At 42.1% G+C, this 72,089-nt stretch overlaps 2 protein-coding genes across 2 annotated transcripts; one reads left to right on the top strand and one right to left on the bottom strand.

The window, feature by feature from the left end:
* Positions 1 to 7,622: 7,622 nt before the first annotated feature.
* Positions 7,623 to 8,897, bottom strand: LOC133930421 (uncharacterized). Its single transcript, XM_062377066.1, has one exon. The coding sequence runs from the start codon at positions 8,737 to 8,739 to the stop codon at positions 7,945 to 7,947; it is 795 nt and encodes a 264-aa protein (XP_062233050.1). The 5' UTR covers positions 8,740 to 8,897; the 3' UTR covers positions 7,623 to 7,944.
* A 49,748-nt stretch (positions 8,898 to 58,645) lies between these two features.
* Positions 58,646 to 60,463, top strand: LOC133930105 (protein FAR1-RELATED SEQUENCE 5-like). The gene is made up of 2 exons (XM_062376805.1): positions 58,646 to 59,313; positions 59,407 to 60,463. Exons 1-2 carry the CDS (start codon positions 58,646 to 58,648, stop codon positions 60,461 to 60,463), a joined length of 1,725 nt encoding a protein of 574 aa, XP_062232789.1.
* Positions 60,464 to 72,089: the final 11,626 nt, after the last annotated feature.

The following is a 72,089-nucleotide window of genomic DNA, read 5'->3' as shown; positions in this document are numbered from 1 at the left end:
CATCGGCGGGAGGATGGCGTGTATGCGCCTTCGTCAATGAAGGCAATGGTGTGCTCAGGCTCCTGGAACCCGAGCTCTTGGTTCTCAGGGGCGGCTCTGTCGTCGTTGCCCCCGCAGAGATCCTCGCGCTCCTTTTGGCGCCGCTCGACCAAGCCTTTGACCGTCCGGCACTCCGTGAGGTCATGCCACTCAGTCTGGTGGATCTCGCACCACTTTCCTGGTTTGGGTCTTGCAGGAGCAGGCGCCCTTGGGGGAGTGGGAGCCCTTGCGGGAGCTGGAGCCCTCATGAGAGTCAAAGCCCTCGCGGGCGCGGACCTTCTGTCGGCGGCCGCTCGGTGCGCTAGCCTGCGGTCAGGGCCCTCGGCCGGCCTACGGGCAGGGGCCTCAGTCGGCATGACCAGGGCAGCATCGCGCTATCCTCTCTTTTTCTTTTTCCGCCCGTCGAAGCGGGAAGAACTTGGTTGGTCGGCAGCGGGTTGCTCGGCCAACGCCAATAGCTCCGCAGTGGTTTCGACCTCGCGCGTCCCTAGCTTTCGAGCATCCGCTCGTCGCGGACGCCCTGCCGGAATGCGACGATGATGGCGTGGGGGGTTATCCGCGGGATGGTGTTGCGGACCTGGCTAAAGCGTTGTATGAAGCGCCGCAGCATCTCCCCCTCCTGCTGCTTCACGGCGTGGAGGTCGCACTCCAGGCCAGGGCGCATTGACGTGCCCTGAAAGTTAGCCACGAACTAGTGGCAAAGATCATTCCAGGAACTAATAGATCCTGGGGGTAAGTTCATAAGCCAAGAACGGGCAGAGCCCCTCAAGGCTACATGGAAATAATTGGCCATCACCTTTTCACTGCCGCCCGCCGCTTGGACGGCGGTGGTGTAGATTTGGAGGAACTCGACGGGGTCGATGGACACGTCGTACTTCTTCGGCAGTTCTGGCCTGAACTTCGTGGGCCAGTTGACCCGACGGAGCTCGCTGGTGAAGGCACGATAGCTTGTGCCGTACCCCACAGCGCGGGCAGCGCCCTTGGGTGGTGAGCGCCGGTGAGCCGGGGAACCCCGGCGGTCATGGGTCGGCATAGAGGAAGCCTGGTCCTCTGCCTCGGCCTCCTGCTGGGACTCCTGATGGCGCTCGAGGGTGACGCGCGCATCTTCGGCGGCCCTCCGCTTGTTTAGGTGCAAGCGGAGGTCCTAAGCTCCAGTTGTGGCCAGGGGGGGCGGCACTCCGCCTGGAGGCCCCTCGGCCGATTCGGCCGCCACCTGAGGATGGATCGGCCTTGGTTGCACCGCAGTGGGAGGTGGCATGGGAGCTTTCGGCCAACACCTACCGGTGAGCCGTGCCCACCAGAGCGGCCACCTCCTGAAGCCAGCGGCCTTCTGGGGTTTCCCCCGTCCGGTCTTGTTTGACATCATGCCGTTTTTCAACGGGCGCCGCGGGAAGGGCCCACCGGGCAGCCACCGAGCTGCCCGGCGTGTCTGCTCGGTTAGAGCAGGCCTGACACAGCAGGGCAGCAGGCGGGGCGCCTTGAGCTCTGCGACATTATCCCAAGGCGCGTCAGATGACGCGCGATGGGACCTGTGCATTAAATGTCCCCACGCCTCCCAGCCAGGCCGTGGCAGGGGCTGACAGCAAGTGTGGGGGGAGCAGTTGGAAGTGACAGGCCACGTGCCCTCTTAAATGCAGCATCGAGCCTCTCACCAGTTGACACCTCACCGCTGGGCCCTCGTGGGGACCACCGGCGAAGGACTTCTCGGGCCCTCGGGGAGCCGAGTGCTCGGGGGCCACTGTTCGCAGCCCCGAGCACTCTCTCCCGGATATGCACTCTCTTGGTCCTCGGGGAACCGAGTGCTCGTGGGCTACTGTTCACGGCCCTGAGCACTCTCTCCCGGAACTTGGCTTTTTTATCATCGGGGAACTTGGGTGCTCGGGGGCCACTGTTCGTAGCCCCGAGCACCCTCTTCCCGGCACTTGGTCTTCTTGGGTCATCGGGGAACTCGGGTACTCGGGGACCACTATTCGTGGCCCCGAGCACCCTCTCCCGGGACTTGATCTTCTCGGGTCATCGGGGAACTTGGGTACTCGGGGACCACTGCTCATGGCCCCAAGCACCCTCTTCCGAGACTTGGTCTTTTCATACCTCGGGGAGATAACCCTCGAGGGAGGGCGCCACGTGGCACTCTACTGTTCTGGCCTCGAGACTCGGGGACCCCCGGTTCCTGTGTCACCGACAAGCACGCATGCCGTTATACAATAACATGATAGCCTTTGGCTGCAATTAACCATGACATGCAGACCATAAAAAAATTACACATATGCATCACATACATAATAAGGTCATACCAGTCACAACATTCTCTGCAAAAATGAGTTAAGCATAGAAACAAATTCTAATGTCACAACATGAACATGTCATTATAACGATCTATGCATGTACGCTACGCAACGGCAGTCTCGTATTCATGTTATTATAACCTCTCAAAAATACATAGATCGTATCTATGAAATCGCTATGGAAATCTTATTGAACTGATCATATCAGACCGATTCTGAATCATTCACAAGGCGTCAATTTCCACTAGATCAATCATATTGATCATCACGTGATGTTTTTTCAGAAACAATGATAAAACACACAAACTCAATCTGTTGTTCTTCCAACAATGTAGCAATGTGCGCCATTAGCCCCGATGGTGATTCCAGCCGGTAGGGGCAAGTCGCACGCGTGGCCAGTTGGGAGATCGAGCTAATCTTTTTGGTCGTATGATTCCATTAACTCACACCTCTCTGATCCCAATTTTACCAAACCATGCATCGATCGATCCATCACATGAACCAATCACAAGAACAATAATATATCATATCTATTACTACTATATATCATCTATATGTGACCGATCTAGATCAAAAACTACACATGTAGGCTCTGATACCACTATTGGAGAACGGGTATGCTACGCTAGCATAAAACAATTTTTCTCTACTAAATTTAACCAAGTAACCATACGAGTAGGGGATCATAGATTGTTACCACATTTAACCATGCGCCGTTCCGACGCCCGTTTGCCGTAGCTGAGCCGCGCTTGAGTATCTCCACCGTCTACCGCGCCCGCTACTGCCTTCACCGACGAGTTTTGGCCACCGGAGCTCCCTCCTCGACGCCACCCGAGTCTCACCGACGAGTTTTGGCCACCGGAGCTCCCTCCCCGACGCCACCCGAGTCTCACCGACGTCTACCCCGCTGCCGCATGTCACCCGAGCCACACCGTCGTCGGTACGTGCCTAAAATGAATTCCCTGTGCTCTATTTTCTCTCCGCCGCCACTCGCCATTGACCCCCGTGCCCGGCGACGAGGATCGCCATCTCTCCGGTGATAGCGCCGCCGCGCCGAACTGTCCGCCGCCGCTTTCAACTCTGACGTCGGCCAACTAACCCCCCCCCCCCCCCCCGCCGCCAACAGCCGTTAGATCTGTTTTGGATGGCCATGATTATAAGCTTCTCATACCCTTTCGGTGTCCAATCGCCTGCTGCCACATGGCCGCATAATCCTAATCAGCAAATCAGGCCATGTCATCGCTTGCATAAGCCGTCCACCTCATCAATTTAGCCCACGTGGCAGTGGCACGTCAGCACACCTTTTCCAATCATATTTTCCTATTTGATTTAATTCGGGAGTAATGGTAATTTTGCAAATAAGCCCCTGGACTTTCCTATATTTAAATAAAAGCCCTTGTAATTATGCAGAATAGCCCCTAAACTTTTTCTTAATTACAAATAGGTCCCTCAATTTTTGCAAAAAGGCCCCTAACTTCTCTGTTTTTATTTAAACTAAGCCCTTTTTATTTTCAGATGTAACCCTAATCTTATTTATAGCATAACTTTCTCGTTTTAGCTCCGATTTAGATGATTTTCGCGCTCACGTATTCGTAGCGACGTGTACTATCTTGTAGTACCTTTATATATATATATGTTAGCTATTGTGTGGTGTACTATTCTTAGTTGGTTTTGTTGTATGTTTTTCCGGTGCGTGTCGAAAGCAGACGAAGAGCAGTTCAAGAACCTTCAGGACCAAGTTTTTGAAGAGTCTGAGCAGCAAGTTGGGAGAGGCAAGTGAACGCATTTTTGTTCGTCATCTCTAAGCTATATATCCTCGCGAAACTCTGGTAATTGAATCAAATTAACCTTAATTTATAACTAATGATTTCTCTTCTTTTAACCATCCTTTTTCCCATTAATAACAAAACAAATTATTCCATTTTGATCCCAGTTTTTTAAAATGCGTTCTTTTCAAATATGCATGCTGTTAATCCTGAATCCTATGTATTTATAGTATCCTGTTCCATATAATTCCTTGTAGCCATGTTGATTGTAGAGGATATAATGGGTAGTCATGCTTAGCTTCGCACAAGGGGATTGAAGGGCTAAGGGTTAAACGTGATTAACTAATTAATGCAATTATGAGTTAGGAATATTAATGATGGCAATAGCAACATAGAACCTTAGGCCTTGAGCAAAGTTGGGTCAGTGATGATGAAGTTTTGATGTTGGTTTAGTCTTTGCTCAAGTAACCTAAGTAAGGACCGGTTCGTGGAGCGATAACCCAAGAAATATCGTACCAACCACGAGACCTGGTATGGGACAGGCCTAGCCTATTAATTAGTGGATTTTAGTTTTTGTGCGTGCCAAACGGAAGAGTGGATGTGTGGGGACGGCAAAGGCCAGAAACATTTGGTTAGTGGTATGAGATGTGTAGTGGAAGGGAAGGGTGAAAACTTCCTGGAGCTACAAGGCGCAAAAGGGGGCTTTTGGGTGGTGTGAATGCCACTTTGACGGCGGTGAAATCTAGCGGGTATGCACATACTGGATGAAACTTTGTAACGGCTTTGTAGTGACTTTTCGGGCAACACACCACTGGAGGGTGTTAAGTGTTTCGCGGACACGGCAACAAGGAAAATCACGACTTGTGGGGAAAGCTGGACAACCTCTGCAGAGTGTAAAACTGTTATAATAGCCGTGCTCAGGGTTATGAAAGACTTGGATCCTCACATGATTAGCCAAAAGGGTTTGGGTTGTTTTGGTCTGTTGGGAACCTGATGTGGGAATTCAGGTGGAGGGGAAAAACTGTGGAGATGGTTCTAGGAGTTGGAGATCTAATGATGATTAACCTAGATAAGTAGGATGCTTTCGTAATACTTCGTTAGTACAGTTGGCTTTTATGTAAAACTTTAACTATTATAGCTTGTTCCTTGTTTAAGCTTGCATAGCATCTTATCTTCCCACACTTGCGGAGTACTAGTTGTACTCACACTTGTTGTTTTACCCCAAATGTCGTTCAAGCGCTACTCAGACATTGAAGGAGATCCAGATTTCTTCGTTGATGAAGATGAAGATTGCTAGACTGGCGTTTCCCCCGGTCAAATGCCTGTGGAAGTTGGAGTTTTGCGGAGTTTCGTGGTGTGCTTTTGTTTAAGACTTTTTGGTCTCATTATTTATTCTAGTTAAAATGTTGTAATAATGACACTGTGTGTAATACACTGATGAAATCGCTGCATGTATGAAACTTGATCCTGGCATACATGTGGTTTACATCTGGTTTTGTCCCTTTCTAAAACCGGGTGTGACATTATGTAACAAATTACAAGACATTGACAAGTGAGACACAAGGATTTGTTCACCGACGTTCGGTCACTCCACAAAGAAGTGCCTACGTGTCCGTTGATGAGCTCACAAAGAGTCGGGTCTCTTCCAACCCTTTTCTCACCCAAGTGATCACAAAGATTAAGCTAGGGTTACTTACTCAATTCATAGGGGTAAAATAAACGTCCCGAGGCTCACCACAAGATTGGGAGCTTGACGAGCAACGCCTAGCCATCTAGGTGGATGAACCACCAAGATTAACAAACACAAAATCATCGGCTTGATGAAGAAAATGAGTGCTCAAAGATTAGAGTTGTTCTCTCTAGCACTAGATCTCTCTCCCAATCCAACTATCAAAACTTTGCAAATCTCAAGCTAAAACAAGATGGAGGAGAGTACTTTTGGCTCTAAAGTTATTCACCTTTTCGAGTAAAGCAACAGCCAGCCAAAGGGGGGAGTGATGAGGTATTTATATCAAACTCCCAAAAAAAAGTCGTTACAACTGTCAGAATGCAAATTCTTTGCAAAAATACGAAGACTCCATAAAAATGCGGACCTTCCGCACACCCTTAGTTAACCTAAACTCCGCAAAAGTGCGAACACTCGGTATTTGCACATCTTTACAACATAAGGACTAATCTAGATGCAAGTGTAATGTTCGAGGTTTCTCTCATAGGTTGTTAGATCTTTTGAACACTGTTTCTATGCAAATAAGTAAATTTCGTATCCCCTTTAATAGTACGATATCCTAAATTCAATTTCAAAAGATAAATGAATTTAAAACTATACGGTCCATGAGCTGCTTTTCTTTTTCCTTTTTGGGGTCCCCATGCATCAAATTCTCACTTGATTGAATTACATATGTCCATACTTCATAAAATTCATTAGTTCTTTAATTATTTTGTCATTATCACCAAAACCCATTTAAGAGCCTAGATGCACTTTTAGGGGCTTACGATGAGTAGTATGGAATTATCATATCCGGATATCCAGGATTTTTCATAATTCTCAGGGTATATTTTTATCTTCAGGAAGGGAGTCTTTGCATGTATGAAAACTGCATGAAAGTACCCAGGATATCTCATAAACTGGGAAATTTATCTCTAAAAATAGAAAAGAAGAATTCAAAAGTTGTACGATACCCTATATATACGGAGCCTAGGGACCTTGTGGAAGAAGTTACAATTGAAATAAAAACCATTACACATCATTAAAGACTGCAGAAGCTTTATATCCATCAAGCTTTTCGCAATTAGATTCTGTATTAGCATATCCCCTGACTACATGTAAAGAAGTAGTCCGATTCGGTTAGATCTATCTAACCTAGCTATATATTCTCTTGTAATAATTTTAAAATCAATACAAGACAAATAAAATATTAAACTATTATCTTAACAAAGACATAAACTTTTATTAAAAATCTCTACATGTATTTATTTGATTCATTTACTCCAAACGTTCCTAAAATCTTCGTGAGATCAACAGGACCTTACAGCGAATATCCGCTGCGTGCCGTGGTGCATCGCAGTTCAGTCTTATGTGCACGGAATAGTTTACGGCTGCACGGCCACTCCCGCATAAACACAAGCAAACCAAATCATCGGCCATCCACGATGAACCATTTCACCTTTTGAATCTTGTGGAGGATGTGAAAGCATCAGGGTTAGTGGAACCGGTCATGAGTTTGATTTCTGAAAAGCAGCAGCAGCTGGTGTTGAGGAGGCCTTTCTGTCACCGCACTGGATTTTGACAAATCAACAGCCGGAGGCCTAGATTGTTCCAAAGGCATCATGCCGCCATACAGAAAGAAATTAGACATGGTATATCTGATATATTCGATTTCTTGAGTCCATCAATAAATCTGATAAAAAATTATCACATTTATATGATTTTTATTTAAATTTATTTGAATTTTATTCAATATATTTGATATATCCAATAAATTATGTTTATAGGTGACTCTTCCATCAATTTTATTTATCGGTAAAAAACCATAATCATGACTCGTGGAATTATGACACCTTAGCTTCAAAGCAACCCAAATTCTTCTTTCATTTGTACTAGAACGATGATCGGATCAACAGATCGCCCTTGCCTCAAATCAAATCTTCTTCTCCTTCAACATTCTTCTTTGCGCTTGCAACTTTCAAGTTGCAAAAGAATCTAGTAACTTTCATGTTTTAATACATACATACTCAAAATTTGAAGAGATGTGCATGCACATCCGGAATATTTACACTTGATTTTGTCGATAACGTCTGTGAATCAGAAAAGGAAAAAAGGAGGAAAACTGTAACGGCGATCTTGATGGAGGGCATCACCGGACGGCAGAAGCCACGGTGTGCGCCCACATCCGAATGTGCTCCTTGAGGTCGGTGCCGTCGCGGGCCGCCGGGATCCGCCAGTTCCGCAGCATCGTCCTCACCTCTTCTTCCTCGTCGTCCCACGCCTCCGAGAGGTACGGCCTCCTCGGCGCCGAGGCGGCAGTCGCATCCGTAACAGCTACCTGCACGTCGGCGGATGCTGACGCCGCAGCCGGGGGAGCTGACGCCGTGATTCTTGCCTCATCCTCTGACCGCTTCCGGCGCAGGCCCGGCACGATGGACGCGAGCTCGGCGTCGACCTCGGCGTCGGAGAAGGTGAACCCGAGGTCGCGCAGGCCCTTGATCTCCTCGAACTCCAGCTCGGACATGCTCCACCCGCGCCGCCGCCGACGCCTCCCGCTCCCTGACGGCCGCCGCACCTCCTGCCGCCTCCGCTCCGGCAGCGGCTGCGGCGCGGCCACATGGCCGTCTTTCCCGGAGTGGATGGTCTCGAGCCTCGCGCGGTGGCCGTTGTTGGGGATCTTGAGTGGCTCCAGGCTCTGGAACGCGGCCGCCGCGGCCTCGTCGCTCCGCGTCCGCCGGTGCCGTAGCCCAGGGACGGGACTAGAAAAGACGCTCTGCGCCTCCCTTTGGCGCTCCGGCAGCGCCTGCTGCGGAGTCGGCGCTGGCGTCGGTGCGGGAGGAGGCGGCGGCAAGAGCACGAGGCGGCGGAACCAGCCAGCGTCGTAGAGCGCGATGATCTCCTCCGCGGTCGCCGCCGCCGCAGCAGCTTGTTGCGGCCGCTCCATTTGGGGAGAGGAGGGAGGAGGCGTGCGCGCGGGTGTGTCTCGCGTTGTGAGCGTTGGGCGCGGTGGCGGCTGGCTTTTATACAGTGCTCGTAGCAGCGCGGTTCACCGGCTCCGCGCGTCGGTCGGGGGCCGTTACACGGTAACACGGGGGCGGAGGGGTGGTCGGGTCGGGTCAGGTCGGGTCGGGTCAGCGGCTCGCCGCGCGGGTGCAGGAAGCTTCTACGGCTTCGCGTGCGTGCTGCGGGCGTCACTTGCGTGGATCGCTTCTTTCCTCTTCGCCGGTCATGGAGGCTCCGTACAGGTATTATGCTGCTCTCGATACGTACGTTGGTATGGCGTGCTGACGTGTGTTGGTGTGTCGGGTACGAAACGTTGTGTGGAAATTACGTCATCACTTTGGTTTTTTTATTGGAATAATGGGTTCGAATGAGGGGCGAATCTTGCCGAGAATGTCGACGGACGAACCTTGCCTACAACGGTGTTTTGCTAAATGATTTACAAATTGGGTCGTAGGACCCCGAAAAGCAGGGCTGGCTGGTTCGAATCAACATCGACACTAATGCCATATGTTTTTCTCGCGAAAAGAGCACAGTAGCTCTGCCATTCACTAACGAAGAAAAGAGCTTTTGCAACCAACACACAATTTACTCGAAACGGTGGGATGGGAAATTACAGAAAATAAAATAATAAAGACATTAGCACATAACATGACCAAACATTTCTAATATACACATAAAAGAGAGCTAAACAGACGTTCATAATACTTCTATTTTTACATGATATTTTGCTTTATCAAGATTGAAATCTGACTTAGTTGAAGATTAAAATTTTAAAAAATTATCTTGTTTATCTCTTTCTAGATATTTATCCTCTTCATTTACTCATTTAGTGTACCGTAGGAAGTAAACGAGAACAACTTTAATTTTTTAAGGTGGAATATAGGAATAAACTGGAGCAGGCGTTTACTACTCTTGCGAGGTTTAATTTTATCTTCACCATGAAAGAGTTTTGAGCTGACGATCAGGTGCCGTATTTCTCAGAACACGCGGTGCATACTCGATGAGGTCCAAACGCTTAAGGGTGTTTTTAGTAGGGATCCAGATTTTCGTAGAAACGCTTCGGTTTTTAGAAACGTTTCTCAAATGAATCAAAATCACTTCTTAAAATCGTTTAGTTAGCTGTCTGTATTTAGTGATATGATGGTGCAATTGATCATTTTGTCTTTTACTAATATGATTTTTTTATTTAACTTTTCTTTTAACACAAATAACATTTATTTGATTTTTTTTCTTCACACACAATATCTCTCTCACTTATCTTTCTCCTTATCTCTCTCCTCTCTCCCTTATCCAACCGACCGGGCTGCTCTCTCATTATCCATTCAACAAAAAAGCCGGTTAGCGGGCGGGCGCGACGACCAGGCAGGCGGTGTAGCAGGCGACCGAGCAGCGAGGCACAGAGAGCGGGTGCCCGAGCGGGCAGCGCGGCAAGCAGCAACCGGGCAGGCGGCGTGGTGGGCGAGCGGCGTGGTGGGCAGCCGAGCGGGCAGCACGGTGGGCAAGCGACACGGCAAGCGGCGGTCGAGCACATCGGCAAGAGCAAGGTTGGAAATGGGGTGGGAGAATCGGCTGAAACGCATTTATCCCGTTTCACCAATTCGGGGAAACGTTTCTGCTCTCACCTCTTTTACCAACCGATTCTCCCGAATAGCGAGAGAATCGAAATTGATTCGAGCTGCCCTGAAACGTCTCCCCTCACGCCGTTTAGCAACCGATTCCTGCCAAACGGGGCCTAAATAAACGGGAATACGGGGTCCATGTCAACGTGCCATCGCTGAAAAGTGGAGGACACGCAAGCTCAAAACCAGGCCATCCGTGTCATTTTGCACGTACCTACCAGGTGAAGCCAGCTTGGAGGTTGCTTTCGTGCCCATACATAGAGTAGTACTGTAGTAAGTATAACTGACAGTTGGCCATTGTTATCTACGCAAGCTGCCCCTCCCAGCTTCAGAGCGACCTACATTACCTGTGCGAGGCAAGCCGCGAGACAGGGAGAGACTTTCTGCGACGAAATCGTGGATTTGTTCCACATTCTCGGAAGGATTCATTAGAACACAGGGATTTCACGGGATTCATGCTTAGATTACAATGGTTCCTGTTGTGAAATTCATGCGAAAATATGCTTTGACATTTCTGCATCCCAAACAGACCTAAAATGTAGATTCGACGAGTGCGAATTAAATCCAAGTTTCAGCTTCCAGGATGCGAAAGCAGAGCAGTTTGTGTTGTGCACTACCAGTATGAGTATATTCCGAATTCCGATCACGCGTCCACGAGCCAGAGGATTGAACCGGTGGCAGTCTCGTAGGTTTCGTGGTGCGCAATCTTGAAGAGGGAGGCGCCGGGGTCAGGTCAGGTCAGATTGTGATCAATGTGTTCCTTGTGACGCAGGGGAAGTCCAAGCCCCAGAAGCCTCACGGAGCAGAGAACAGAGAGCCTAGTATATTAGTTGCTGATTGCATAAGAGACTGGCCGGTGGTTGCGCCTGAAAGCGGCATCGATCACTGGTTTCAATTCCCTCGATCGGTTGCTTGGTGGCTAGTTTTAAACAAGACAGCAGCAGAGAGTCAAATCACATTGCTCATGAGAGTACAGAGATGGCGTCGAGAACAAGTTTAGGCAAATCCATTCATTAGAGGGTAATGAACTTGATGACGCTCCAACAAACCAGAAGATGTCAGCCAGAAGGCGAGAGAGAGGGATTTGGTCGATGATTGAAGCAGACCAGTTAAATGGCTACAGCCTTGTACAGAGCATCCCAGTTGAGCAGCCAGTTGCGAGCTCATTGCCCTGCCGTTGAAAACATGGAAGCCGCGAGCGACGGACCGAGGCGACGACGACGATGACGACGGGATCGGAGCTGGATACAGTGCACGTGGAAAACGAGCAGCACATCACACATCCGCCCGCGGGATGCGACCTCGTGGATTGACAGGTAGCCACACAGATCATGTCGCTGCGAGAAACTCAAAGCAAAGCAAGATGGCAGGTAGCCTGACAGCGTTGACTTGGCAATGCTACTTGTTTGGTTCAGCTCCGAAATCCTGATCCTGACGAGACGTTCTTGCATTAGTCTCACGGAACAGTGAAATTAGTCGACTAATTATAGTTTTGCGCCAAGAGTAATCGTCATCATAGCTTGTATGGCTGGGGTGGCGTTGACTAGGTGTTGGTTATTCTTTTCACGAAATAAAATGGCAGGAGCACTGCCCTTCGTTAACATAGAGAAGAGTACAAGGCAAGTAGTAGTAATTTTGAGCAGCCAGTTGCAAGCTTGTCCTGCCGTTGAAAACATGGAAGCTGCAGGAGAGGTCGCGATCGAGGGAACAGACAGTGAATCGGAGCTACATACCGACATACAGTGCGCGTGATAAGCATCGCACGCCTGCCGGATGCCACTTTGAATATTAATTATGACGGATCGCTGCAAGAAACTACTCCCTCTTCACATCCCAAATATAAATCCATTGACTAATTATATCTAGAAAATATAATTATTTTAAATAGAAAGAGTTATATAATATGACAATATTTTTCATGATGAATCTAGTAGCATAATCTATATGATTTTTTACTATTGATGATCAAAACTAAAAAAAATTGACTTGAAAAAACTTAAATAGATTTATATTTAAAATATAATGTAGTAAATGGGGAGCTCAGAGCTTCACGGCGTTGACTTCACCCTGCTGCCACCGCCGTAACTAGATAGTCAACGGGCCGGGCAAAGTACGCTATTGAGCTTGACGCCCGACTACTACTGGTTTTGTTCCTAAATCTTATTGCTTCTGACGAGTTAATTAGCATTAAAAAAGCATGAGTAGTACGCCCAAAGTAATTATCATACTTGTATTTTAAAAATATAAATAATGAAATAAGATTACCCTAGCCAATGCAACAAGCAATACACGCAGCCGAATTATCATACGTACCTTTGTTTTAGTGGAGAGGCGCAGCCGCTGACATGAGCTGGGTGATTATAAGGTCTGAATTTTATATAGGAATGTCAGTGGGCTGACTACAAAGTCTTCGTTGCCGATATGACGATAATAATTATCATCCACTTGCCGCCATGAATATACTTGAAAATGCAAATAATTGTGCCAACGAATGTTCCGTTATTTAGAGGGAAATTCATATAATTCCGCGTGAGTCCATGTGACACGCGAGATGACGCTTTTTTCTTCATTAACAGCGCCTTCTAAATTCAGCATAAAAATAGAACACGAAAAGTATTTAGTTTGTGATCTCGAAGCTCTCTCTTGTTCTCTTGAACCAAGTAAATACGGATGAAAACTCTTGCACAATGATAGTCTACGACTCCTTCAAATACGATCAATATCGCTAATAATTTTCAAATCATACGAGATCTAATTAAAAGAGCCACGTACACGATAATTAGATCACTAGATAAACTCATTTCTCGTTGTTCATGGTTTCTTAGATAGATTCCTATTAAATTCTTGTGATGTTTTATTTCTTAGGAACGTGAAAGAAGCTCTACAATCTTACCTGAATGTCACCCCTTGAAGGTCAAGTTTACTTGGACTCGAGGCTAAGCTCTAGTCGTGGTCGTGGTCGAGTCGCAGGACAACACATTAGTAAAACGGGCATAACTCTCTCATACGAAGTCCGTTTTAGGCAATCTTGGATATTCTGGAAAGCTTACGATGAGCCATTTCCAATAGATATGAGATCGACCAAATATTTCTTATAGTTTAGTCGAAGCTAAAGAAATAAGGTGTTGCGCCACCGTTTTGGACCTAGTTGGGTCTTGTAATCGTGTCAGGGGTCGGAGTTCAGGTTGTGTACGCCTCTTTTCATGGCTGCACAACCCTAGGTCGACCTCCTCACGTGAAGGGAGCGAAAGGTTGTGGCGTAAAAGGTTGTGACGCAGAAGGTTATGGTGCAGATGATCGACACGACGATCTTTGCACCCTCACCCTCTAGAGAGAAAAAAAAATGAGAGTTAACATAAACAAAAAATATTCCTTCATTTAAGAAGTATAAAATGCATTGACTCAACTACATACCTCTTTGGTGGGATTGTACTGGTTGTCACATTCCCAACGTTGGCTCTTCCGATCGCACAGAATAGGGCTCGAGCTGTGATACGAGCCTGAGCTTTCGCTGTTGTCAGAGGAGGATGGCTGGTGAGGGCTTGGGCTCCTATCTAACCTCTTGCTTGCATCTGCCCCATCTTGTGCCAGGGAGGCCTCTATTACGAGCGTCCTCTATGCCGGGAAGGCCTCTATTGCGAGCATCCTCTGTGTTTCTAGTTTCTTCGGGGGGCTTGGGCTCCTATCCGACATCCTGCTTGCTTCTGGTTTCTTAAGGGTTGTTGTCCTCTTCTGCCCCATGGTACTTAATCAATCGTTGGATTATTGTTGCATAGAAAAAAATAACAAGTATATAATGATTCATTTCCGCAGATAACTGAATGGATCGATGGTACTTAATCGAGCGTTGAAGCAGCATTGTTGGTACCTTTCTAATGTCTTAGTTATACCGCATAGAAAAGCTATATGTTATAAACTTGTTAAGATGAATTGAAAAGCATGCTGAATATGACTTATATAAGAAAATATACTGCTAAGGATATTTTTGGGTAAATGTTGTATCGAAGGCCCCCCTTGATTATACATATCTACTTAGTGATATTAGTGCTTCTATTCAAAGAAAAGTAGCTTGAGATAAATGAAACAGTTTACAACAAGAAGGATATACTATTTAATGTGTACAAGTGCATGTCATTTTTTATAAGACACGGTATTTAATGCGTACCTTTGATCATTATTTTCTATTATAATATATTCATAAAATTGCCGTCAGGGTCTTTCTTTGGTAGATCGTTAGCCTTGCAGGGTTGTTCTCCTAGGAGAACAATTGCCGTCAACAGTATGTTGTGGTGTAGCAGGCCTTGAGAACAAATTTACTAATATAATAATCCAAACTATGTTTGGGAGTTTATAGAAGTTCTTAAAAATATGCCCACAAGGTTGTTTGTCAAGGTTGTAAAGATGCTTCTGTTTGGATCATCTGCATTTAGGACAAAAGTGATTCACTAGCTATGATCGATATTACATTAGAACTTAGTGTTACAACATTGTTACTTTCATCATATAAAAGCTGATGACTGATATTACTCTGCCAAATGGGTTCAAGTTAGAAAAGACTTGAAGTTCATTTATGCGTAATACCAACTGATGATGCCAACTGCACTGAACAATTAAATATATTTGTCTAATAACAAACGAAATGGTAGCAGAGGGGCCTAAAGTCCTGGATAATGTCAGTCTGCAACAGAAACAACATTATGCAGGAAGCTGGCAAAAAGCAGATGGAATTGCCATGGATACTGAAATGCTCGATTACATTAAAATGTTGGCTCTTCCTCCTTCTTTTAGGAAAAATGTACTCACTCTCGTCCAAAATTAAACCATATATGTCATTTTTACTTTTCGTTGTCTAAAAGAGCCAAAACAATTAATTTTGAACATAATTTAGTAATAGTTACAAATTGCAAACTTACATCGTAGCGAAAGTATTATAACAGATTTACCCATGTCATTTCCCATGGAGTTTTAATACTTTCAAATATATTAGTGGCCAAATTTGAAAAGAGTTGAACAAACATATCATAGTCACATGCTATTACCTATTTTGGACTGGAGGTGGTACCTAATGATCATGGACATAAAATATCACATTTTGCAAAGAAATAGCTACAGGTGCTAGTTATAACAATGAGATAATATTACCTTTTGAAGCAATAGTTTGAATACCCCACTCATTTTCAGCAGGAGAAATATCATGGAGTTTGGTTGAGTTAATCAGTGTATGATCCAAGTCTAAGATAAGCACTAGCTCTATTTCACGCAGTAAATTCTTCAAATTAGCGCCACGTAGTCTGTCAATTTCTGAAGTACCAAGGCTCAATCCCTGCATTTGAATAATTCTCCTAAATTTGTAAAATCCTACAAAGATACAGCACTGTGCAAGGACAACTGGAAATGTAAAAATAAATGGGAAAACTTGAGAATGCATTGGACATACAATGCTAAAATTGGTCCCAAAAACATCAACACAGTCTCAAAATATTCTAGAGAAGAAATATTTATATGCCACTGAATAACTACTTCATTTCTTGCATGGCATTCATCGTGAGAGGAGCATGTGCATCACGGCCCACATGTCAAGGAGACATTAGTGGCATATTAAACATATAAACATATATGTAATAGTGCAATATTCATTGCCCTCTAATTAGTTATCAAATATTATTTCCCTCTAATTCGTTATCAAATATTATTTGCCCTCTAAACATATATGAATTAAACTTTTGAATATCCTATTTCCCTGATTTAGGGGAGATGAAATTGCAAGAACAACCCATGGCTAATTTGGCCAGAGATGAAGACTTGCGCCACATTCTGGTCAAGGGTTTGTGGAGTTTAAGAATGAAATCCATCTTATAGCTAAACTACAACACACCAATCTAGTTCGACTCCTAGGATGTTGTGTTCAAGGGGAAGAACACATATTAATCTATGAATAGGTACTCACCACTCTGGTGGCGTCGGCATGGTCCTCCTTGGTGGCTCGGGCGGTGGTGCCTTGGACTCCTCGGCAGCGACGGTGGCTCAGCGGCTCATCCTCGGCGGCGGTGGCTCCTCCTCAACGCGGTCCTCCTTGGTGCGGCCCTGCTCTGTGGGGGGGGGGGGGGGGAGGGGACAGGGTGCGGGGTAGCCCCACCTCGTCGGGGGCGGCGGTGTCATGGGGTGGCCCTCCTTGTCGGGGAGGGAGAGCGGGTGGCGGGCGGCGGACGGAGGGAGAGGGCACGGTGGAAAGGGAGAGGGTGCGGTTAACTTGGGCAGCCTGATGGCGCGGGCAAACTTTGTCAATTGGCTAGGGTTTTTGGGGCCTCGTGCAGAAATATATATAGAATTCATTTCCACATGCGGTTTACGTAACGAACCGTCTGTGGAAATATTGTTAACCGCCTGTGGAAACGTATCGGTGCCTATTTTCCCCTAAAACCAGCACTGATTATTATTTTTGGAAATATTCTTCTACTATATATTAAGCTTCGTAAATTAAAGCATATACATGCCCTACATATAAATTAAAGCATATTATTACTCCATACATGCCCTCGATATAAATTAAAGCATATTCTTATATCATGCATACAAGTCCTTGATATAATTTGCATAACACTGCACTATTTGCCTTGAATTGTTTTCCCTACACCATTAAGGTGCATGTAGGGCATCACAGATCTATCGGGGGTTGCTTCTACAAGTTTCATCTCTTCTGAATCTCTGAAAGGCGGCACGTCATCAAACTGATTGTATTCTTCCTCATCCTCCACATTCTCAACTCCGACAATTCTTTGTTTTTTGGCAACAACTATGTGCTTCTTTTCATTCGCGGGGTCGATTATATAGAAAACCTATGCAACGTGATCAACGGTATCCACGGGTCATCTTTGTGGCCTATAATGCTGAGGTAGATAGTTGTGAACCCATAGCTGTCCACCACCATGCCATTTGGGTGTTTGACCCTTTTGCACTGAAAGACGGGGATCTGCAGATTCACTTTATAGTCGAGTTCCCAGATTTCATCTATGAACCCATAGTAGGTGATCTTTTGCCCTATTGTGTCATAGGCTTCTATCCGAACGTCGCTGTTTTGGGTCGTGCTCTTCTTGTCCTTTGCTTTAGTATAAAATGTGTAGCCATTAATGTCATACGCTTGCCAAGATGTAACTAAACTTGATGGGGCACAAGTCAATATTTTCACTTTTTTTATCTACAGATTCACCATCTGGAAGGTTTTGGTTCTTGAACCATGTGATGAAGCGACGCCTGTGCTCTTTCAAGATCTACATATGAGCTGCCTTGATTTTCTGTGTGAAGCTTATTCAGGTGTTGCTCGACGTATGACCCCACTATCTGGAGCTGCTGCAAGATGGTGAAATGTGCTTCTTCCACTACTTTGTAATCATGATCGATGAATCTTTTCTTTTCTTTGGTCCCTCTCCCAGACAACCTCCCCTGATGTCGAGATACAGGTACACCAATCGGTTTTGCATCTTTTATGTAATCGATGCAACACTCAACAACTTCCTCGGTACTATAGCCCTCGATCATGGAACCCTCTGGGTGATCACGATTCCGTACATAACCCTTGAGAATGCCCATGTACTACTCAAAAGAATACATCTGATGTAAGAATACAGAGCCCATTGCAATTATCTCATTCACGATGTTTCTTTCATCGAGACTAGTTTCTTGATGTTGGATGAGTAACCAGTCGAGACTCTCACCCCATGTAAGCACTTGCACAATACCTTTTTCTCCTCATGTGTCAGAGAGTAGCTAGCCGGGGGAAGATAACGTTTCCCATTTGGTTTGTCTTCAGGGTGTAGCTCTGACCTAATTCCAAAATGCAGCAAGTCCTTATGTGACTTGATTCCATCCTTTGTCTTGCCCGGTATGTCCAGTAAGAGGCCAAGGATGCTATCACACATATTCTTTCAACGTGCATGACATCGATGCTGTGGCGAATGTCCAAGTCCTTCCAGTAGGGCAAATACTTAAAGAAAATCGACATCTTCTTCCACAGCATGCTGGCCCGCATCTCACTTTTCTTCCTCTTTTTACCCTTTAGTGGCTTCCCAAAAACAACCTTGATGCTCATGACCATTTCAAACAGTAGTGCCCCACTGCAAGGTTTGGGCCAGTACCTTGCTCAACCGTGTTGTCAAAATGTTTATTCATCTTGCAGTATCTGTGAGTTCTGAGTAAGAACTGTCGGTGTTACGTGTACACTACCTTCTATGAGTACGGAAGATACACATACGCGGTTTCATCCAAGCACACAACACATCTTTACTTCCCTTTAACCTGTCCCGATAGGGAAAAAGGGCGGGATAATCATTGATGGTAACGAAAATCATGGCTTTCAGCGTGAAATACTGTCATTGAAACTCATCCCACACCCGGACCCTATCATTCCACAGTTTCTCCATATCTTCCATCAGTAGTTCCAGAAACACGTCTATATCGTTACTAGTTTGTTTCGGTCCTTGGATAAGAATGGATAGCATAAGGTACTTACGCTTCATACATAGCCATGGAGGAAGGTTGTAGTTGGCCAGGACCACTGGCCAAGTGCTATGTAAGGTGCTCATGTTACCGAAAGGATTCATTCCATCGGTACTCAATACGAACCTTACATTCCTTGGTTCTTCAGCGAAATCTGGATACATGGCATCAAACTTTCTCCATTGGCTAGCATCAACGGGGTGTCAAAGCTTAGTTCCATCCTTCTTGCGCTTATCGAAATGCCAACACATCAGTTCAGAGTCCCTAGGGTTCGAGTACAAACGCTGCAAGCGGGAGATCACAGGCAGGTACCACATCACCATGGCAGGACTTTTTCTCTTCTTCTCCGCATCGGAAGAAGTGTCTTCCTCGTCATGACCAGCAATACTCTTCGTCTTCTTCTTCGCATTGGCAGAAGCATCTTCGTCCTCACAATCATCATTCCTCTTGTACCGACTCGCATTGCACACTGGACATCTATCCAAGGCTTCGTACTCTTTACGGTAAATGATACAGTTGTTCGGACACGTGCGTATTTTTTGCACATTCAATGACAACGGACATATAAGCTTCTTCGCCTGATAAGTGGTGGTGGGCAAGGAGTTAGGCTTCGGAAGCATGTTTGCCAAGAGGCTCAACAGATCTGAGAAACTCTTGTCGGACCATCCATTGCTGGCCTTCAACCTTAGAAGTTTAAGCAACGAATGCAACACCATAAACTCCTTATCACAGCCCTTCGATTTCTCATACAAAAGTTCCTTCGATGCCTTCTTAACGCCTCGAAATTATCTAAACCTCTCGTGTCCCTTAAAACATGCGGTTCTGCGTGGTGCAACATTTCCCCCAAATCAAAATCGGTATCATCATCCACCATAACATCAGTGTTGCCTTCGACTCCCTCATCATCACCATCTACTTGATCAGCAGTGATGTCATCGTTTAGTTCGCTTGTACATTATTCGCCGTGATTGTACCAGCATGTGTAATACTCGACAAAATCTCTCAAGATCAAGTGTGATTTGATTATGCTTAATTTGACCCATAATTTCTGGTTCTTGCAGTCAGAACATGGACAATATATTTCCTTTGTCTTCTTAGTCAAAGCGTCCTTCTCGGTGGCTTCAATAAAAGCAGAAAGTCCTTTGATGTAGATTTCTCCATGTCTTGGCGCATCGTACATCCATGCTCTGTCCATCTTTAACTTCAACCACAAAATTAGATACATTAATTAATTAATTAATTAATAATAAGATCAATTTTAAAAAAGATTTTTTTAAAAAATATAGAAAAAATTGGGCATGTTATGATTATAATATGTCTACACAATTGAATCTACATTGGTGCAAATTTATGGCTCAAAATAATATGGATTCATTACTCTCTCTCGCTCTACATCTATATCTAGATCTAGATAAAAGAATCCCCATTCATGTTGAAACCCCCTAGAGGCTTAAAAAACATCAAATTGAAGCTACAATTTTGAAATATAATGCTAGAATCATGTGAATCTACACAATAGAATCAACATTTTCACAAATTTTGGCTAATTTAAGGATCTAAATGGCTAGAACCATGAACACTCTATAACATTTTTAAACCCTAAATAAGCCATAAATCTAAATCTATATTTCAAAAAGATGCTACCTAGGGATGAGATACCCTTACCTTAGATGTCTCCTCCAAGGAATTCAAAAACAAAACCTTCCCCCTTTGTTTTCAAAATTCGTGTCCGCCGATTGAGTTGCACTGTTCGAACAATAGTGAGCTCGATCTAAATTGAGCTCCCCACGGGCAGGCACTATTTATGAGATATTTCCACAGGCAGTTCCTAATGTGAACCGCCTGAGACAACTCGTTTTCATATGTGGTTCCTTATGTGAACCGCATGTGGAAATAGCTCCAGTTCTACAGGTAGTTCACGTAAAGAACCGCCTGTGAAAATGAATATTTCCACAGGCAGTTCCATATGTGAACCACCTGTGGAAACGTAGGTTATGTGAACCGCCTGTGGAAACTTCTTTTCCAGTTTCCAATTACTTCTATAACTATGATGCATAATTATCTATTCTATATATTTTTTGTGTAAAGCATTATGGCTCTTCTTCCTTTAGCCACAAGAACTTGAAGAAGGAATATAGCCTTTAGAAATATGTTGACTTTTATCATTCTCATGTACTACTACTGTATATGGCTACTCTTTACATTAGCATATAGAAGGAAGTGCTTGAAAATAGAAAGAAGGATAAAAAATAGGGAACTTAGAAGTGAACGGTTATACCAACTCATTCGTGATAGCGACACAATATGTATTAGTGAGTTTCGCATGGACAGAAGAACTTTCTATATTTTGTGTGAGACGCTTAGAGACATTGGTGGATTGAAGGGCATACGGAATATGACCTAGAGGAGCCAGTGGCTCAATTTCTACACACATTGTCCCATCATTTGAAGAATCGAATAATAGGGAAGTTTTTTCTTCTGAAGTGGTGAAACAGTTAGTAGACAGTTGAACTCATGTCTTCTATCTGTTCCAAAATTGCACCATTTGCTGCTTAAGACCCCAGAGCCTATACCGGAGAATAGCATCGATGATAAATGGAAATATTTTAAGGTAAATGGATTCTCAAGCAATTTCATTATTTAAAAAAATCATAGTTACAAGATAGGCATGTGATATTATTTTGTTTTTGTTTTTTGCTTGCATTTGTAGAACTGTTTAGGTGCTTTGGATGGAACTCATATAAAGGTAGTTGTCCCAACTAAGCTAAAAGGAAGGTATAGGTCAAGAAAAGCGGATATTGTGACAAATGTCCTAGGTATTTGTACACCTCACATGCAATTTATCTACATACTACCTAGATGGGAGGGCTCAGCACATGGACAGTCGTGTGCTTCGAGATGCCATTTCGAGGCTAAATGGGTTGCGTTTCCCTCAAGGTGAGTTTCGTTTCCATAACTTTTAGTGTGGTTTCGTAATAAGTTGTCCAATGAAAATGTTGATTTTTTTTGTTTTTCTATCTTCAAGTTGCTATTACCTTGTTGATGCTGGTTATGCAAATGCAAACGGGGTTTTTTTTGTCTCCATATCGAGGTCAAAGGTACCATTTGGGTGGTTGGATTGCATAGAATCCACCAAATAGTGTTGAGTAATATTTTAATATACGGCATGCTAGAGCAAGAAATATCACTGAGAGGTGTTTCGGAAGGCTATAAGATCGGTGAGGGATTTTGAGGGCTCTATCATATTTTCCTATAAAAACTCAATGCTGAATAATGATGGCATGTGCCTTTTTGCACAATTTAATTTTGCAGAAGATGTCTAGAGATCCAATGGAAAGTGAGGAATCATTGGTGGTAACTTCAATGAAAATTACTCAAGGGGAAGTCAATGAACTAGACTTTTTTATGGGTGTCTCAACATCTGACGAGTGGACTAGTTTTTGAGATGTTCTTGCTCAGAGGATGTATAATAATTATAGGACTTCTAGTTCTCATTGAGGTGTATTTTCTAGTTTCTTAGGTACATTTTTAAATTGTTGTATAATAATTATATGGCTTCTAGTTTTCACGATGTCTTTCTAATATGCTATCAATGTTATGTAGCTATGGATTTTTCATAGAGCTCAACAAGTATGCATGGAAGGAGAAAGAATAAAAGAAAATGGACTGTGACTGAAGATGATGAATTGGTTGAAGCACTGTATGAGATATCTTTAGATCCAAGGTGGAAGGGGGAATGATGTTTTAAGAATGGGTATTTTTCACTACTTGAGACCCGTCGTGCTAAAAAGTTACCAAATTATGGACTATCTACAGTTCCACACATTGAGTCTAGAGGAAGGTATTTTAGGACAAAGTATGGTGCATTTGAGAATATGCTAAAGCAAAATGGCTTCTCGTGGGACGAGAATAGGAAGATGCTTCAGTGTGAGAAGCAACAATATGATGCACATTGCAAGGTAACTTCTGAAATATGAAATCTGATCCAACCAAACAATGTAATGGTATCCAATACTATTACCATGCGCAACCAAACAAAGCATGCAAATAGTGATCCCACCACCAAACCTCCTGTGATTTGATTCCATTTTCATTTACATTACCGGAGTGTGAACCAAACATCACCTAATTCTTAGCATTGCAAGAATGGTTAGGTGTGCTTGGGTAATCATCATACTATGAGGTACCTTGTATATATATTGGTGGGGAGGCGCAATCACTGACGTAAGCATTCCGATTATTGCAATCCGAAGATGGGCCAATTGTATTTTATGTGGTCCATTAATCGAAAGCACCAGATGGCCTAGATTGATTCGAGCCCGTAATGTCATGGGCCGGACTTCTTGGTCACCTTGCACATCTGAAAAGAGCTTCGGGTAGCACGGTTTGAGATTCATGCACAAGTAGACAAATGCTATTGCTTGGATCACGGGCGCGTAGCGGGGTGCACGGTAGCAGGGCGTGCATAGGTTGAGGGCTGAGAGACAGATGTCATTACCTGACTGGGGGAGGTGAGTGGGAATCTCTTTTAAGCCTAAAGCTTCAAATTCTTTTTTTTCTTTCAAACCATAATTCCATTTTAAAATCCGTTTGAACCATGATGTTGTTTAGAATTAATGTAAAAAAAAAATCTAATATGAATATTTTTTTTTTCTTTTTTAAAATCTATGTTTTGAATATACTATTTCAACATTTTGAAAGACCTATTTGAACGTTTTATGTGAAAATGTTAAAATATTATACGAAAAATGTTGAATTCGGTTTTGAAAATGTTGAATCAAGTATTTCGAAATGTTAAAAATGCTGAAAGACACAGAAGATAAGGCTAGTGCATGATGATTAATCACAGACTAATAAAACATTTCACGTGGAATTGTGTTGAATAATATATAAAAAGTTTTAAACTCGTTTTGGAAAGTTTGAGTCAAGTCTTTCAAAATGTTGAAAGGCGAAAAATCATAAACCTAATGCATGAAGATTAATTACAAGGAATTGAAAAAAAAAGTAAGAAAAAAAACATGGGTTGGCCTGCCGGCGCGTTTGGCTAAGGTCTGCCACTTTCTAGGCTGATTGGGCCTTCGTGGGTTAGTGGGTTGCACTAAGTCATAGAATATTTTCTACGGCCCAATATATAGGGGCCCCTTCCGCCAGGCAGTAGAATCATGTATTTACTAAAAGTAGCACTGCTGTTTTGAGCTTACGGGTAGCGCGGTGTTGGAGATTCGTGCATCGCGATCGACTGGGTGCTTGCAGGCACACGGGCTAAAGCAGGTCCAGGTCGGAATGGGAGGTTAGGTGTTAACTTCTGGTTGCTTGAGGTGGGTGAGTAATTAGTTTGGATTCTAAACTTCAAATGCATTTTTCTTTTAAACCGCAAGTCTATTTTTGAATTCATTTCAACCATGGTGTTATTTAGAATTAGTAAAACAAAATAAGATCTAATATAATTTTTTCATTTTTATTATTTTAAAAATATTCAACATTTTGAATGTATTAGTTCAACGTTTTCGAAAAATTAGTTCAACGTGTAATGTAAAAATGTTGAAATGGTATAATCAAAATGTTGAAATAGTTTTTTTTTGTAAATATTGAATCTAGACTTTCAAAATGTTGAATGCGTAAAATAAAAAAGATAATGAACAAGGATTAGAAGAAAAAGAAAATAGAAAAGAAAAATAAAAAAAACAAACTCAGGCCTTAATCAATAGAGCATGGGTTTGCGCTACTTCTGGATACTTGAAGTCTACTACGCACTAGTTGGCGCTCCAAGCGAAGCGCGCGACCTCGGGGTGAGTGGGCGATGCAGGCCGCAACCCATGTAGAAACTATCAACCGCACAACCATTAACGGTAGGCTGGTCCGTCTCCCTATTTTATCGTGATGCGGGCAGTCTTCACGCGGGCTTCATGCAAGTTTATCTTAACGTGGGCTACAGAGCTGATGCGTTGTAAAGTTGGGACTAGCAAACAGCTGAGTAGATCCTTCTCGCTTTCTCATTCTGCTACACTAAAGAGGCGAACCAAGGGCGATTTAGGTCGACCACCGTCGATTCTGGCTGGCCCCCTCCCTTCTGGCATCCATTCTGGCGCCGGTGAAGGAGGGTGGTCTAGCCATCGTCTTTGTCTATGTAGTTATCTAGTTCTAGATCTAGTTTCCTCCATTGTGATGCTCCCACATGGAGACTTTTGTCCCTTCCTCATCTTCTCCAGGGCTGGCACCGGCTACGATGCGTCTTCCGGCGGGGTTTTAGGAAGGTATGTTTATCACTTCCTCTGAGGAATCAGGTAGGTGTTTTGGTTGTACCTGTTTCTGCGGTTTTATGCCCTTTTAGGTTGTTTAGTCGTTCAACGACTCAGGGTCACCACGATGCTAGAGGCGACAGATCCCTTTCTCAGTGATGGTACGGCCGGTGGCTGTCAAGAAGTGTGTGGGCATTTAGCATTTCAAGAGCATGTCAAGTTTGATGTGTAACTCGTTGTAGCAATGGAAAACTTCAAAGCTTCTTTGTCGGGAAGGGTATCAGCTTCAGCTATATGCTTGACACGTCCTCTTGCCAATCATTGGTGTGGCGGTGGTTCGTCAGGTGGCTAGTCCAATCGTCGATGACGAAGATGACTAGGAGAACCTTACAAGGACCTGGGTGTGTTTTTTTGTTTTTTCAGAGGTGTCTTTGTAAGGACTGCAATGTAATATTTTATATATATGTGTGAAATACAACCCGGTTACTCAATAAAGAAGTACTAGCTTGTATAGCCACTTTAAATATCCTTTAACTCTTCCATAAGGTGTTCGTTTCCAATTCTGTTTTGACCGTAGTGTTCCTTATGACGAGATCTACAAAATAAGGCCTACATTGCATATGAACTTATGTGTAGTGGTACGAGAAACTTATTTATAAAGTTGCTAATGACGTATTTACATAAGTTGTTGCGAGTCATTCATCGTATATTGCTACATAAATTGATACCAGACATCCGACATAAGTTGCTACCAGACATTCAACATAAGTTGATACACAATCTCTACGTAAGTTGCTATGAGACATTCATCATAAGTTGATACACAATCTCTACATATTGAATGAAACTGAGGGAAGGATTGCCTGTTGTATTAAATAGAAGAAAGCCTGACGGGCTACAAACAAAGAGTTTCGAACGCCAGGAAATAACAACAAACAATGGTTAGGAAGCCCAACAATTCCCCAACCCTACAGTGGAGGCATATTCTCGCTCTATGAGGCGCCCAAGGTGGCGCGCACCCGCAAAAGCCCAAAGAGCCGCTTCATCCTTGATAATTTGGACAATTTGTCCCATGGGTTGCTCTCGATGGTCGAAAATGCGTCGATTCCGCTCCTTTCATATCTCCCAAGAGATGAGCATGGTGAGCGACATGATTCCCTTCCACGGAGCCTAGTGGACATTAGCGATGGCGGTCCACCATTCATTGACGGAATCTGAATGCGGCCATTTGATTGGGTCGATGGAGGCTTGAGAAAGCCATGCAGCGATTTGGCCCCATACCCTCTGGGTGTATCTGTAATCAATCAGAAGATGATGGAAAGTATCTGAGATTCACCGACAAAGAAATGTCCTCTTAGAGAGCTGATCTACAGTCCGTAACCTGTTTTGGTTAGCGAGCCAAGCAAAAAGCTTGCATTTGGGCAGTGCCCATGCCTTCCAGAAGATAACGTTGTAGTTGGTTTCAGTGGAGCCCCAAAATTTCATCCTGTATGCTGAAGTCATGGAGTATTCCTTTTGTGCCGTCATCTTCCAAATGATATCATTAGGAGTCTGGGGCTGGAAGGAGACATTGTGTTTGGCCTGCCAAATGAGGACAAATTGGTGAATATGTTGCTAGATCCTGATTTGGCGGAAGTCAATATCACAGATCCAAGAGTTATTTCCCAAAGGTTCATAGAGGTGCCTGAGTTTTGCCCTGGACGCCTAAAGATAAGGGAGGCAATGTCCATAGGCCTACGGCCACCAACCCAGATGGAATGCCAGAAGGATAAGGATTCACCATCACCAACAGTGACCTCAGTAGCCACCGCAAAAAGAAGCATGTCAATATTATCACAAGAGATTTTAGACCCCACCCACAGATTGTGTGGTGATTTCCATTCATGCCATACCCATCGCTATCGGAGTGCTCTACAAAACGCTTGAATATGGAGGACACTTAGACCACCCTTGCATTTTGGTCTGTAGACTTGATCCCAGTTGACTTTGCAGCTTCCCTTGTTAGTCTTTGACAACCGGCCAGAGGAATTGCCTCCTAGCAGAATCAGTTTGTCTTAGCATTCCTTTGGGAGCCTTGATAGCTATGAGAAAGTATATTGGTTGTGAGGAGAGAACTGATTTCACCAAGATCAATCAACCACTAGGTGTGATGAGCTTTCCTTTTTAGGTGGCCATCTTGCTAATAATCCTATCCACCATTGGTTGAAGATCAAATCTTTTGAGACGTTCGTGGAGAGGGGGAGGCTGAGGTAAGTGATTGGGAAGTCGACACAAATTGTGGGTAGATCGGCCAGGACCTCATCCATGCTTACCCCAGAGCATCTTATCTTGGTGATGAATGTTTTAGAGAAGTTGGTCTTGAGGTTGGTTGCTTCCCCGAAGGATTTGAGAATAGTAGCAAGTGATGAGACATCCCTTGTCGTCAGAGACATGAAGACTACTGTGTCGTTGGCATACATAGAAATACACAAGTCTGAGCTCTGGCCGCACAGAGGTGCAATGTCGCCCATTTTCAGAAGCTTGTGCTAGGATATGCTATAGCAAGTCGATGGATAAAACAAACAATAGTGAGGATAATGGGTCACCCTATCGAAGCCCTCACCCATGCTTGATCGGTGGATTAGGCACACTATTTAGGAAGACTCTGGAGGATGACGGTGAGGAGCACGAAGATCCAAGCACACCATTGTCGTGGGAAGCCCAGGTGTGATAAGAGGGTCAAGAGGTATTCCCAACTAACAGAGTCAAAAGCCTTTGCGATGTGAAGCTTCAAGAGAAGGGTCGGTGTCCTTGATTTGTATAGCTTTTGCCATGTTTTGCAGAGCCATGTAGTTGTCATTGATTGATCTCCCTTTTATGAAAGCACTCTAGCATCCGAAAATGATGGAGTTCATGTGAGGTGCAAGGCGAAATGCTAAAAGTTTGGAGATGATCTTCACCACTGAATGAATCAATCTAATAGGCCTAAAATCTGCAATCTTCTCTGTCCCTCCTCTCTTAGGCTAGAGCACAATATTTGCAGAATTCAGAAGGTGGAACCCACTGCTACCCTGTTTGACGAATGCTCAGATTTCCTAGAGCATGTCATCTTTGACAATGTGTTAGCAGGGAGCCATCCGAGCCTAATCAGGGAGCTGAAGTTGTGACTTGAGATACCCAGGGAGCTAAGATTTACTTCTAGAGATCTTGCATGTGACCTTGCCATAACATTACTAATGATTTCTGCTTTGTCCTCATGAGTGACCGCCCAACCCGAGTTGTTTTGTATCCTAAGTATCATGGTTTTCCTCCTTCTGCCATTTATTTTCAGATGAAAGAATCTTGTGTTTTTGCATCGCCCTCTTTGAGGTTAGTTATTCTTGAGGCTTACCTTTTCCTAGGCCTTTCGATGACCACGAGGCCTAAAATTTTCCTTTTCAGGTTTGCGCACAACTTCCACTCCTTAGCCGATAAGGCTATGTTTTCCTAAGTGATATCAAGCTAAATGATGACATCTAGGGCCATGATTAGTTGCAGTTTGAAGTTCAAGAAGATTGCGTGACTCCAAGCCTTGAGAGTGGTGGTCGTGCTGCACATCTTATAGTTCAACACGTGGAGAGGATTTTAGTGCCTCGAGCTACTTTGCCTTCCGACACGACCGCCTCCATGAAACCTAGGATCCTGACCTAGAAATTCTTGAACTTGAAGGACTTCAATGGTCTTGGTCCACTCTAACTAGCAAGAAATAGAGGGCAATGGCCTGAGTGTGAAGAGGAAAATTCCTGAAGGGAATGGCCTCCGAACATTGTGTCCCACTCACTATTGCAGAATGCACGGTCCAACCTAACCATGATAGGATTGCGCCTTCCATTATTGCACATGAATTTTTGGTTCTAAGGATGGATGTTTTGCAACTTGCAAGAGTTAATCATATTCTAGAAAAGGCGCATGAGCTTTTGGTTGAGGTTGGAGTTGTTCTTGTCCAACGCTTTATAGATTAAGTTGAAGTCACCAACAAGCAGCCATGGATGGCCCAACTCAGGCTTGAGAGATTGAATCTCATGAAGAAATGCACGTTTATCCCGGGCACATGTCGAACCATAAACCGTGGTTAGAAGGAAGCTGGAAAGATAGTCATGCAAAGTCACCCTTGCCGTTATATGAAATTCACCCACAACAATATCGTCAAAATCAACAAGGTCTTCATTCCAAAGAAGAATGATGCTGCCTTTCGAACGCCGCGCTAATGAGGCCAGCTTGTAAGCAAGGCTGGACATTCTTGCACCGTTTAGTGAGCAAGTAGTGTCTGACAGAACTTCAGAGAGTTTTAATTCCTGTAGTTAAGCCATGTGATAGGAGGTATTGGAGAGGAGTTCATGAACCACGGTTTTTCTAGCCATGAATGCAAGGCCACACATGTTCCAGAAGAGCAAGAAGAAAGTTGAGTGTGCCATCGGGTGATTGGCTGACTCTAGGCTTTACGGGGCTAGTTGGATTGCATTCGAGAGCCACCAATGACAGCCAAGGGAAGACCTTGAGCCTAGGCTATGGAAGAGCTTCACCTTGTATGTTTGGGCAATAGATGGTGGAGAATGAGCAACAATCATAAGGCGTAGGCCGGAGTTGCTTGCCAATTATAGTTACATCGAAGAGATATGTTAACGATGTACGCATACACATAGCATAATGGAGTGCTCATGACCGGAGTTGATAGCCATGGAGGCAGGTCCTAGCAAGTAGTGGTCTAATCGCATGTAGCGTAACATAGTAGAAGATGACCGCACGCTTAAGATGGCAACCATGCTGGCTAGATTGTCCCATGCAGGGCGGCAAGGTCTTGCAGAGCATCCATCGCATCCTCGCCCACCAGTCCCACGGGTGCCTCATCTCTATGCTCGGTGTCTTCATCTCCAAAGTTGAAGAGTTCTGCCAGTGTTGCAAGGACCGAGTTGTGCAGGAGGCCTTTGAACAAGGCCATGCACTCTTGAATGGTTGCTTCAAGAGGTTGTTCATCCTTGCCACCAAAAATACAACATAAATTGCTACACATTCTCGATATAAGTTGATACCAGACATACAACATAAGTTGCTACTCAACCTCTACATAAATTTCTACCAGACATACAATATAAATTGCTACATAGTCTCTATATAAGATGCTAGTATCGTTACAGATAATTTTTTAGTATACATAAAATGGCTTTGAACCCTATGTAACATAGGTCTTGTTTTGTATATCTTATGGTAAGTAACACGGAAGTGTAAATGGAATTGAAAACGGACGTTGGATGAGTGGGTAATAGTAATTTGAAGTGACTATGATGGACTAGTACAATGGTTCATGAGAAACAAAGTTGAAATGAACCTTTGTTTACATGTGATGATGTTTTGATTACACAAGCATGTATATGTGTTGAAATTATAATCATGACTAACCAAAACTGAAGGAATTGGAGTTGGCATAGTTCTATCAAAGTTCAGGGAAAATTGCACTCACCTGATGGTTTGATGTGTGGTAATTTGTGCACACCGGATGATCCGGCGAGCACTTAGAGACAGCGTCAGAGTACTTAACAAAGGTGCTGAAAATGGGCATCTAGGGTGGTCTACTCACTGGAAGGTCTGGTGTTGAGAGGCTTTCAAAGCCGAAGCATTTAACAGAGATGCAGATTTTCAAAGCTAGAGCTGTTCTACACACCAGATGGTCTAGTGTGAACACCGGAGGAACACCAGACTATTTAACAGAGAAGTGCAAAATCATGGTCTGGTGGTGGTCTACTGACCAGATGGTCCGGTGTTGAGCCCAATGAATGCCAGAGCTTTTTCCAGAGGAGTCTAAAGTCCGGATGAGTTGTACACACTGGATGGTCCGGTGTTTGTATTGATGTGAGCGCTGGATTATCCGGTGTTTACGTTTTTGTGAGATTGCTATTTTTGCAGGATTTTGATTTAGATTAACTTGTGATAAGTGTACATTGTGTTTGAAGATACATGGTTGCTTGTCTCATAATGTGTAGGTGATGGATGCAACTTGGCGACCAATGACGGGATGATTGGGGCCAACGGGGTGCTTTTTGCCAGATGATCAAGGAGACCGGGTAGAGTTGAGGATGATCCTAGCTGTGTACAGGAGGTCAAGCAAAGCTTAGAAGGAAGGATGAAGGTGGTGAGTTGATAAAGTCAATCGAAGGGGATGCCGGTGCAAGTGACAAGGCAGCCCGAGGGATCGGTAGTGGGAGAGACCTGCTGGCGGTTAATATCGCAAGACGGAGTACACGCATGGACATCGGGATACCTCCTTGAGGTCAAAGAAAGCAGCTGTGAGTCACACATTGAGAAGTGTGCAAGGCGGTTTCATGGTTTAGCCTCAAAACCGTGGAAAGGTGAAGTGCACGTGACATCATCACGAAGCTAGCATCGAAGCAAAGCTAAGTCTTGAAGGTGTCATGGCCATTCGATGGACGGAGCAAAATATAGACCAAAATACCTCCGTGACAGGTAGGAAGCTATTGTAAGCGAGGGGTATTTTAGGAACAAGGAAACTTGGCATCCAAAGAAGCTCTCAAGGCCTATAAATAGAGGGGTATGACTGTTGGGAGAGTGTGTGGCAGCCATTTAAGAGCTTTGAGATAGGTTTTGGAGGAGAGAAGAACATATGCTTAGCCTTTGTAATAGGTTAGAGCTTTTATGAGAGGAAAATATTCTGTAATTTGCATAAAATCGAGTTAACCACTTGATGTAATGAAGTGCATGTTTTCTTCAAAGCTTGTGTTCATCTCCTTCTAGTTCCTTCTATTGGCTTCGAGCTTTGTTGCGAGTTCTTCTATTTGGATGCGATTTTCGTTTTGGTTTTTGGGCTGAATTTTTCGCACCTTGTGAAGTTATTTCTTCTTGTTTTAGAGTCATAAAATCCATATACAAATACATACAAGTGAGTCCTCAATTCTCGTGCCTCTAATTCATCAACTTAGAGAGATTCTTCTCACAGTGTCCATCTGTTTGTTCCTTGAGTTACCTTCTCTAAGTTGCAATTTTTTGTGGTGATGACTCGTGGGATGAGCATCAATGGAACCTAGAGTTCATCAACTCTTATGAGAGCCATGTTCCGTCTCTGAGATTTTCTTTGAAACTAAGATTTTCCTTCATTTTGCTTCCACTTGTGTTTTGAGGTGCGTTGGGTGATTAAAATAGAAGAAGACCATCAAATTTCAAAAGAAATTTTGTGAGATGCCTATTCACCCCCACTAGTCGTTGTTCTTAGTCCTACAATTGGTATGAGAGCCGGTTTGATCACTTGTTGACCTTAATTGACTGTGTGATCCGTATGCGATAATGGAGAGAAGTGAAAAGATTCCGTTGTTTGATGATCAAGACTTTTCATACTAGAAGGTGCACATGGAGGCTTATCTTCTAAGTCAAGGAAGTACAATTTAGGAGATATTTGATTACAATTATGAAATCCTTGTTGCTCGGATGACTCAGGTTCAAATTGAATAGTATGAGGCCAACAACAAGACTAGAAATATTTTGTTAACAAGACTGAGTCAGAATGAGTTTGGCGGGGTTCAACACCTTCGTACTGCTCATGAGATTTGGACCACTCTGAGTGTCTTTCATGAGGGCACAAACCAGATCAAGGCTCAGCACCAGAGCATGTACAACTACGAATATCAGATGTTTGTGCAGAACCCTGGAGAGTCTTTGGATGCTATATTTGCTTGTTTTAATAGAATTATGAGCAACCTTAGATCCACTAGGGTCTTGCCCTACTTTGATCATGAGAGGGCAATCAAGCTTCTCTATGCTTTGATCGTAGCATATAGGAAGTGAATATTTCGAGCATTGAAGAATCATCCAGTTATGATACTGTTGGAACCTAAGTTCCCAAACAAGGAAGGTCTTCGCCTGGAGGGGAAGCCGAAGGCTCCTGGGTGTGACATGTGTTTAGAGGGTGAAATAATCTTAATTCCTCTGTCATCTCAGTTACAGTATGGCCCTATTTATAGCCCATACTCAACCACTCCACGCTAGGATTTATAGTTTCACCCCTTCAACTGCCACATTCTCAGCATATTCAGGGGCATTATGGTACTATCAAGTATATTGCATAATTACAATTGTACCCTGAGTGACTACGTGGTCGTCTTCAGCCACTGGGTGCCTTCGATCAGTCTCATGACTGCACTGCGGGTCACTCTTCGGCCTCCACCCGAAGGTTCACCATGATCTTCGCCCATCCTGCCCCCTCGGCGCCGCGGGTCGACCTTCGGACTCCAGCCGAAGGCACGCCAGATCCTTCGCCTACATGGGCGGGTGAAGTCGCAGATCAACCTTTGGCCTCCGACCGAAGGCCCGCCCAAGCCTTCGCCTACACGGGCGGGTGAAGTCGCAGATCAACCTCCGGCCTCCGACTGAAGGCCTGCCTAAGCCTTCGCCTACACGGGCAGGTGAAGTCGCGGATGAACCTTCGGTCTCTGACCGAAGGCCCGCCATAGCCTTTGCTTACATTTCCTGAAACACAACTGCAACATTCATCAGTGCTCAGCCATCAGCGGACTTCGACTTGTCATCCGAAGGGGTACGGGAGATCATCCCCCAACAGAAACATTGACTTGTGATGAACTCTTGAGTAAGCTCAAGTCCACTGAGATAGCCAATGAGGCTCGGATAGGTCTCAGAAATCCTCTGTCTCAGAATATGGCATTGATCTCTAGATAGAATGGAGGTAACCAGGCTGGAGCTAGCTTTTCTTGTGCTAACACTTCACCGAGTGGAAGTGCCCTGTACATGGAAGGTTGTATGGTATTTGCTTTGTCTTTCTTGGTTTCTATCACAGAGGAGCAGGTGAACGCACTGGATAATGAGGACCTTATGCTCATTGTGAAGTTTACTTGGTTCTACAACAATCGCTGAGACTAGAAGAGGGGTGGTTCTCATGCCTGCTTTGAGTGTGGGGACATCACTCACTTCAAGACGGACTGCCCCAAGCTCAAGAAGAGGGAAGACCGCGACCATGACCACGACAAGCACAAGAAGAGGAACAAAAACCCCTTCTTCACGAAGAACCATGACAAGGTGGCCAAGAAGGCGGCCAAGCCGACTTCTAGGGTGTTTGTGGCAGCTCTCAGCGATATTGACACCTCTTCTAGCGAGGAGAAGAGCTCGGAGGAGGAGAGCTGCTAGTGAAGGATAAGAAGTAGAAGAACAATGATTTCATTGGACTCTGCTTCATGGCGGATGACAACAACAACAGTGACCTCGAGCTTGATCCCTCCGAGGTATTACCTTCCTGTGACCATTTTTCTATCTAAGTCGATACCTTCAATGATGCTCTTGCTAGCCAGGATAGGTTACTTAATAAAGATGTGTGTGATTTGAAGGAGCTTAGGCCTAAGTATGAGTTTGTTTCTAATGAGCTTGCATTGCTTAGGTTTAGGCCTGATGATGATGAGTGTAAGAGTTGTTTGGTGGTTATGACTGAACTTATCGAGCTTCAGAATGTGCATGCTCAAGTCGCCAGTCGGCTTGAGAGTGCCAAAAAGAAGCTCCTCGAGGAGGAGTCTAGGTCTACTGTCTTAGGCGCTTGCAAGAATTTTCCTTTGCTTCCAAAGGATGTTGAGTTAAAAGATAAGAACATTAGAGAGCTAGAATCAAGATTGGAGTGCTAAGAGTTCTAAGGATGTGCAACTGAATTTCACCACTTGCACCATCTTTCAGTACAAACTCAGCTGGGTTAGATGGCAAGTTCAGAAGCTCTTGACTAAGAATGAGTATCTACTTTCTCTAGTGGAGAAGTCCTCAGAGGGCAAGGGAAAAATGAATTTGATCTTGGCCAAGACCAAGATGTGTGTCGATAAGGCGGGTTTAGTTCTAGGATTGGGTTTTGAGAGAGTAGCTTACAATAGAGATGATAAGACAATTTTCACCACACCCACTACCCTTGGGGCCGAGAAATCCATAATCAATACTTCACTACAACCCACCAAGAAGAAACTCATGCCACAACCCACAAAGAAGAATTCTCCACCATAATCGAAGAGAGCTCCACAACCTAAGATGAGGGCCCCTAAGAGCCTAGAGTGATTGACAGTCGAGTTCCCAAGAGACGCTATCGTTGCACCTACTGCCAGAGAGAGGGTCACCTAGTTGGGTTCTTCTTTCACCGTAGGAGGGATGAGCGGCATGAGTGGGAGTGACCACTCGGGACATGTATCACCCTTCTATTGGTATACATGAGTCTTTTTCTCGCTCCTGCTCATGAGTTTCAGATGCTTTTGAGTTTCCTCCTAGGGGTATTTCCTAGCATGGATTTTACCATGACTCATATGGTTTTGCTCTACATGCAAGAGGCTTTGAGTTCCACGCTTTGGCGGACCATGATTTCTCTTCATGGTTTTCGCCCCCAGCGTGCTAGTGTTGATTTGCATGCATATGCTTTTACTGCTTTAGGGCGGATGACCTAGTACTAGATTCCCAAGAAGTTTATGACTAGCCCCAGTACTGAGCCATTCACCAACTATTCTTCTCGCATGTAGATGGAAGGCGAAAGTATGGAGAACAAGTGGCTCATTGACTTCGATTGTTCGCGCCATATGACCAGAGATGCATCATGGTTCTCCAGCCTCACCCCGATGAAGTGGCATGAGTACATCACTTTTAGGAATGATCGGAAAGGAAGGGTGAAAGCCAAAGGTACGGTAAGGGTGAATGAGAGTTTTACTTTCAAAGATGTGGCTTTGGTGGAGAATCTGTGATACAATATGCTTTCTGTATCTCAGTTGCTGGATGAGTACTTGGAAGTGCGTTTCAAACACGATACTTCTCGAGTTCTTGATTCTTTAAGCGCTTTGATTTGTCGGATTTCTAGAGTTGGGAGAGTTTTTGGAGCTGATTTTTCTGAATCTCTTAGTTTTTCATGTTGTTTGATTACTCAACCTTCTTCTGAGCTTTGGATGTGGCATAGGAGGCTAGGGCATATGAGCTTTGATTTTCTTACTCGTTTGAGTACCCTAGGCTTGATCTAAGGATTGCTCAAGCTCAAGTTTGAGAAGAACCTTATTTGTGCTCCTTGTTAGCATGGCAAGATAGTTGCTGCCTCTCACCCATCAATCAATCTTGTGATGATTGAACGGCCAGGAAAACTTCTTCATATGGACACTTTTTGTCCTTCCTGATTTTGTTCGGTGGGTGGAAAGTGGTATGTTCTTATTATTGTTGATGACTTCTCTCGCTACTCTTTGGTGTTCTTTCTTATGAGTAAGGTTAAAATGTTCTCACACTTTCAGAACTTGGCTTTGAATTTGTTCAAGGAACTTCTATGGTGCATTAAAAGCAATTCACGGTGATAATAGCACCAAGTTCAAGAACTATTTCTTTGATGCTTTCTGTCTTGAACATTGCATTGAGCATCGATTTTCTGCCTCACGTGTTCCTTAGCAGAATGGCGTGGTTGAGAGGAAGAATCGTACTTCAGTGGATATGGTTAGGACGATGCTCGATGAGCATAGAACTCTTAGGAAGTTTTGGGCTGAGGCCAGTAGCACAGCATGCTATATCTCCAATCGGATTTTCTTGTACTCGATCTTAAATTTGACTTCTTATAAGTTGCATTTTGAGAGGAAGCTGAAGGTTTCCTATTTGAGAGTTTTTGGTTGTTGGTGCCTAAAGCTTGGCAATCTTGACAAGTTTGAGTCACGTTCTTCCGATGGGATTTTCTTAGGGTTTTCTCTTCATGGTCATTCTTACAGGGTCTTTAATCTTGACTCTAACACCATCATAGAATTCTGTGATGTGACTTTTGATGAATCAACCCCGTGTGCTAGTCTTGTTCTTGAGTGTACAGGTGACCAGGAGATGAGTGAAAATATCTTTGTAGATGGCGACCATCCAACTCTTGTGGATGATGAGGATGATCCATTACTTCCAACTACCACACTTGCTTTCGAGCTGGTTCCTGCCTCTTCTACACCGGTGGAGGGTCCTGCAGCCTCTACTTTCACTTCAGCTGCCATCGAGCCTGCACCAGAGCTGCTTTTAAGGGGGAGATCATCTCGTAGCATGAGTCCCCTCGATACATTCGACAGCGACACCTTCCATAGATAATGATCGGATATCTCCATGAAAGAAAACTATGAGCAGGGAATTTGAGATGCCGATGATGAGCGATCTCAACTTCTTAATTGGGCTTAAAATCAAGCAATGCAGACAAGGTACATTCGCCCACTAGATGAAGTATACCAAGGATTTGCTGAAAAAGTTCAACATGAGTGATGCTAAACCCTTAGCGACACCTATGGCTACCTTGACCATGCTCGATTTGGATGAGGATAGCGAGGAGGTGGACCAGCAGGAGTACATGAGCATAATTGGCTCCCTTCTGTATCTGATGGCAATAAGTTCTGACATTCACTTCGTCATTTGCTTGTGTGCTCGCTTTCAGGCATCACCGAAGATGTCTCATGTCAAGCGATGAAACATATTCTAAGGTATCTCAAGCACACTCTCAAGCATGATCTTTGGTATTCTACTTCTTCTTCGCTTTCTCTTCGTGGTATTTCGGATGCGGATTTTGCTGGTTGTACAATTAACAAGAAGAGTACCTCCGGTACTTGTCATTTCTTAGGTACCTCTCTTGTTTGTTGATCTTCTCGTAAATAGTCTATTGTTGCACATTCAACTACTGAATATGTAGCTGCTGCTAGCTAAATAATAACAATGCACAAAGTCTTCGTCAAACCATGTAACAGAAAGGATCTAACCAGAAGGGGTGGAAGCACAACTGCACAAATCAGTGATGTCTGAAACATTTCAAGTAGCAGAAGCTAAATGTAGGTCGTTTTAGCCTCTCAACTATTCTCTAAATATAAGTCATTCTCGAACTTCTATGCATTTTTTTCTCTTTTGTTCCCGTCTTACCCTTGTTTAATAAATGCTACCACTCTCACAATTGAATGAGTTATCTTTTCCAATGCAGAATAAATAAAGGGTAACAAGGTCATTTAATCTACTTTTTAATCCTTGTGCACAAGTCTAAAACGACCTACATTTGCAATCGGAGGGAGTACAAAACATGCAATAAGCAGTAACTTGCATTATAGAAGTATTGTGTGACAGTTCAAGCATGGAGTAAAAGACAAATGTAAGACTCCAGAGTGTAAGAAATGATTCATCCAAGTGTCACGACCCCAAGGTAATGACTGGATTGGGTAAATGTGGGAGGTGGCCGGCCTCTCCTTAGCTGGCTTCCTGCCCGTGGTTGGTGCTGTCAGACGCCTGGGCACCCGTGCATGCAAGTCACCGAACAACAAGAGGATGAGAAGTAGAGAATACAGATGAGATAATAAATTGATTGATTTCTTAATTCCCAATGAGGCCTACTGCCTTTTATAAAAAGAGCTGCAACCGACTCTATCCCTAATTCGGCCATAACCGATTACAACTCTGATTTGAACCCTAAACTAACTCCGTATTCTAACTGACTTGATCTCCCAAATCTAAAAATTGGCAATTACCCCCCTCTGGCCGAACATACTCGACTCCTTCCTTTTATTCTTCAAGAATCTTTCCTAAACCTACTGGATTCAGATCAGGATTCTAACCGCCACCTTGATTTCCTCCTATCTATGGCCTATGTCTACTATAGGTCTTACCGACCATAACATTTCTCCCCTCCTTCGGAAACAGCTCATCCTCGAGCTGAAAAGCTAGATATCACTGCTTGAAACTCTACACATCTTCCCAAGTAGCATCCACAGCAGATAAACCATTTCACCAGACCAACACCTGACACGCACCACGAGCAAATCGGCTGCGCACCACCTGAGCTAGCTGAGGTAAAGCACAACCATTCAACACCATTCATCAGGAGTTTGCCCAAAAAATTTCTTTAGAACCCCAACATGGAAGACAACATGAATTTTGGCGCCAACAGGAAGACGAAGGCGGTATGCAACATCACCAATGCGTTCCAGCACCTGAAAGGGGCCATAAAATCTGGGAGAAAGTTTGCCTTTGGTGTGAGAAGGCAATGAAGCCGTAGGTCTGTTTAACAATTTCAGCCACACCTAGTCACCGACACTATGAGCAACCTTTGTATGCCTTGCATCATAGTAAATCTTGGCGTACTCTTGAGCCTGCAGCAATCATTCACGCATATCCTAAAGAAATTCATCCCAGTCAGCTACGGACTGTTCCACAGCTGGCACCCGAGCTCACCCTTTTCATAAGAGCGCAAGGAGGGAGGATGCCGTCCATAAACAACTCGGAATAGGGTATCCCGTAGAGCATAATGATAGGCAGCATTGTAGCAGTATTCAGCCCACGGTAACCAACACAACCATTCCTTGGGGCGATCTCCCGTTAAACAACGAAGATACATAATAATCACCTTGTTAGTAGCAGCCTCGGATTGACCATCGCTCTAGGGATGGAAAGCTGAACTCATGTGCAATTTTATTCCCGATAAGCGAAATAATTCCTTCCACAAATTGCTAGTAAAGCCCACATCTGGATCACTGAAAATGGATTCAGGCAAGCCATGCAGCCGAACCACCTCATCAAAAAATGCCCATGCAAGTGAACTAGCTGTATAGGGATGGCCTAAAGGATAAAATGTGCAAACTTAGAGAGACGGTCCACCACCGTCAGAATTACCAATTTATTGTTGACTTGGGGAAGACCCTCCACAAAATCCATTGAAATATCACTCCAAATCTGTGATGGGATGTGTCAAGGCTACAATAATCTGGATGGCTGCAAATGACTAACCTTGTTTTGTTGGCATACCACACAGTCCCAAACATAGGCTTGTACGAAGGATTTGTCACCTGGAATACAAAAATCCGCCCATAGCCATGCAATGTGTGTTGAACGCCTTCATGACTCGTATCATGTGCCTATGCCAAGAGGAGGGAAACTGATGGCGATGCCGCAGGAATGAAGATGCAGCAACCTACCGTGATCAAAACATCCCGACGTACCAAACTAGTCCCTTACAGCCAACAGCAATGTCGGCACCCAGCTGCTACAGTGCAGAATCCGAGGCAAATTCCTGTCGCAAGGTGTTGAACACATCAACAGTGGATAAGATATTGCAAAGGTTGCAACCAATTCAGCATCCCGCCGAGATAAGGTGTCGGCCATGACATTGGTGTTACCCGGCTTGTACTGGACCTCAAAATTGAATCCCATCATGATCCACTTATGTTGCAAAATAGTGGAGAGGCGTTGGTCCAACAAAAAAGTCAGGCTATAATGATATGTTCGGACGATGAATCGCTGGCCCCATAGGTATGGCCGCCAATGTGATGGTCTAGGCTAATCCGATGAGCTCCCTTTCATAAACCACCAAGCTAGCACAGCGAGGTGCCATGGCACGATTGAAGAAAGCCAGTGGCCCGTGATCTTGATGTAGCATGACGCCCATGCCGGTCCTGGAGGTGTCGCACTCGACGATGGATATATTGTGGAAGTCCAGCAACTAAAGCATTGAGGCTGAAGACAGGGCCTACTTGAGGGCATGGAAGGTGAGGGATGCCTCCTCGGTCCACACAAATCCTTCTTTCTTCAGGAGGCGAGTAAGCGGAGCCGCGAGGGCGCCATATCCGGCGATGAAGCATCGATAGTAGCCTACGAGGCCAAGGAAGCCATGGACTGCCCAAACTAAGCGTGGCTCGAGCCAGTCAACGACTGTCTGCACCTTCTACTGCTTCATTGTGACTCTTGTGGCCAACACTACGTGGCTGAGGTAGGAAACAGTGGAGGCACCGAACATACACTTGGAATGCTTGACGAAGAGCTTGTAATGATGGAGGGTCTCAAGCACCATGCACGCATGCCGGAGATGGTCCGCCCATGATGCATTATAGATAAGAATATCATAAAAAAACAAGCACAAAGCGGTGCAGGTACTGGCGAAGGATGTCATTCATGAGAGCATGGAAGGTGACTCGTGTGTTCATTAGACCAAAGGGCATGACCAAGAACTCGTAGTGACCTTGGTGCATCCAAAACACTATCTTCTCAATGTCATCAGCGTGGATGCGCACCCAGTGGTAGCCTAAGTAGGGGTCAAGCTTGTTGAAGTACTTGGCCCCATGCAGCTCCTCCAAGAGTTCCTCCACCACTGGAATTGGAAACTTGTCTTTGATAGTCAGGGCATTAAGGGCACGATAGTCGACACAGAACCTCCAAGAGTCATCGTGCTTCTTTACCAGCAACACCTATGAAGAGAAGGCTGATGTGCTGATGCGAATGATGCCTTGAGATAGCATATCACCACACTACCACTCCAACTCATCCTTTTGCAGCTGAGGATAGCAGTAGGGACACACTGCCACCGGCTGCGCACCCTGTTCCAGGTGGATACAATGGTCATGGGCACGTGCAGGGGGAAGAACACGTTGCTCGGAGAACATGACCTTGAAATCTTGCAAGAGGGGCTGCAACATGTTATCCTAGTCATCGGTGGTGTGGAGTCGTGGTCCTCCCATCCCTGGAACACTGTGACACGTCACTGCCCGGCCTTGGAGATGGCAGGACATGGTCAGCTGATTGAAGTCCCACAAGATGGGGCCGAGCATCCGTAGCTAGTGCGTTCCAAGGATGACGTCGTAGCCGCCTAGCGGGACTGCATAACAGTCAACAATGAACTCCTCCTAGTTGATGCTAATGAGAAGGCCCTTGTAGACACTGGTGGTGGTGAGGTGATCCCCATTGGCCACCATCACGGGCAGGTTGATCCGAGTTGGCTGAAGCTGAAGGCCCAAGCTACACGCGAGGAGATCTTGGATGAAGTTGTGTGATGACCCGGAGTCCACCAGTGCCAATAGTGGACGGCCATGGACCATGTCAAGACCGGTCCAAGGAAACTAACCAATCTTCTATGTGCCGAGCCTAGGAGTCAATCCTAACACATAGTGATTTCATTGATGATAATCATTATAATATCCATACCTTAATCGATAAATTGTCTTGTAAAAGACCTCCAAAGTTCGAAGAACCAAATAAAACCCTACAGCAGATCCTAAGTGTAGTCTTCATCTTCATTAATAACTCCACAGGGAACTTTGATGTAGAACACCTCTCTAGATTTCACCTTCTTAATGTCTTCCAATTCTTTCCCAACTTAGTGTTTGATTATAGCAAGTGTGAGTACATATCGTACTCAGCAAGTTGTGAAGAAAATAGTATGCATATGAAGGCTTTAACAAGAATATGGCTAAATGGCTCTTTTGCATAAAATAGCATTTAATTAAAACAATTTGAAAAATGATAATAACTAAGTGAATAGCAAACCACTCAAGATTCCATCCATCTTGACCTAACCAACTGATCACCTCAACCAAGGTTGAACAACAAACACCTCAACAGTGGCTCCCGCCGCCAAAGTTGAACTAAAAACTAACAACCTCAATCACGATTTCCACCATCGTGACTGACCCACACCTCAACTATGGTTCCCATCACCACAGTTGACCACACTAACTAAACCATCAAGTTATAGTTATGGTAGGTTTTCTATACCACTCATGGCCGTGAGCACAGCTGAATATTCAGTTTTAACTTTGCAGAGGTTGTACATTACCCACAAGTTGTGATTTCATCACCCGTTTGCTTTTCTTGGGTGGTAATGGATTCCCACATCAAAATTCTTGATCAGCACTAGCTATCTTTGTCGCCTCAAGTTCAGATCCGTTTTGGGACGAATATATACTTAAGCCCTTATGATCTGTATATATGTTACTACCGCTAATTCCATATCATGAGTTAGATAATTCTTCTCATGAGTCATTAACTGTCTTGAAGCGTACGCTACCGCTTGCCCTTCTTGTATCAAAACACATTCAAGACCTTATCGAGATGCATACAATATATATTGAAGTTCTTCTGGTTATCCGGCAACACTAGCATTGGGGTTGTAGCTAAACTTTCTTAAGCTCATTGAAACTTGCTTCACAAATGTTTGTCCCTTCATACCTCTTTTCCTTCCTTAGCAACTCTATTAGTGGCTTGACTAACTTTGAGAATCCTTTTGTGAAGCGACGGTAATATCCTACTAGACTAAAGAAACTCCTTACTTTGGTAACGCTGGCGGGTGATTTCCAATTTAGCACATCTTTCACCTTACTTGGGTCTACTACAGCTCCTCTGGCAGATAGAATATGTCTGAGAAATAGCACCTTTGTTAACCAGAACTCTCACTTGCTGAACTTAGCTTACAGTTGATGCTCTCTAAGCTTTTCTCAAGATTTTTTTAGGTGATCCTCGTGTTCTTCTTCACTCTTAAAGTAAATTAGTATGTCATCATTGAAAAATACCCCAAAATTATCCAAATACTCCATGAAAACTTTATTCATGATGTACAAAAAATAAGTCAAGACGTTGGTCAATCCATATGACATGACCACAAGCTCATGTAATCCATATCGAGTGATAAGTGTTGTTTTGGGCATATCCAATGCTCCAATCTTCAACTGATGATAACTTAATCGTAGGTCTATCCTTGAGAAACTCGAGCTTCTGTAAGTTGATCAAATGAATCCTCAATCCTTGGTATAGGACATTTGTTCTTAATGGTAATGCTTTACAATCTATGTGCAACCTTTGGCTTCCATCTTTCTTCAAGCAATGCATTAGAGAATTCTCAGTCTGTTTAAACATGCTGCAATGTTGATTCTTCCATTCATATTAGTATTGTCCTCTCTATTGTTGATCTGTCTGCCATAAGCTTGTCCTTAACTCCTTCTCCGTTAACCAGGGTGACTACCCATCTAGTACACTCAAACTCTCCTTTGAACTTTGCTTCTAAATCCTTTCCAAAGATAACAGGTTCTTAGATTGCCAGATTTGCAGAGAAATCTAACCTCCTTATTTAAGATTTTCCTTAAGGCAAAAAGTCCAATTCTCATTTCTCCACCCGTTGAACTTATTCTATAGTCATTGACTAATTTAACTCCTTACATTCAATTATGGAACTTCTCCCCTATCATAGTGATTGCTTCTTCTCAACAGTTCTTGCTCCAAGCATCCGTAGATAGTGATATAGTGGTATGGGAGAATGTTAGCAGCTTTGTACTCATAAACTTCTCTCTCAGTTTGATTTGGTTGATGGGCATATGACTGTGGCTGCAGTTAAGACTGCGACAGTTGTCGACTATTGGTCATTGTCTCTGACACTCCTTGTGGGATCTGAGTCTGCATCACCACAAGTTGCTTTATGCTCTTTAGAAGTGAAGCATAGTTGTTGTTGTTCATGGAGTTGCTCCTTGTGCTCACCATTTGGTTTAGGTTGGGTCATGGGCTAGGTATAGGGACATGTTTTTTTTCTGTTTTCTTTTTTGAAGAGGGAAGGATTGAGAAATCTTGATTTTCAACACTCTGGTTGGTTCATTTATTATCTTTATTTTACTAACTTCTAAGATGTGGTTGCAGACAAGGTGCTCACAGGCGGTCCTGCAGCCAACATCTAACACTCATAAACAAGACCAAGAGAAGCCACAAACAGCAAAAATGACCTAAAATGTTCACTACGTGATCATTGGCTTTAAGGTCTAGCATGAACTCCTGAAAGTACGGGTATCTAGGGCATAACCCAAAGATGAGTTGCTTTTGAATTCTAAGATGATAATGCCAGAAGCTGAGAAAGTTTATCTTCAAATCCTTATTGCTCTAGATAGGGAGTGGTGGTGGTGGGGCTCCATCCAGTTGGTGTTCTTATATTTTCCTCTTCTGTGCAATTGTTCCTCACATTTGAGTAAGTAGATTTTGGACTCCCGTGGGATGGTATCTCCTCAAGTCTTCAAGACGTCATTCTTCCATAAAGCAGTAGCAACATAGCTCCGGCTTCCTAGGTGTAAAGAGGGTCAGGTAAGTGAAAGAAGGACTGGGAAGAGGAATCTTCAAACATATCTTTTAAGATTCCATGTTTCTCTTATTTTAGGGCCGTCCAGACTATCTAGGGTTGTATTCTAGGTCGATGTAGCTCTAATACCACCTCTTTCAAAACCGGTCCAAAGAAACTGATCAATCTCATCTATGTGCTGAGCCCAGAAATCAGTCCCAACACAAAGTGACTTTATTGAAGATAATCATTACAATATTCATACCTTAATCAACAAATCGTTTTACAAAACACCTCCAAAGTTCGAAGAACCAAATAAAACTCTACAGCGGATCCTAATTGTAGTCTTCATCTTCACTGATAACTCCACAGGGAATATTGACGTAGAACACCTCTCTGATTTCACCTCCTTTGAAGTCTTCCAATTATTTTCCAACTGAGTGTTTTATTATAGCAACTGTGAGTACATATCATACTCAACAAGTTGTGAAGAAAATAGTATGCATATGAAGGCTTTAACAGGAATATGGCTAAATAGCTCTTTTGCATAAAACAATATTTCAGTAAAACAATTTGAAAAACAATAATAGTTTAGTGAATAGCAAATCACCTCAAGATTCCATCCATCTTTGACCTAACCAACTGGTCCTCTCAACCATGGTTCTAACCACCAAGGTTGAACAACAAACACCTCAACCATGGCTCCCACTGCCAAAGTTGAACTACAAACCAACAACCTCAACCATGGTTCCCACCATCATGACTAATCCACACTTCAACTATGATTTCCACCGCCACAGATGACCACACTAACTAAACCATCAAGTTATAATCATGGTAAGTTTTCTATGCCGCTTATGACTGTGAGCACGGCTAAATATTCAGTTTTAACTTTGCAGAGGTTATACGTTACCCACAAGTTGTGATTTCATCACCCGCAAGTGGGTCACTAATGTGGGGAACCGTCCAAACAGTATTCTAATTAATCATCAGGAGAATCATTATTCATAATCACAACCTAAATGGTTAACCAGAATACCAACCCGGTAGTCCTGGCACGTGTTTTGTGCCCAAGATCGGAACACATTCCTTTCCAACATGTACATCACAACATAGCTTAAGAAAGAGTGAGTAATTAAAGTTATATTACAAGTTCTTAAGCATACAACCATTTGCAACAGTTTTCAAAAGAGAAACTACATAGTGGGAGATTAAAACTTTAACAACAACCAAAGAAGAGTGGAGTCATATGTCTTTAGGCTCCACCCCAAAAGCTACGCCTCACCAGAGTAGGATGCACTACTCTTGCCCACCACCTGCATCGGCAGGTACGAAGTAGCCAAAGACCGCCTCACCCTCACCAGTAAGACCTGAAAGCGCAGGCATGAGTACGAAAGTACTCACAAGACTTAAACCATATAGAGCACATATACATAGCTCGACTCCAAGGATTATGCATTGAGTTGTTAGCAAGAGTAGGCTACAAGGTTAACTAAAACATATGCGGTGAGCAACCTAGACGCATATGTGTGAGCATCTATTCTAAACTCAAAAACAACTACCTTTCTACCCTGTAAACCACAACTTGAACATATATGTATAGTAACCATAGTATCTCATCAACAAACTACCAACCAATTCCATCATACCATAACCTTATCCCACATTCTTAAACTCTATGACCGATACAAATGAAACAATAGCATGCTCATGACCGAGAGCGCGGTAATTCGAATTGTTCTTACACCCTGCAGGTGGTACAACTTTACCCACACGACTCGAGGACCATTCGGCTTGTGCTACTCACGAAAGTACACACAAGGGGTACTCGAGTTAACCCTTCTCATACCCAGAACTACCCACTTGCAATGCCCCTGTGGCACTGGGGTTACCGCGAGCGTGTCTTGGACACCTTCGGCTCCCCGCCACCTTGCTTCTCCTTTCCTTTTTCTCTTACGCGTCATAGAGCCACAAGGCAAGTGTCAAGCATGGCATATGATAATCAGCTTACCTTACCATTAGATCAGTATGTGGTGAGTACAAAAAGTGCTAGAGCCAACTGTACCGACATACAGCCTTAAACGATGCAAGTGGTCTATGGGATCCTGGCTCCTCTCCTGAACTACCCAGAGGACTCCTCCTAGGCAGAAGATACCCTTAACACCGCCCACATCTCGCCTCAATCTCACATCTCAACCTCATCTTTGTATCTGTGAACAGTGATTAAGCCCTAGGCTCGCGAACAACGGCAACACCGTCGCTCGACTTCTACCGAGGACCTAAGCATTGCTAAGCATTTCGAATAAACCTTGAAGCAAGACAACAACTATATCATCAAGACTACAAGGATAAGGATTCATCAGTAAGTCAAGGTAGAGATAATGCATCAACATAGGTTCTACCCATATCAGCCGACACTGGACTCAACACATGCAAACATACATAAAGCATAATTTATCAATTTAGACTCCATTTAGTTTGAACAAAGGGTGTAGTATGCTTAGATGCTTGCCTTGCTGCTCCGAGGTTTGCCTGATACTTCCCGAACAGAACTTGCAGAAGTGGTGTGCCTCTGTGTCGCCCTCGATCACACTCGCGTCACGCTCCGGTTCTTCGTTCACTACTGAAGAACGCATGCAATGATGAGCATGAATGACATGCAATGATGGATGCTTCACAGTGCATGACAAGGTGGAGATGCAATGCATCATGACATGAGTTTTAAAGCCTCAAGATTTTCTTAATTTGGATTAATGTTAAGCATCTAATCATTTCCTTGATTAATTAAGCTTAACACAAAGCTTAACCCTTAGGAATTTAATCATCTCTAACATAAGGGTGATTAGTTTTAATGAGTAGGGAATCAATTAATAAGATTTACAAAATTGATTTCATCAATTTTGGAGTTACCAATATTTAATTATGGATTAATGAAGCTCAGGCCTATTTTATTAACCCATGCAATTTAAATACACATTTCATAGCTCACAGTATTTTTAACATGTAGATAATGATCATATAAACCTAGAAAAATTGGTTTCATGATTTTTGGAGCTATATACAATTTTCTATGTATTTTACAAGTTTCAGCCGAATTATGTGTTGAACCAAAATTCAATTTCGCATTTTCTGGAATATCCAAAGTAAAAATAGCCTGGAATCTTTTTTGCACCCAAGCCGAGCTAGCCACGAACACTGACAGTGGGCCCGGGCGCTTTGACTCGGGTCAAAATTGAACCGCGCCAAGGCGGGCCACGGCGGGCGGCACTGGCACGATTCGCCGGCGGCGAACAACGGCGGACTCCGACCAGCCGAGGGTAGCACAAGCATCAGCGCGCCAAGGGGAACCTACCGGTGGTACATGTGGTCGATGGCGAGGTCCAGAGAGCGGTGGCGATGGTGCACGACGGCAGCAACATGATGATGGCCCGGTCCTAGCATGTTGGCGGCGAACGACAGCCCAAACAAGCCGGTCGATGGCACCTATTGCTTCTACGCGTGATGGTGAACACAACGGCGTGATTGGCTACCGATGGGCCCGACTGCGGTTTGGCTGGCGGCGTGCGTGGGGAGGCGGCAGCAGCTTGGCCACCGCGGAGGAGTGCGCCGGCGATGCACCAAACAAAAATGGACGCGCGCAAAGGATTCAAGAGGTCGCAAGGAGGCTTACTGAGCAACAGATTCGGGAGGAGGAGGCTCGGAGATGGTGGCTCAATGATGAAGGGGTAGAGACAGGTGCCGGCAACGAAGAAGATGACGGAGCGAGCCTCAATCCGATGAGGAAACACGTCGGTGAAGCTGCACCCGAGCTTCTGGGGACTTGGTCGAGGCGGAGGTGAGCTCGACGGCATGGATTTTGCCGACGATCGGCGTGCTGCTCGGCTGCGCTACGCTGTGGCTCTACTCTTGGCGCACACGAGAGGACGAGGGAGAGGGGGCCGGGGAGGGATAAGGGCGACGCCCATGCCTCTGGCCACCGGTGTCATGCCCAACTTGTTCGGCGATGTGGCCGGCTGCCCAAGTCAACAATTTCAGTGGTGAGAGGCTGTGAGGGCGAAGGGGATGACGGTTGGGACCCCTGAACAGTGACGACCGGAGAAAAAATATCCTCAACACTTTTCTAATTCATTTGGATGTCTTCCTGTGGTCTAAATTTTGTGGAACAAATTTTGTGTGAAACTATAATTCTTGTGCAACCCATTTTAACTTATTTAACCCCAATAGACTGAGCCAATTTCCAATTAAAATTCACCAAAGATACAAGCTTTTCTAAATTGTGGTAAATTTTATGCCTTCAAGATAATTCCCAAAAATTTGGGAAAATTCATTTATATTCTTCACATGGCATGGACTAATTTCTAAAGTTGTTTCTAGCCCTATGTTGTATAGCAACTTTGTGGGATGCTTCACAAAGCACCATTTAATATTGACTTTAACCATTTATGTTTAATTTAATTGCAAGCCAAAACTTGCTCAAAACAATAAACATGATGCTAATAATGCTCGTTAATGCTTAATGACTTGATTAATAATTTTTTGGCTGTCACAACTAAGTCCCCATTTTGCCGGTGCTGATTAGGCACACTGCATACTACCAAGGTGTGTGGCGAGGAGATCACTACAAAACCTTTACAATGCCCCTCTCAGCACATGTCTACCCGCTAAGGTTTCATTGTCGTGTGATTTCACCTCAACAATGGAAGCCCCCTCTTGCGCCTTTTGGATTCCAAGACATCATCCATTCATTGCTCTTCTATCTAGTCTACACTATGTTGGCTACACTCGTCCCATAACAGGCTTGTGGTTGTACTGTAAACACAGAAAAGTCACCCCATGAACCGGTCCTTATATGTGAGCAAGACTACCACTTTCCCAACCATATATCCCATCATACCAACTGCTCAAATCCCTATACATGTTGCTACAAAAATTATTTCATCATATTTTATCATTGTTGCATAGGACCATTATCAAGTTCGTGAAACAATTATCATGATTACCATCCCAAAGCAAGGCTAAGCATCATCTACCATTCCATAACCCAAACAATACTAAGGCGACAAGGATGATAAGGGAAAACTAGGGTAAAACCTAACACTTGGGATTCCCTACATATTATTAGCACGCATGTTTATAAAATAAAACATTATAAATTGGAATAAATATGATCAAGAACACAACTTGCCTTCACTCGACTCTGTTAGGTCTTCAGCGAAGTCTTGGTCTTGAAGTCCTTCTAGCTCCTTCAAAACGTTAGCGTCTACTCACGAAAATAAGCAAAAATACAACACATAAACATCAAGATCTAAAAAGAACCAAATATCACACAACAAACATCATCACATACAAGATCACACTTTTCCGGACAATCCAACGAAAGAACGGGACAAAACGAAGCTACGGTTAGCAAGTTACGATTTTCTAAAGATCAAACAGGACTAAAAAGATTAACTATAGATGAAATTATGTTTTAAAGAATTTTCTAGTATTTTTTTTCAAAGTCATCTATGATTTTCTAGGATTTTCTAGGTTTTTTCCTTGAATTTATTAGCATTACTCTAATTATTAAACTATGTAAAACATTAAACATAATTAAATAACATTATAGAAACATTAATAAACATTAATAAAACTATTTCAGATTTTATCCTATTTATGAAATTGTTTTTATTCTAGCACACATTATTTAAACCATAGAAAGAAAAATATTACACATAATTAACAAACATTTATTTGAATGATAAAACCATAACAAAATTAAATAACATTATAAAACACTATGAACATCATGAAAGCTTTTTTACAACTGTTTACCCTAATTTCAATTATTTTTATTATGAAAAATATATTTGTTGGAATTATTCAAATAAGGAAACATTATAGAATTATAAAACTATATAAAACTACTAAGCAGAATTAAATGAGCCTATAAATCATTATTAAACATTATCAGAAATTAATTTCCTAATATTATTTTTTAGAATTATTTTTATACTGAAAAAATATTTATTACGCAATATTTAGGCTTTATGATGTCAGTACATAATTAAAACAATTAAAAAGAAAAACAAAAGCTGACTTAGCTACTGACTAAGCACTACATGCTGAGGTGGCATGACATGCCAGCGAATCTGCCGACATGGCATCCGATGTGGCAAGGTGAGGTGGCGTACCGGTTGACTGTGTTTATGAGTTGGCGCATGTCGCGCTCAGATTGGTTCACGAAGGGGTATGAGGATCTTTTGATCTTGGCTCATTGTCTCTAATCGGATGGATATCAGTGCAGGGCATTCTTTCAAACGGTGACACGGCAGCGGAGGCAACTCTCAGGGCAGTGCTCGACCGGACTTCCGCCGGAACGGCACTTCGGTGACTAAATCTCCATGGCGAGCGGCAGAACAGAGACACAAGTAAATGGGGAACTCACCTAGGTGCTTATTGAAGCTCGGTGATGGTGCACGGTGGCAAACTTCCTCGGTCTATGTCGTAGGTGGTGCTCTGGTGATGAACGATAGACAAAATTGCCTCAAGAAGCTTCCTTGCGCTTTTGCGGTGCAAGAGAACTCTTCAGCTGTGGTGACCGAACTTCGGTGTACGAGATCGATAGTGGTGGCTCTCCTCACCGATGCGGTGGCAAATAACCCTCTCTTGGCGACTCTGGGCTCTAAACCGATGACTTGCTCTGGGATGCTATTTATACCCAGAGGAGATTGAGTTCGTGGGCGACTCAGCTTCTATTTGAACAACGGTGGCACCAACTTGGACTCCAATTTGAACTCCAATCCGTGTAGAGATAAGGTGTACTCAGCGGGAATCCGCAGCTTGGTGAGCTTCTAGAAGTCCTTCTCCATCGTTTGCATGTCAGATTGTCTCCTTAGCCCGCGGCCAGCTCGGTCTTCCATGTTGGCATAGCACAGCGGTGCATGAGAGAGCGAGGGAGAAGTAGGGGCTGGAGGTAGGGGATGAGCAGTAGCCTAGCTGGCGAGGTGGGCTGCGACCCAGAGAAAGAGAGGGGAGGGAAAAGGTGGCAGGCTAGGCTGGATCGGGTCAGAACAGAGAGGAGAGGAGAAGAGAAGTGGTGTTGCGAAAATAGCCCTATTAGGCCATGATTATGATTTTGGTGATTAATGACAACATAGTCAATAGGACTAACATATTTGTCAAGAATATATGCAGTAGGTCTCATGCATACAATACATGAAGAAGCCACCACAGCCGAGACAAAGTTGGACTGAATTGTAGATAGAAAGAGGATAAGTTCACCGGATGCTCCGATGTATAAGTTGATGAAATCACCGGATGAATTCTTGGGTGACACGTGGCTAAAATTGTTAGAAGTGTTACACCGGATGGTCCGGTGCTCTCAGTGTTGAACTCACCGGAGCATATTTGGCAAAGGAGAGAGAGGTTTGAAGACCTCACCGGAAGGTCCGGTGATTAGAGAAGATACATATCTGTCACACCCGGTTTTAATGGATAAAATCAAGTGCGGCTTATGTGTGCCCAGGAAATTCATCACACATAAGGACATCATAGGTAAAGTAACAAAAGCAATACTTTAAGTTACAACCGTTCAACTTTTACATTAAAAACTTCACCTAAACAACTCTATTAGCTAACTGACAACAGACTAAATGACGGCAATGGGACGAAAGCATCGACGACCAAGCACTCCACAAGCACCAACTGGAAGACACAATCCTAGAACATCAGGTTGTCGTCTTGGAAATCTTGAAAGTACTCCATTGAGCAGCATATGTAGTGTGGGAGATAGCAAGGGTGAGCACATAGAGTACTCAACAAGTGTGGAAAAATAATGACATGTAAGCTTTCAACAAAAACAAACTAACACATGTTATATTTGCGTAAATGCGAGTAAAGAAAAGATATTTATACTCAAAAGCATGAAGCAGTTATTAAATGATTGTAACCCATTCAGTCTAACACCCAGCATACAAGGCTCCCCACCTACATACCATAACCATCTAGTACTTCCTGTACTATAATAAAAACCACAACCAAACCCATATCCAAAACCAACTAATCATGTGAGGATCCAAGTCTCTAATGATCGTGAGCACGGCTGATATATCAGATTTTACACTTTGCAGAGGTTGTCCAGCTTTCCTCATGAGTCAGTGAATTCTTTGTTGTCGTGTTCACGAAACACATAACACACGCCAGTGGTATGCTGTCAAGAAATCACTGAATAATATTTTCCACTAACCAGAGCCTAATCCAATATACATCTGCCCACTAGGTTTCACTGCCAGGGTTTACGCGAGTCTAACTCCTACCCAAAAGCCCCCTTTTGTGCTAACACAACACACACTGGATATACGCTAACTAGTATGTCACGCCTTACCCATATCAGCCTTGTGGTTGGTACATTACTTCTTGGATTATCGCTCCATGAACCAGTCCTTACTAAGGTTATTTGAGCAAATACTAAACCAACAACATAACCATGACAACTATCACCAACGTTCTTATGCTCAAGGCCTAAGGTTCCATATTTCTAAACCATTAACAAGTTAACCACCATTGTTGCATATGTTCATCAGTCAAGATTATAATACTTTCCAGTATCCCAAAATCATGACTAAGCAATCCACTCACCAAAGATACTTAACCATAAACCATCTAGGTTTTAAGAGATGATAAGAGAAAATCTAGGGAAAACCCTAACATAGGCAGGGTTTTGGTTACCGACCGGAGCTCGTTTACTGAGCTCCGCCGGTAACCAAAAATTCATGATTACGGCGGTTACCGGTCAAATTTTCAAAAAAAATTCAGACAAAATTATTTGAATAAATTTGAAATTTGGGGGAAAAATCGCGATTTTACCTGCAACCGGTCCACCGGTTACCGAGCGGTTTTTGTGATTTATCGAGCGGTTTTCTCAAACTTTCTGCATTGTCTAACCACTCTGTTTTGTCGGTAACCGCTTAGTTTTCTCGATTTTCAGTGAGTTCAACAAAAAATCCAAAAATTATCTCAATCTTATAAAATAATAACTAATTCATCTGAGCTTCAAATCAAGTAAAACAAATTTTGTTGGTTTCCTTGTAACATGATCTACATGATAAAAGTATTTATACTAATAAAAAAGTTCAAAATTTTATGTGAGAAAATATATTTGTTAAACCAAGTTAAATGCATAGTTTACTCTTTGCTAATCCAAAAATCATGAAACTAATTTTGTTAGTCTTCTTACATGATCCTATGTCTTTTAAAAATACATTAACTCATGAATTAATTATTGTAACATGCAGGATTGTGTAAATGTGTTGCGACTAGATTAATTCATAACTGACCCATCACACCTCCAAAATTAGTGAAACCACTTTTATTAGTTTATTTATACTATTATTTACGTAGGAAAAATAATAGTAGACATGAAAAAGTTAATTACAGTGATGTTTCTTAACATATTCACTTTATGCTTGTGAACTTTGTAAAAATCATAGAGAAATTAATAAAACACTAAATAAAGTGAGTTAATAACTGAGTCGCACGCTTCAACTTTTTTATTCTTTTAAACTTCCTGAATATGATGCAAACGACATTATTTGTGAAAATATTTTTCACAAAAGGTCTTAGAATTGTGTCTAGTTTTTTTAAGATTTGTTTTTGAATTTTTTTGAATTTATTTATTTTTTTGGAATTTTTTTGAATTCAAATTCGGTTACCGTTCGGTTTTTGAAATCGAGCCGGACCGAGATGGCCGGTTATCGCTATTTTTTCTCTGTAACCGTCGAATTTTTGAACCCTGAACATAGGTGACTACACATCATATTGACAGACACTGCATGCAATTTTATAAAATAAAACAGTTTAAATCATATGATCAAGATGATCAAGGACATTTGTCTTCTCTTTGCTGCTGCTCAGTGTACTCTAACTCTTGATCTTGATGTTCCTAAAATTGATCCGAGGCGTTGTCGATTAATCGTATAATTACCGATAAAGCACACAAACAAACCATACTAAGAACAAAGCACAAAACAAAATAATAACAAGACAAAACCTATACAGAAAGATAGAGCTCGAAGAAACTAATTTAACGGTGCAAAAAATCAGTGAAAAAGGAGCTACGACGCAAAAGATATGCTAAAAACAGTTTTAGGTTTATTTTATAAAATAAAATAATTTATTTGTAATTAATAGAAAGTCTAGGGACCATTTTGTAAAAATAGAGGAACCTATTTGTACTTTTAGAAAAGTTTAAAGACTAAAGTGTAAAAAGATATTGGCTCTTTTGTAATTACAGAAAAGTTTGGGAAGGCACAATTTTTGTTGGATTTAAATACCATAATGGAGCTGACATCTAAATTTTCCAACCCAAGCTGAAATTTTAAAGCGTAGTAATAGGAACAACCAAAAATAAGACAACGAAACACCCAAATCCGTACAGGCTCCATCTAGGAAATCACTAATCGATCATACCCTAGCATGGACTGGGCAAACTTGCATGGGGCGACTGAAGAGGGGGACACCGGAGACCGCAGATAGCAGAGCTTCTACCCCTAGTGGGGGAGGGGGTGAAAAGGACCTGCTGGACGGTGGAGGAGTCGGCGGAAGGAAGCGTTGAGGAGAGGGGCGGCAGACCAGCAATGCAACGATGAAGCCCGAGACATCAAGGAGAGGAGCGGCGGAGCGAGCTGGTGAGGTAGCCGTAGACGCTGAGGGGCAAGGCGGGCGGTGGAACCGAGGAGTCGCCGCGTCCAATATTGGAGAAAGGGGAAATTTTTCGTTTCAATTTGGTGGAGACGTACGGTCGCGGTAGGGATGACCAATAGCAGTGACTGAGGGCAAAAGATGATGTCAACTTTATCTTCTCTTATAGATTAGTCAAATAACCATTCATTTTAAAGGACGTGGCTAACGCTTGCACGTGCGTCTATTTGCATGTCCGTCTGCACACTCTCTATTAGGAAACAAATCCTGATTAGTAGGCTTCCTAATTAGGCCACGTACTCAATGCAACCTAGTGCACAAATCGAACACGAAAAGCCCCACCCGACGCGCTTCGTCTCAGTTCCCGGGCCCACCCCAGTCTCCCAACCCCGCATGCCTCCTCCCTGGAGCAAGAGGCGGAGGCGATCTGTAGCTTTCAAATCGCCATTGCCGCACAGGAAGAACTAGAAATTCTTCTAGATCACCATTGCTTCCTGGAGCAACAGGTATGCATTTGCCTATCTGATTGGCCATCTGATTGCTTTTTTTTTTTGCAGAAAAAAGAGCCCTTAATGTTGATTAAATGCAGATCTAAACATAAACTTGCTAATAAATGCATAACTCAGAAGAGACAGAAAAATTGCCTATATAAGCACATATGTATCAAATTGGATATAGCAAGATGATGCTAGTTTTGATCCCCTAGTGCTATGCATCACAGATCAATATTAAAATCTATTTTCCTAACAACACAACACATTAATACTGTAGATCTGTTTTTCAGATCTGAACATCAAGTCAAATTGTCTCAATTCATATGCATGATAGATTAACATGCAAGTTTTCACAGCACATAAATCTGGGCACAAGTTCAAAAGGCTGCCTCACATATTTCTAACCATATATCTACACATATTCACATATCTAACCTTAGCTGCGCATAGCACTGTACTTTGAACTAGATGAGAAAGCAAATGCACAGATCACGTAATATAGTTTTGAACTACCAAAAAGCAAACATAACCGAAATTTGCACAATTTTACTTGATCCCAAATGAGTAGATTCTTTTTCTTGCATAATGCATATACAACAAGCATTGCAGTGACTATTTTGAGTACCCGCATTGCAAATAGAGAAAAATAAGGGTGTGTGAGCAAGTAACTTTGCAATCTACCTACTTAATTGCCAAACATGTTTATCAGTTCATAAAAATATGCTTCTCCAACCCACTTAAGTAGTCTAACTTGATCACCAGATTTGCCTGACAATGAGTGCAAGCAGCAGCAGAAAAGTTCCAAATCTTGGAGTAGGTTGTTGGTCCATTTTACTTTCTCTAGGGCAGTAGCCAGTAGGGGATAGATGAGCAGATGAAAGAAAGAACCTGTACTCCACATTTAATAAGCTGAACAATTAATGAAGCAGGCTAAATCTCTGGTGGTTTAGACTTGTTAGTTATTAAAATATTGCTTCTTCAGATATTTAATAAGATGAACAAAGTAGATTTACCTCACAGATACCACAGGTATGCATTCATAGATCGCATAGCAATATCTCAGAGTAAGAAACACACATCAGATCTGATTTGGACACTAGAATTACCTTACTGCTGGCTGTTGCTTTGCATAAAACACAAAAGTGCTCCCTGAAAAAACAAAAAACAATACAGAGTTCAATATTTCTGTAGCATCTCGTTCCCACACAAATGCACAAATGTTAAAAAAAAGAAGCAAACATGTGAGTTGATACTGTTGTACATATGTCATTCAATTCTGGTTTTATGTTTCATTTCCATGTAGGAACCAACAAAAAAAAGAAGTGATACAAGATGGATTTGAATGTACTACCCTCTAATGTTGACTTTGATTTCATTTTTGGAGCTAACATAGATATGTCTACAAACAATCCAACCTTTTGCACTCAGGTGGATCCTGTTGAGCAGCGATGTGCTCCGAGCGTTTCAGAGGTTAGAATGCCACTTGAAGATACACTTATCCTATACGCTTATGCAACTCATTGTGTATATGCTTATGCAACCTATTGCATATATGGTTATACAACATATGCTTTTACATACTTTTATATTTTGCTTGTACCTTTTGAAAATATGCTTCTGCAAAGGAGAAAATATGGTTATACAACACAAATTTTGCTTCTTTTTCATTACATATATACTTATGCAACTCATTCCATATATGCTTATGTAACATGTGCTTCTAACTACTATTACATTTTGCTTATACCTTTTGAAAATATGCTTCTACATACTATTAAATTTTGCACTCAGGTGGATCCTGTGGACCAGCGAGATGCTCCTAGCATTTCAGAGGTTAGGTTGTCACTTGAAGAGACACACTTAGAAGAAATTCAGCAAGTTGTTCATAACACAGAATTGGCTGGTGGTCAATCTGGTACATAAGGTCTTTTTTCAGAAGCTGTTGAGGCAGAAGTGTGGTCTACACCTCAAGGGCCACACAATGGAATGACATTCAGCACTCTATTAGAAGCAAAAGAGTACTACAATTCATATGCTAAAAGAATTGGCTTCTCAATCAGGACCAACACATCACGCAGATCAGCATTTACAAAAGAGGTAGAAAAGGTACAATTTGTTTGCAACAAAGAAAGTAAAGGGAAGAAAAGTAAATCTGAAGAACAAATTGATGAGCTTATATATGATTCTGATGATGATTCTAATTCTGATCAAGAGGGGGTGCTGAGATGCCAGTAGAAGGAGAAGAAGACAGGAAGCATAACAAAAAGAGTGCTGGCATCAAAAGGAAGAGGGAAAAAATGAAGTGTACACAATGCAAAGAAAGAATGGTTGTGAAACTCATTGGTGCTAGGTGGCATGTGATTTATTTCATATCTGAGCACAATCATGCACTCATTACCAAGCCTTCACTGACAAAATTCCTTAGGTCACATAAAAAATTCCTAAAGAAGAGAAAGCCTTTATCTCTTTGTTGCATGGTTGCAAATTAAAAACTGAGCGTGTTATGCAGCTAATGTCTGAATTCTATGGATCTAGGCAACTAGTACCATATGAAGATAAAGATGTGCACAATTTCTGCTCAACACTACGTACAACTGAAAAGTATAAAGATATGCAAGAAACGCTGGAATATTTTGAAGAATTGAAGCAACATGACCCAGATTTTTTTTACAAGTTTAAGTTGGATGATGATTACAGGCTTCAGAACCTATTCTGGATAGATGGTGCAGCAAGGAGGGCGTATGAAACATATCATGACTGTGTGTCTTTTGATACAACATATATGACAAATATGTATGATATGCCCTTTGCACCCTTCATTGGGATAAACAGACATGGTCAATCATTCCAGGTAGGTTGTGCGTTCCTAAGAGATGAAAAGACACCAAGCTTTGTCTGGCTTTTCCAAACATTATTGGGAGCAATGAAAGAGAAAGCTCCGTTGAATATTATTACTGATCAAGATGGTGCTATGAGAAGTGCAATTGAACATGTGTTCCCACTTGCAAATCATAGGAACTGTCGATGGCACATAATGAATAAAGCAGCGGGTACTGTAGGTCCTTTACTTAAGGAAGATAAAGAGTTGGAGGACGAATTCAAGGACTGTATAAACTATAGTGCCATGCCAGAAGAGTTTGAGGCAAAGTGGCAAGCTATGATTCAAAAGCATGGCTTGCAGGACAACAAGCATTTTGGGCATTTGTATAGCATCCGACAGAGTTTTGTGCCAGCGTATTATATGCATTGCTTTTTCCCGTTCCTCCAATCCATGCAAAGAAGTGAAGGTTTTAACGTAGTGTTGAAGTTGTATGTCAGCCCAAACTTATCGATACTGGACTTTGTGAAGCAATACCAGAAGATTCAAGATAAGTGTCTTGTTGCTCAAGATGGGCAGGACTTCAGAACCGATGATAAGACTCGAAACACATGGTCAAAGAACCCTATTGAGAAGCATGCCTCAACTGTGTATACGAAGAACATATTCTACAGATTCTCAAAAGAATTTGAAAAGATCGAAGAGTATTTTGTGCAGCATATAGGTGACTACCAGTTCAGGCTTGTGCCAAATGACAAGTTTGTTGATGGCTATGGCGCTAGGTCATATGATGTGACAGCAATTGAAGAAGAAGAAAGCTACTATTGCGAGTGCAGCAAGTTTGATAGGGATGGCATAATTTGCTGTCACATCATCAAGGTTATGAGCAGATTTGGTGTCAAGAAGCTGCCTAACCGATACATAATGGAAAGGTGGAAGCAACAGGAAATGACTGTTGGCACAAATGCTAATGCAAATCTTCAAGCTGATGTTGGGACTAGTGGTATGCCTTTGCAGAACCAAAAGACAATAAGATTCAGCAATCTTGCCTCCACGCTCACAAAGTTTGCTCGCGAGGGATCAAACTCAGAAGATGCTTATGAAATTGTTACAAAGCACATTGGAATGATGCGATCTGAACTTGAAGATCTAAAGAAGAACAAGAAGAAAAGGACACAGTGTAATGAGATATCAGCTAATACTGCTGCTGGTGCTCTCAATAATCCCAGCACTCCTCATGCTACAAATGCACATATGACTGTAGCTTCTGCACCTTTAACTACTGCAACTTCAGTTGCTGCATCCACAACTGCTATGTCTAGTCATACTGGACTTGGGACTATTGGAACAAATCTACATGATCCTACTATTCCTAGTAATTCAGGAAAAGTAAAGAATCCTCCAAGATTAGTTGTCAAAGGGAGAAAAAAGTCAAAAAGACTATCTAATGTAATGAATTACACAACCAAAGAGGAGGAACCAGTGCAGCATTTGTCACTCTGATAAGCACACAGCTCCCAAGTGTCCGAATAAAATAGAAAAAAGAGTTCCAAATGCAGAAATGCAGCTATTCACATAGCAGATTGTAGAGATATAAACATCAGAATATTAATTTAATTTAATTATGTAATGAACAATGTGTTGCTTTTATTGAACCAAAGTGATTGATGCAGTTTACTTCATATTTGAATATCAGGTTGCTTCTCTGTTTTTGAAAAAATATGCTTGTACCTACTATTATGTTTTACTTTTAAATTTTGTAAATATGCTTCTACATTTTGTAAGCATATCTGAAAACTACTTTTACTTCAACGAGCATGAAGCTACAAACAACATTCAATCAAAACATATAGGCAAAATCATGTCACAGGAAAAAGTATTCAAAAACATTTGTGAGATAAAAGGTGCAGATGGAGAGACAAAGAGAATTGTCATACCACCCTAAAAAGTTACCAAATAATGCACCTAGGGAGTACAAGTTACAGAAAATTTGCTTCTTGTTCATTGCATATATGCTTATGCAACTCATAAAAATGCTCGCACGTCGAATTGAATGAAATAAAAACTAGGAGATTGTAGCAGGTACCTATTCTATTTTTAGCTTGCGCTTCCAATTCATGTTATTTTCAGGGTGGTCGAGCCATTTGTATGTCAGCAACTTACGAATGTTTGGCATATATTCTTCCTTGAATGTAGGTAGGACTCGACCGTCCCAATATTCACAATGCATAAGCATTTGAAATCCATAATCTTGGCCAGGGAAAAAAGCAAATGAATTCGCAATTTGAACAGACAAGAGTAAAATAAAAATAAGATGGAGACATAAGTGATATTATCAACTTACTCATTGGTCTGCAAAGGGACCTGAATGTCTATTACTTCATAGGTGTCTATTTCCTTCTTTGTGTCTGGGTAGAATATTTTCCAGCACTCCTTGATTCGTGATACAAGGGTGGCACAACAACTTGCTAGCTTTTCATCATTTAGAGACCTCAGGGAGTCAAGCATCTCAAAACGCTTTACCCGCAAGTTCAAAACCAAAAGCAAGTAGTGGCCAACTTTTTCATCCAGCCCTTTTGGTGTCCATGTTTGAAGGACAGGGAACAAGACCTATATTGTTTTCTCAAAAACATAAGCAACACAGCTTGGTACATACTGCTTGTACTTAATAATAAAAAAGAAAAAAAATTGAGGCAAGATAGAACAAACCATTTGAAAATGATCCAAATGTTGTATATATCTGTGGAATGCCCTTTTGACTTCAGCGTGGTCTATTTGACCGTCTTGCACGTAAGTCTAGCAAAAAGAAATACAGAGTAAGTGCAAGCTGCATTGTTTCAAAATGATTGAAAAAAATGAAAATGAACACGAGGAGAGAAGGAATGCATGTCATGATATTTTAGGCAAGTTGTAAGTTGGGGTTACTACTAAAAATCAAGTATGGATGATTCTGACTTATGAAAAATATGCATTGTTAAAAAATGTTTCTGTATGTAGTATAAAGCAAATATGTGAGTAATCACAAAAAATGTTTTGCACTTGACTATGTATTGCTTTCAGGGATGCTTTAAAAATGCTTTATGAATATGAGACGCACTATGTTTTGCAAAACCAGAAAATTGTGTGATTCATTTGAACTTGCTTTTGATAATCAGGAAAAATGCTTTCAAGTTGACTATGTATTGCTTTCACAAATACATAAAAATGCTTTCAAATCTGTAACATGTAGGACAGCCGTCAACCAGTAACCACAGCCTCTGTCAACAGAAACTAAGCAGACTTGTTTTTCTTTCTCTCCATGTCTCCCAACAATCCAACATAAACTAACCAATATACAAAATTGAACACAAATTTTGAAGAAAAAATCAGCATAAATGTAGAATGAGTTGGTACAAAAATGATAAGTAAATTCATAGAAATAGCATGTCAAAGTTATTTTGGACAGGAAAAGTCATTTTGAATACTGAGAAAAGCAAATCAGTACAATTGAATAAGCAATTATTATAAAATTGAAAAGCAAATCGGACTCTGTATAAAAGAGAATCAGTAGTATTGCTAATCTAGTACAGTAATACTACTGTTTACAACATCTCCTAATCAATCTATCGATTAGCAAATATTAGTATTTTTGCAGTTTATCAATAGTTTAGCAATACTACTGCAGTTGTAATAGCTTTTTGGGTACTCGTTTTAGTATTGCTGCAGTAGTATTGCTGCATGTAATGAATAAATATTTTTAGGCAAAGCAGGAACTGCAATATTTTCAAGAAGAAAATCAAAAAAAAACTTACAGCAACTCTTAATGGCAGTATTCGTTTTATCTAGTTCCTTCTATTGAAATTATTCAGTGCATAGATTCCAATTTCAGCAACAGTGTTCAGTAGCTTCCCCTTTGGTCTAACATACTCTGAAAGATGAGCCAAACTAACGAAGTAGGCGAACTAGTTGATGATAATAAGGCTGCACAAAACAATAGAACTTAAAAAGTATCACGAACTATTTATGCAAAAGTAAAACTGCGTAAATGATTGTAGAAATATGACAGCTATATTGCTGAATATGGTGGATGAAAAATGAAGATGACATACTTTTCTGGGCTGGAACTTTGGCTGGACCTTGTAGACCTTCCACTGGCTCGGCACACAACATTGTATACCATGCATATCTCCTTACTGCACTTGAAAGTATTCTTGCTGTTGTAATCAATATATGGATACCGCAATGCAGCTGGCACCTTGTACATCCTCTTTGGCTGTAGTTCAAACGTAGTTGTACAAGAAATGCTTGCTCCACTAGGAGGTTCATGAACACTTGGTGCTAGGGTTCTGTCTTGAAGGTCTTCAATTAGTGACACTTCAATGTTTTTTTGGATGCTTGCTACAGATTTGTCATGTAAGTTATGTTCCTTGAACAAGACTCATCAATTCGAACTTGCCTCTGCCTTTGAGCATCTTGTAAAAGCTTATCTAGCTCCTCAGAAGATAAATCCTCTAACCAGCTATGTGTAGGTGAGCCTTGTTCAAGTGGAAGGCATTTTGCTTCAGGAACTTCCTTAGTACAATCTGCCATGCAACCTTTCTCTATAAAATGAACTGCAACTTCACCTTGTTGCGAACCACTGTCAATGAACTTCATGATGTTGCAATCGGGGGGCGAGAAATCCCATGAGTTGCTTGTAGCAATGTTTGATGAAGTTCCAGTTGTCTCGGGCAGCTTCAACTTTGGCCATCTGCTCTTTGCAAGTCCTTTACCTTGGTAATCAACTCTCACATCTTCGCTGGTTGCATTTTTATTAGGGATGACAGCTATAGCTTGAGGACAGGCTTCAGCATTATCGTTGATGCTCACTATGCCCTGATTCCATATCCTTGTGAGGCTTGGCTCCATTTGAACAGGGATAAGTGGAACTTCAATCTACTCCTTATAAGGCTCAATGTGCCCTGATTCCATAACCTTGCTCCTCCTTGATCTCCGGACAAGTGGAACTTCAATCTCTTCATTACCTTCACTGTCATCTGGTTCTTTTCCTCCATCATCATTAGCTGGGTTTACCTCCTGACCCAATTCTTCATCTTCTACATCTCTACCTTCATCTGCACCTGAATCCTGCTCCTCCTCATCACTCACATTGTCTTGGCTTCATTCATAATCTTCATCGTCATATTCTTCTTCCTCTTCATAATCAGAATCCAAAGATGTTTCATCAACATTATCTTTATCTTCTTCGCTGATTTTTGTCCGCTTAGATCTTCTAAGTGTTGTTTCACTTTGATCCATGGGATTATCTCCTTCAATTATTTCAGAGACCTCTCCAAAGAAGTTGCCCACAAGCTCTGTGATACCTATACAAACTTTGCTGACAACATGAGATAGCACCCTCTTTTTCTGAAAAAAGGAAGAAAGAAAATGTTTTAACAGATTGCGCAACTTAAATAAAAAAAAAGTAAAACTGAATAATATAAAAAGTAAGATAAGATATGCTTATCTCATTTCAGATTTAGTTCAGATTCAATAAAACACACCTATCATTTGTACATGAATTGCTTCTGAACAAAATAACAGAAAACTGCCACAATACTAGTAGCTACCATGAAAAACTACCATAATGGAAAGTCTTCAAAACAATATTTTACAAACTTGAGATGATAGACTTGGTTTGACCTTTGATGCAACAAATCTCTCAATGTCTTCCATATGTCCGAGTAATGATTCCTGAACAATAGAGTGATCCCCTTGCTTAATCTGAAATATAAATAGTGAACAAGAACAAAAAATCAGTCCCCCCCCCCATTGAAATAAAAAAAGCCTCAAGCTATTGTTAAAATTGATTTGCAGAAAAAAAAGGCAAACATACTTTTAGTTTCCCGAAGGTGCCGTCTATATTAGTATCAAGCTTGATAACCTTGTCAATCAGTGCCTTCTTCCAAGCTGCAACTCTTGGAAGACCACCAGGAATTTGAACATTTGGAATAGCCAATGAGTCAAGGTACAATACCTGCACAGATGAATAAAAAAACATACATTTATTAAACCTGCTCAGTCAACAGCAGGTTTACATTATGCAGAGAATAAATTGGCTTGCTCAAAAAATAAAAAAATCTATATTCCTATACAATGTTTGCAGACTCAGCATAAAAAAAGAATTACTTGTGATGATTCAAAAAAATGCTTATGAAAAACATACAGTATTGCTTGTGGAGAAAGAATACATGAAAAATAACTATATTGTTATCTTCCTTCTAACAAGGACGTATTGTTACGGATAGTTGCGACCTTGCCAAAAAAAGCATATATGTATTTGGTCACTCAATTAAGTATTAAAAAACAGCATCTGATGAAATAAAAAAATGCTTTTAAAAATACGCAATATTGCTTTTTGACATAACTCCTAAGGGGCATCATTTAGCGATCCATAGGAAAAATGAATCACTAACTTGCTTAACCATGATCGGTAAGTTGCTTACAAAAATAATCACAACCTTGCTCAACGTTGACAGTGGAAAAGAGACAAATGTTTGCAGCAGTAGCAGCTTGTCCACTGCATCTCTAGGAAAAGAAAACAACATTACCTTGTTGTTAATATATGACAGAAAAGGATTAGTTACTAACAACAGAGGTCCTATCCACTCAATTAGACAACAGAAGAGGACAAGCATACTACTTGTAGCTGTCAATGAACTTAACAGGGTGCACATACTAGGCACATGTTAGTGTTGCAAGAATGAGCCCGTGGAAATCACTCTTGCATAGAAAATGGAAAAAGCGCTCTAGCAAGACCATGCATATCACAATTACTTATTTATTTAGCTACTTATGTGTAGCTAAATATATGTTTAAAGAAAGTAAATGGAAAAATCTATAGTCTGTGAAGAAATTAATTAGTAAAGAACTACACTGAAAAAAAAACCTCAATACATTACAGCTGAAAAAGAACCAAAAAATGCTAATTAGTAAAGGATAGTATCTTGCATAGCTTACCACAAGAAAGAAGAGGCAACCCTTGACAGAATTCCTGGTCTGCATTTTATGTACAGAAGTTTTCAATGAATCAACCACAAACTGACACCAATTAAGCTACTTGACTTTTGATAAATCGCGCAAGGCAGGATAACACTTTGGGCTAATGAACAAACAAGTGTTTGGGCACAAGAATGTGGACACAGCCAACATAAGCTAGGACCTAAGGTAATCCTCATCTGCATTCTTATTGTCTTGAAGTCTTTTCACAATTGTTTTGATCTGAGGTGCCACACCATCATCAATTTGGTATTCCTCATGAATGAAATTGATGGCTTCAACATCGAAGTCATAGATCACCTTATTCCCTCCCCTTGGCAGACCCAAAATCTTGTGAACTGTTTCTGCTGCAACACTCACCCTCCCTCTCCTAGGTATCACAAGTTCACTTGTTTCAGATTGGAAGGTACTTATCACCCACTTTGTTAGATCAACAGGCAACACATTGGTTCCGATGTTAAGCAACCCACCAAACCCAATGCCTTCTATCATGTTTCGCTGCTCAGGTGACATAGTTTTGTACAATTTGACAAGTCTTGCTGTGAAGCTCTATTTCTGGCACCCTGTATTAAAATAAAAGAGAGTAAAAAAAATTAAATCTATGGTTTGGTTACTAAACTGCATAATAAGTGTGCCATGCATAAAACCATATGAGTAAAAAACTATATAATCAGTGTACATGCAACCGTGCTTGGTAAGTAAAAGTTGCATAATGGATGATTATAAAACTGCATAATGATTATGAAAGAATTGCTTCCATATTCATAGAACTTGCTTTCATATTTTCAGAAAAATGCACACTGAACAAGGTATTCCAAAACTACTTTTATTAGGTTCATCCCTGCTGCTCACAAAAAAAGAAAAAAGGTGAGTGATCAACATGGAGAAAAAAAGGTGCTCTATCCCTAGTAATCACCTGGCCTATGTTTTTTGGATAACAAAGCATGCACAAATGAGTGCTCATAAGCATAAACAAAAAATGTGCTCTATCCCTACTGCATCCCTACCGCATATGCATAAAATGCAAAGGGCATACACAGATTTATGATGAAAAATAGCCAAAAAAATTCTGGTTTATGATAAAAATTCCTAGTGAAAAGATTATGTTAATTATAAAACGATCAACATGGATACATATGAGACACTCAAATAAACAATCAAACACCAAAGGAGGATGAAACCCCCAGCAAGTACTGATTTACTGATCATAAGACACATATGGGATAGTAGAGAACTGGATGCACAAATGCAATAATCGATGAACAAAACTGCATCATGGTTTTAAACAGTTGCTTTTACATTTGATAAAACTTGCTTATCATATTTACACAAAATCCTAAAAAAAAGGAAAATATCATTAAAAAAATCAAAAAAAAGTTAGTTGTACATACCCCATAGTTGCACTTCCCAACATGATTGCTACGTGAAGAAGATGGAACATCCTTTTTCTTCCCATTTATCCTTGCCATTACCTAATAACACAATGGCAACATATAAGCTTGTGATTGACTGCATGCATCTGATCTATCTATCTTTAAAAAAGTATACACACTAAAAAATAAGTAATCCTAGTATCCTGCCATGGTGAACATTTCCAAAAGCAAGCATTACTCTTTGCCACATTGAGGTTACTATACTGAATTAACTAACTTTTATTAGCCCTATTTCTGAACAAACTATATGTTCAGCCCAACAACAAAAAAAATCAAGAAAAAAAATAGATAGCTCTAATGCCCAAAACTAGCATACATCATATGTCAAATGTTTAATGCCTAACAGTTGGTCATAAAATTTTGCCCAAGAATAAACTGGTATGGAAACATTTTTCGATAATTGCAGTAATAGTACTGTTTGCACTTGCACAAAAAAAAGTGTACCCATAACACAAAAGCTAATCTATTGATGAACTGCAGCAATACTACTGTTTACAGCATCTGCTAATCAATCTATCGATTTTCTTCACAAACTTGCATGACATGCAAAACAAAACCAGTAACAGAAGAGTGGGCAAGAAATGGAAATAAACAAGAACAAACAACAAAACTAGCAACGATAGGCATGTTACATACCTCAATACGGTCACTCGATGAACACAAAAGCTTGCTCAATACAATCGATAGGCACAAGGTATGTCCGTCGTCAGAGCTAAATCAGAAACCCCCATCTATGCCAAAAAAAGCACAAACACTCAACGGAAAGACTTGTTAGCTGCGTCCAACACTCAAAAACCACCAAAAAAATCTCACATCCGATTTCGAGTGAAGAGTACTAAATCGACAAGAATCACAGTGCGAGATCTCACCTTCCTGTGTACCCTTCCCCCTCTTCCGATTTCGACTACTCCAACTACATCAAACACCAAATAACAGACCCTATTAAATCGATTTGGGGAAGGGAAGCAAACACGAACCTGATAGAGGCGTGTGACGAAATGAACCAGCTCGACTTCGTGCGCGAAGATCCCCCCGCTTCCAATCCACTGAAATCAAAGGCACAAACACTAAAAAATCATCCAAAAAATCCCAAATCCGATTTCGATTGATGGGCACGAAATCGACTAGAAATCAATCTCACCTTCCTGTGTGACCTTCCCCCGCTTCCGATTCCAACTTCTCCCACTAGATCAAACACTCAAAACGAACCATAAACAATCGATTTGAGGAGGGGGAACGGAAATCGCCCGCAAGTGAGAGAGAGCCAGAGAGATAAACCTAGAGAGAGAAAGCAGACGACGAAATGTCCGGGCGCACCTCCCAATGTTTGAACCGTGCATCGAAATGTCCGAGCGGGACCAGACGCGTCTCACGAACGTGCCGACGACGGATGCCAATCGGACGGCAGATGGAGCGTGCGTACCGTCCAGACAACCCCCACACGGTTGGAAACAAGTCTTTCCATTTAAAGAAAGGGGCCATTTCAGTAAGAAAACAACTATTATATTTATGTACGAATTTCGGCTATCCATCTACGAGAAAACTATTTTGGAGAATTGCGTTGATAATGTTTCAAATTGAACCACATGTTTGGTGCAAATTTCAAATAGCATCAATTGTTTGTATAGTCTAGAAAGGAAATAGATGCAAATATGAGTCACAACATTAGAGGTCTATTTGGCAGAGCTCCTAGATTAGCTTACAGAGGAGAATTAATAGGAGCTCTGTCAAATAACAGTTTTCAGCTCATAGAGTGATTCTGTAACAGTGATTTCTTAAAATAAACTAGATACTGGAGCTAAAAAAATTCAACTTTCCTTAATTCACTTTCCTCACATAATCATTTCTTTTATAAAGTTTATTTTAAAGAATTACTTTCAGTCACAGAATCACTTTCTCCAGAAAATCACTTCTCACAAAAAAATTGGATCAGTAAGAGTTCTATCAAATAGACCCTAGCTTTCCTATGTATTGCATCTCAGAAAGGAAAAACTAGCTAGTGTTTGACCCTTTCGAAATTAGTATTGATCAATTGGTGCTAATCAAACTTTATGATATATTTGCCAACCAAATGGACGAAAAATTGGATAAGTGGGCAATGCACAAGTGCATTAAGTATACATTGTACCAACACCGACAAAATCATGTTCCTAGAGAGATTGCAAATGTGGATTGCTGGGCAAATATCCTTTGGCAGAGCGAACTAGGTCGAGCAAAGTGAGGCTCAATCACTCTGCCCAAGGAGACATGGCCCGGTAATCCTCAATTTGCATGCATGCACACTGCCATGTGCCATTGCTCATTCTGCTTATTTGGCTTACCTGATGGCTGGCTTGCTGCATCCGAGGTTCAAACAATCCTGTTTTTATATGCATTGCAAGATTGCTAGATTTGAGCTCAAGGCGCCGAAACTGGCATCAGCATGTCCTCTTATGCTTCTCTTTGCTTGGCAATTATGGTACCAAGCATATCTTTCAGTCTTCAGATTTGAGAAAGAGAAAAAAAAAACGCAAAGATCAAGGAATAGGATGTAAATGATCCTCCCAGTGTAGGACCCAAGATTAGATATGATAAAATGTTACGCGGCCTTTCGACGCCTGCAGGCCGCAGCAGCTCAACTTGCATATGGTACATCCGTTCTGCAAAGCTCACAGAATCAGATACTAACAGGATTCTTCAACCAAGGCTGCTTTGAACAGCACCAAATGAGAAGATCCATGGGGATGTACCACGACAAAGCATGACATCAACGAGACTTCATGGCATAAAAGAAATAGAATACAATCTGATTGTGGCCCATTGAATATATGTATTAGTGATTGAAGTAGTCGCATCAGCATCAGCAAATTAAAGAAGATGAAGGATGATTGTATATTTTTTTTTCCATGAAGTATCTACTTTCCGAGTTTTTCCAAACAATGAATGGTCATTGTTCAATGGAAATCACTGGCAGTGTGGCACAATTGACTGCTACTTGCATGGTGGATGATGACTAATTCTTTGAAATAAAGACATCAAGTCTTATTTTTGCAATTGTTGCAAATAGTGTTTTCTGGTTTCGCTCAAGCAATGTACATATGTTTTAACACTCACTTCTGGTAGAAAGTTTGCCGTCCAACAGAACTTGTGAAAGATTTCAGTACAATGTATTAACTGATAAATTTTGATCGATAAATAGGTACCTAAAGTTAATAGCAATTAACAGCGCATAACTATCCATAAAAAGACCGCATTACTAGAATCAGAACTTTAGGTAACTCCAGTTGTATTCCCAACCTAATATAGTAACCAGTTTGCATAAACCAGATAAAGGATTAGTTTTTTTGGTAGATGTAGGTTGGTCTCTAATACAAAATTTATCATCTGTAGATACATTCTTATTTTGGTATCAAACTTCTTTTCCAACAACAGTGACAGGGAATAAAATGGCAAAAGAGATCTATGCCTTTCGGATGAGATGGCAAGAGCACAAGGGCCATTCTCTTCTACCATTCAACTCAAAGGGAGAGTAAAAATGGAAAAGGTAAGGCTAGAGGAATACCTCCTGAAAGCATTGTCCTGATTGGGAAGCATATCCGGCGGTATATCCAGATTTTGCTTGCCCATCTCTGCCCTATATATTTTCGATGGCAACATACGGTGCAAGGCAAGAAACAGATTGAGCGCAAAATAAGAATATGAAAAGCAAATTACAACAGAATGATAGTCTTTCTTGAAAAACAAAAAACAGAGAGGGATCAGTTGTGGTCATGGAGCATTCAGGGTGAGAATCACAGTGCAGTTCTCCTCTGGCATGGAGGCCAATGAAGCAAGCATTGGAAAGCAGACATTATGATCATCCCTGCCAAAGGAGAATTGCCCTGCCATTCAGTATAACCCTGCTTCGGTTTTGCTCTTTCTCGCAGCAGAGTGCTATTTCCAGGCCAATGATGGGAATGGATGACGCAACAAAGGTATTTCCATATGAATCCTATTCAAACTTCTTTGTAAATGACTATTGTAGAGAATGTGTTTAATAGTATCGTGGTTGTATACCGCTCACCTAAAAAGTCACAATGGGAGCAGCATTTCTTACATGAGACAGTGTTAGTGTTATTAAAAAGAACTTCACGTCAAACAAGTCAAGGATAAAGTGAATGCTCAAAGATACACAAGATAGAGTGGGAACGAAAACTTAGAATAATTACTCAAATAAAAGAAATAAATGTCTCAGTGACTTGACTTATGTAGTCTTTGATGACACCTTAACTGTTTGTTCACCTTGCTATCCATCTGCTGAATAAATGAAGGTATAAACCATCCAGTTTTCTCTCTTGAAACATATGAGGGCTGACCATCATGTGTCGCAGTTCCTTCATTGGTTCAGGTTATCAAGGTGCAGAAGAGCATTTAATCTAAATGCGCTGGCATCCAGTTAGTGAAATAATTAGGTGAATACAGCTGAAGTATTTACAAAGAAACAATTGCGATGTGAGAAACTAAGTTAAAATGTGACATGGTTTATATGTGATGAGTGATTGATAAGTTTATCGATTTAGTTTGTCAAGTTTTGGATTGCTTGAGCTTGGTTCGAGCATTTTGATTATGGACTAACTGAAGTTAGAGAAATGTGTATGCTTGTCTCATGGTGTGCAGGTGATAGATGCAACTTGGCGATCGACGACGGGAGAACGGGGTTA

Source organism: Phragmites australis, chromosome 10, assembly GCF_958298935.1.
Source record: "Phragmites australis chromosome 10, lpPhrAust1.1, whole genome shotgun sequence".
Lineage (NCBI taxonomy): Eukaryota > Viridiplantae > Streptophyta > Magnoliopsida > Poales > Poaceae > Phragmites > Phragmites australis.
This window is presented reverse-complemented; position numbering and strand designations above follow the sequence as displayed.

Bases quoted from the DNA above. Each gene is read 5' to 3' on its own strand.
- LOC133930421 (XM_062377066.1), bottom strand. From the start codon at position 8,739: ATGGAGCGGCCGCAACAAGCTGCTGCGGCGGCGGCGACCGCGGAGGAG.
- LOC133930105 (XM_062376805.1), top strand. From the start codon at position 58,646: ATGCAGCTAATGTCTGAATTCTATGGATCTAGGCAACTAGTACCATAT. The intron at 59,314-59,406 runs TGGCTTGCAGGA...TTTCCCGTTCCT, and splicing joins CAAGCTATGATTCAAAAGCA to CCAATCCATGCAAAGAAGTG.